Below are 70,597 nucleotides of genomic sequence, written 5' to 3' on the forward strand. Positions count from 1 at the left end.
CTTAATAACTTTTTGGTTTTTAAATTGTAATATTTGATAAGAAAAAACCATATATGAACCTTTACATTTGTCTTTTTATAAGGATTCTGCATAATTTTATAAGTCTATATAAAATTTATAGATACTCAGTAGAATTTTACATATATTTCGCAAATAAAAAGTCACACTCAAAAACTTATATAAGCTATATATATATATAAATTTTTTGTATTTTTTTTTATTATACAGAATTTTAAAAAAAAATTTCATTGTCACTGAAAAAAACTATAAAACGCCCATACGATAGAAAAAAACAAAGTGCAGGCAATATGTACACACACCCACACACATAGAAATTCATCAGAAAACGATGGAGAGAGATATTCCAAAGAGAAACAGAGAGAGAGAGAGAGAGAAAGAGAGAGAGAGAGAGAAAGAAGGAAAAGATAAGCACAAAAACAGAAAAACGTAATGTAACCGTGGCAAAATAAATCGGAGACATGACGCAATCACTTTCCTCTCCAACTCAGTGATTTGTTTTTCCAGAGCTGGCTTAATACAATCCGATTTGTCTTCTATTACCACATCAAACACCGCACCCAAAACAAAGTCAAAACGTTTCTCTATCTACTCTCTTTTCCACTTTCATTCTCAGAAAACCACCAAACCTTTCAATGGCGGATCAGAATCAGAAGCCCGAAATCTTCGAGCTCAACAATGGAACCATGAGTGTTTCTATCACCAACTTCGGCTGCACCATCACCTCCTTGTCTCTTCCCGGCAAAGATGGTATATATTTTTCTTATATATCTATATGATCTTATCTTCCTTTAATTAATGTGGGAATGCTTTTCTGATGTTTGGTTTTTATGGTTTTTTTCTTAGGAAAATTGGCCGATGTTGTTCTTGGATTCGACTCCCTCGAGCCTTATCTGGTTAAATTTATTAATCTTTTCTGCAAATTCTGCAAACCCATTTGATTTCTCTTTGTGATATGATGCTTAATTTGATTCTGGGTTGGCTAATTTATGGGTGGATAAGCTTTTTTTTTTTTTGCAAGGAAAGCAAAAGGGTTTATTCAAAATCTGCAATTTGATCTGAATGATATTGTAGGCTTTTGTATTCGATTTTGATCATGATTATATTGATAATGTATGTGTGATCAGAAAGGTGCTGCTCCTTATTTTGGCTGCATTGTTGGTCGGGTCGCTAATAGAATCAAGAATGGAAAATTCACTCTCAATGGGGTCGAATATTCTTTGCCTATCAACAAACCTCCAAATAGTCTCCATGGTATGGAAACCTAAATTGTCTTGGTAATAGTTTTTATAAAATCACTGAGCTTTTGGTTTCCCTGCATTCCTCCTGTCTATGTATTATTCTTACATTTGTTAGTATTGGTTTATATGTTATAAGCTTCTACTTATAGTTTAGTGGACAGAAATAAGGGGATTATTAGTATTAGGTGCGGAGTACTATCCCTCTGTTTTTTATAGTATTATATTGAAGCATGAAAGTTCTTCTGAAAAATGGAGAATAAGGGGATTTTTTTTTTTTTTTTTTTTTTTTGACTTGAAGTTTGAACCGGATCATCAAGTAACCAGTAGTTAATTCAACAATAGATTGATTGAAAACATTTCGAACTTCTAATTTACAAGTTCCAAATTCAACTTTGGATCCTTTTCAGTAAATTGGATCGCAATGTTGAATGCTAAATCAAGTATTTGTTTTCCTAGGCGGACATTAGAAAAGTACTAAAGGTGAATCTCTTCTTTTGGATCACTTAGAATATGGAATACCTCATTTTGTTGTCAAAATGGAGAATATCCTCATCCATCAATATATTGCTTTGAAAATCCCACTTCTGGAGCACCTTCGTTTTGATTGCTTTGATTTTACCTTCTGAAACCATTTAGTCACTTAGAAAAGGCAGAGATTCTGAAAAAGTAATTTAAGTTTTTACTTAAAAAAATTATGTTCTACGGTTGTCCTTTGCTTTATTTGTATATTTGCACAAAGGAATTCACAAATCCTGTTACATTTAATTTCTCTCTTTAGGTGGGCACAAGGGGTATGATAAGCAGATATGGCAGGTTACTGACTACAAAAAAGATGGGAACCCATCCATCACTTTCAAGTATCATAGTCGTGATGGGGAGGAAGGTACTCTCTCTCTCTCTCTCTCTCTCTCTCTCTCTCTCTCTCTCTCTTAGATGACCAATATCCCCATGTTCATTCTTTTTGTTTTGCCTTCTATAGGTTACCCAGGGGATGTCTCCTTGACTGCAACTTACACACTTACATCAAGCACAACAATGAGACTCGACATGGAAGCGGTGTCTGAAAACAAGCCGACTCCAATCAATTTAGCTCAGCATACCTACTGGAACTTAGCTGGTCACAACTCAGGGAATGTACTCGACCATTTTATTCAGATATGGGCAAACCATATTACACCTGTAGATGAAAACACCATCCCAACAGGTGAAATCTTGCCAGTTAAAGGCACTCCCTTTGATTTCACCACTGAGAAGAAGATTGGCAAGGATATCAAGGAAGTTGGCTTGGGTTATGACCACAACTATGTGCTCGACTGTGGGGATGAGAAATCGGGTTTGAAACATGCTGCGAAAGTGAGGGACCCCTTGAGCTCTAGGGTGCTTAACTTGTGGACCAATGCCCCTGGAATGCAGTTTTACACTGCAAACTATGTCAGTGGAATCAATGGTAAAGGAGGCGCTGTTTATGACAAGCATGCAGGTCTCTGTTTGGAGACGCAAGGATTCCCAAACGCTATAAACCAGCCAAACTTCCCTTCTGTTGTTGTTCAACCTGGTGAGAAGTACAAACACAGCATGTTGTTCGAGTTTTCAATTGAGTGAAGTGTTGAGTCTTTTCAAGTGGTTGCCTTTGGAAAAGCAGATAACAAATAAAGAGTACTGTATGGGGTATCTCTATATATTTCAGAAGCAATTTTTATGTTCTCATTATTTAAAGAAGCTTTCTTTCTTCTTCTTCTTCTTCTCCTTTTTTTTTTTTTTAATTTTTTTAAAATTTTTTATTTTATTTTATAATATGTGTGTGTGTGTGTGTGTGTGTGTGTGGGGTGCTTGAAAATCACCAGTTTGGACTTTATCAATGCAGAATTCCAAAAAGTCCTATCAAAGTTGGATTTTAATTTTTTATTTGACAAAAAATAATGAACTTGCTCTTTGGTAGTAAAATTTGCATATTTCTATAATTAATTAAATAATTTAAATTTCGATTTAATAATTTCATTTTCAATTCACATTAATATAGTATAGCACAAAACAATGCAAGCCATTCTTCCAATTATTCTTTATATTTATTCCATTTGGAATGTCTAAGCTTTTTATCCTGAAAATGATTGACAGACCTTCATTCTCATTCTTTATTTGAATAAACGATAGATAGACTTTCTTCGTTTTGATTCTTTATTTCAATAAATGATCGATTCAGATATAACCTTTTATTCATCTTCTTTCGAGAAAACCAAAAAAAAAAAATATATATATATATATATATATATATTCCTTCCCTTAATGGCATCATAGACTTGGCACCGTTAAAATATGCCGTTTTCTCACCAAAAAACCAAAGAATAAGATTTAAAATAAAATCTAAAAGAAATGCGAATTTAACCCCGAAAAGATAAAATTCGAAAATACTATTTATTTACGATAAAAAATACCAACTATTTACATTTCACCAAGACAATAAAACTTTCATGAGTAATGAAACAACTGTATTAGCCTCTCATTTTTTAATTATTTTTTCTCCCTATTTTACAATTTTCTTTTATAGATTTTTTTCATAATTGCCAGGAGCATATATCTATTAGAGGGACAGCTTGACGTACATTTGAGCTGAAGCAACTAGCCGAGGCAGATAACCAAAAAAAGAAAATATCAAGTTCTGAAGACAAATGGTAATGAGAACATAAATTTATAAAGCATAGTACATAAGAAAACACTGCAGAAGTTACATTTATTGACAATGAATTTGCATTGCCTAAAAACAAAAACACTCTTTCAAGAATTCACATCCATTCATCTCCCATTCTTGCACTACATCTCACTTTGCTCGAACCAGTTCAAGTGGTAAAGTTTCCATCGCCGACTAAAAGTTTGGAAGAAAAGAACTCAAATAAATATAATGCCCTTTTCAATCAGCAAAATATATGCACTATATTTATACGTACTGCTTTGGTAAAAAGATGAACCGGTGCTTACCCACAATCTAGGAGTTCCAGGATCAGATTTCGAATGTAACTTGGACAGTTTTGATTGAAAGTTTATCACTATTGAAACTTTGAATTCAATTGAAAATGGGCTGCACAAACAATTCAAAACAAGAAGTGTCAGCAAGAACTGATATTTAACAAGTGAGAGGGAAAATTAGGTCTTCTTGGCAACTCACCCGGCGAAAATTGTTGGACAAGTTAAAAGGCGGGGGAGTATAACATAAATGGGCAGTGTCATATTCCGACAAACATCTCCATCTGCTATCTAATAGATGAAGGAAAGCAGGAGTTAAACATAATGTAAGTTCAGTTAAATATTTAGACAAAGTTCAGTTAAATATTTAGACAAGGCTTGACATGTTGCATGCCTGGGTAGTCTGAATAAGAGATGTTTTAGTCGCAATTCTCTCCCCGAGAAGAATTGACTCTACACAAAATAAGAGTATATCAATGGAACCGATGGGAACCGCAGATGCTTCTACTGTGAGTTCACCACTAATGGCATCTGTTATAACACATTCCGTGGTCATTCTTCCTGTCACTCGAAATCCTCCTATTAAAAATGCCTTGTATTAGTGGTTTGATTGTGTTATAATATTTTCATTAAACTTAAATACAATACCCGCCACAAGAATAATATTTACATTTCACTTGTGGAAAACCAGAAAAATGTTAAAGAGTCTATTATAACATGCAAAATATGGTTACATATATCAATGCGACACTAGAAAACACGAGGGGAAAAAAATAAAATAAAATAAAAAAGAAAAAAGGAAAGGAAAGGCATACAATGCAACGTGAGTTGCAACTAGCAAACCTGATTTCAATTCAGGAAGTAGAGGATGTCTTTGAGTGTCCTGAGTAATGTAAAATAATATCACCTCAGGAGAAATTGGCCGCTCAAGAAGATCACCTGAAAAAACAAAGCACCGGACAAGAAACATTACTTTAAATTATTTAGAAACAATCACAAGGAAAATATAATGGTGTCAAATGATTAGCAATAGAACAAAAAATTACCTTTATCACTTTCAACTATGAATTCCACTGTAGAAGATAATGATCTGTGGAGGTATCCTCTCATTATATCTACAGTTAACAAATACTATCAAAAGATTTCTTAGTCATCATGTTTCATATGCGTATAGGAAAAAAAAGCTTTAGAAGAATCGAAATAAGAAACAGATACCCATGATATTCTCAAGCCTCAACAATCAACATGCACGTGAAACAATGAAGAGTTGAACTTTTCTAAGTTGAAGTATTCACCTGAATACTAATATTGGCTCCATGGAAGGTCTCATAAAATTTTTCTAAGTTTTCTTCTCCTTGCTTCCGGAGAATCACAGAAAACGGTATCTGCCACAAAGATGATAACTTTATGCCACAAATGGTACTAAGATATTTGCATTCAACTTGAAATATGGAAATATCAATCTCTATATGAACAGCAGAACAGGAAAAGTATGGCATTCCATGTTTTTTAATATCTTGAGAATAACAGGAATGATGGAGAAAGAAAAAAGACACAAGGGAGTAATGGAAACCAGACAGACAGAAAATTTACTCTATGCTAACATAATGTTTAATAAAGAAAAAAAATTAAAATAAAAAAATCTATGTGTTGCTTGAATAATATAAACATGTGTTATGAATATATAATACCTAAATATAAAATCTCCAAGTTTCAAGAAACTTGCATCATATTTGGAATATCGATACAAGAACACTGCTTGAATTAAAATCACTAGTAGATTTAAATGATTGGCAACCAAAATACTACCTCTGTTGTACCTGAACTGATCGTCCCAGAAGGTTTAACCTCAACAGTCTTATTCCTGCTAAGTAAGGAAGCATATTAATGAGACAAATCCACATGAAACAAGCACACAGTTGAACTATCATGCAAAAAGATGAAAATTTTAAGTTGATTATCCTTAATTTTAAGTACATCAAAATACAGGCATGAAATTAAAGCATATTAGGCTTATTACTACTTTTACTTCATAATTAATTATATTACCAAAGATTAAATTGAGGACATTCAGTTTGTAAGAAATAATCTCTAGCCTGTTTCAGCCAAAATAAATAAATAAATAAATAAAATAAAATAATAAAAAGCCTGTTTTAAACATTTCGACTATAGTAATTAAAACTTAGAAACAAAACCTACATTATTTTGACATTGTTGAATTTAAGATAGACTCATTTTTAGCTCAATACTCAAACAATTGAGACACTGAACATTGGAGGTTCCTCCATTCTAGATAGTGAATGCTAAACTATTAGATCTGGTCAAGTGGCAGCTTAAAGAAGTCAGAAATTGGTCCTTAACGATGTAACATAACCGAATTTCATCTATTTGAATAAAACACCTCCATCACCAATCTTTTTTTAATAGTTTGTACCAACTCTAGGTTGATTTGCCTTCAGCTGATCTGTTTTTGGTTTCATGCAAAATTGCAAATTAATCAATTTATTGCTAAATGGTTTGAAATTAAAGGGAATGACTATATACGGCATCCCATTACATGCCATTGCATCATAATATTACCCCAGCATTCATGAATAAGTACAACAGAGATGAAGCATATCAAAATTTTGAGAAAGGTTTTTAAAAACAATAGAGAATGGTATCTTTCTCAGAAACATACCACTATCAATTGCAACAACAAGAAAACAACAGGAATAAGAATGCAACTCACACAATGGGGATAGGCTTGACAACACCATAAAGAGATTCGACAGCCCCTAGTGGTCCTCCACGAACCTTAATCCCAGAAGAAAAGAAAAATGTAGGTATCGGAAACAGAAAAACCATATGCAGCATGAACATGAATCAATATTTGAACTTAACAAATTTTGCCTAAAAAATTAGCTAAGGCTCCGTTTAGTTACTGAGAAAATTGAAGAAAAACATGAAAATTCTTCATATGATAGACTCCTCATCTATCCCCAAAAAAATAAATAATTAAATAATTAAATAAATAAATACGTAATAACTACTTATGGTCAATCCACTGCTTGAACGGGGTTAGTCAATTTGATTTCAAATATGTCTTAAGCTTCAATTTTTTTCTTTTCCATTATTTTCGCGGGAATCAAACAGAGGGCTGTTTCGAACCTGCAAGTTGACGGATCCATTGACATTGAGACGTATTCCATAATGGGAAATTGAAGAATTAGACTTGACAATGATTTTGCCTTCAACAGCTTCCTGTAAAAACCCCAAAATCGTATTTGTCAAAATCATCACCATCATCATCAAATTAGAAAGAGAAGAGACTTACAGAAGGGCGATACACGCGACTCGTTCGGGAAAGCTTGAGCTCAATCGCCATTCCCAATCAATGAAGCTCAAATCAGCTTCAAGCTTCTGCCACTTAACTTCCTCAGAATTTCAAATCTCGACGATGATTCTCATGCCACTCTTTCCCTGTTGTTGGTTTAGCCTGATAAACCCACCTTGAAAATTAGAAATCGACGAACTGAGCGTGCAGAGCACGTGACAAAGGGAAGCGAGACTGGCTCTGGTGTCGGTTTCTCCTTCTCCTTTCTGATTTTTCCAGCTCTAAAACGACGGCGTTTGATGTGGCCAGAATTATTATTTTTCCCACCTTCCTTTCGTATAATATTTTATTAATTCTAACCGTTATTTCATTTTTATTAAAGATGAAATTTGGGATAATTTGTAATTTAAAAAAAATAATATAATAAAAAAACGATAGTAATATTTTACCCAAAAAAAAAGACAATGTTAGTATCATATTATTAATTATTAATATAACTAACTAGCCTATTATATTAAAGAAAAAAAATAACCTATTGAATCTTACAAGACAGACACTATTTAAAAACATGTACAAGTAAATAGATTTTTAATTCTCAACAAAAAGAAAATAAAAGAAAAGAAAAGAAGAAGTAAATAAATATTTAATTTTTTTCTTTCAAAATGTTATGATGCACCTTTTTTCACTCACACTTTTTTTTTATTATTATTTCCCATCTAAAAATTAAAATAAAAATTGGCTTGCCTCAATTCATCTATATTATTTTTAGAATTTATGAAAATATGATTATATTCTAGTTAATTTTATTATTATTATTTTTTTCTAACCGTACTTTAATATTATGGATTTTTTATTTAAAATACTATTAATGAAATTTAAAGTGTTGGATATTGCATAAATAGTGTTTATATGAACGCAATGATCTCTGTTTAATTTTCTTATAAAAAATCTCTATCTAATTTTAAGATTTTTTACAATTAAAATAATTATTTATTTTTATATAAAATATCTAGTGGTTTAAATATTTTTTACCTCAATATTTTGTTAAGAAAATTTAAATAATTTAAAACATTAATGATTTTAATATTATTATTATTATTACTATTATTATAAAAACAAAAAAAATTCTAATTGAAAACCATTACATGACAAAACAAGTAACGCTAAAATTGCATAAAGGGTTAACACCATCTATTAATTAATAATTTGAGAGAGAGAGAGAGAGAGAGAGTGTTTAAAAACAAAATAATAATAATAATTAAAAAAAAAAAAAAAAAAAAAAAAACTAGTATTAAAAACCAGGAAAGCCAAAGGCCTCAGGACTTTGGGGTCTTGGTCCACTCCACACAAATAACGGTATTTTCCAAATTTTCCACCAAGCACCAAAAAGTCAACCAAACTAAAGAAAGTTGCTTCCTTGTAACTTCGTCTTCTACTTCAGTGTTTCTTTGAAGCACAAACTGAAACCAAAATGCATCTCCCAACTCAGTGGTTTTTCCTAGTATTCTCTGTCCTCACTGTCTCTCTCTACGCTAGGCCTTTCGTTCTCCTCCTCCCTGAAGACGACCTCAAGAACTCGCCCGGCGACTTGTCCGAGTGGGACGATGAGTTCTGCTGCTCTGACTCACACAAGTCCGACGAGGAGCTTGACTTTGGCTCTTGGCGACCAATCTTGGAACGTGACTCATCGCCCGCCGGCGATACCGATCCTGGGTCCGAAGCCGATTCAGTCTACTACTCCGGTGTGTCGAAGATGCTCAAGGCGGTTAGCTCCTCCGGCGAACTAAGCCTTATGCATGAAGCAGTGCAGGAGATCGAGGCCGCCGTGGCGGTTGGTCACCCCCACGCGATGTCCGTGTTAGGGTTTCTTCACGGGTCGGGGCATATGAGAGAAAGGAACAAAGCCAAAGCTTTCATGTACCATTTCTTCGCCGCCGACGGTGGTAATATGCAGTCGAAAATGGCTCTTGCTTATACATACTTGAAGCAAGAAGTGAGTACGGACACTTTAGCTCTTCTAATTTTCAAATTTTTTTTTAAAAATTCATGCTATGTTTGGTTGCCGAGAAAAAAGAAAAAAGAAAAATTTGGATTGTTCCCATTGTGTGTGGTTGCAGATGTATGACAAATCAGCTCAACTTTATTCGCAATTAGCTGAAGCGGCAGTGAATAGCTTCTTAATTGCGGCGAATTCTCCTGTGGTTGAACCTGTTAGTATTCACAACGAAGGAGAAGAGAATAAAGAGGCACTGAGGAAGTTCCAAGGGGAAGAGGACGAGGATTTTCAGGTTTTGAAATACCAAGCAGAGAAGGGAAATGCTGCAGCGATGTATAAAATCGGTCTGTTTTACTACTTTGGACTTAGAGGGTTGCGGCGTGACTATGCCAAGGCCTTATCGTTTTTTTTTAATGCTGTGGAGAAGGGCGAGCCGAGATCAATGGAGCTTCTGGGAGAGATGTATGCTAGTGGAACTGGGGTAGAAAGGAACTACACTCAAGCGTTCAAGTGGCTAGCTCTTGCGTCGAAGCAGGAGGTTTATTCTGCGTATAATGGACTTGGGTATTTATATCTCAGAGGCTATGGAGTGGAAAAGAACTACAGTAAAGTAAGATTACCACTTAATTTTCTGTTTATCTTTATGGTTTAAATGTCTTCAAGAAGATGGACTATAATTTGCTTATCCTGCTTTTAACTCATAGGTTTAAATCCCAGAATTCATTGTCTGTCATGCTTCTTTTTTAGTCCATCTTTGAAATGGATTGTCCCTCTTATGTTTCCATCCTAGTATATCATTGAAAAACCCTAAAACAACATAAAAAAGAATTCCAATTTAACCAGGTTTTTTCCCGGTTCAATGATGGTTGTTGATAAATCCACGCCATTTTCATTTAGAAAACGCATGGTTTTGTTATCATTGACTGACCAGACAATATCTTACTTTTACATTGTTCTACTGTTTTTTAAGCATGGTTTTCTTCCGGGTTGTTCTATGCATAAACTTTTCTGTTTATGTTGTCAGCTTTAGTTGTAGACACTATCTCGAAAGAAATTGTTTAGTTTATTAGTTATTTCAGCTTACGTGTTTGGTTTAAATCTTTCAGAACATCGTATTATCAGCTGCTTAACTTTTCAATGCAGGCAATGGAGAATTTTGACAAAGCTGCTAACAATGAGGAAGCGGGTGCATATTATAACCTTGGAGTGATGTTTCTTAAAGGGATCTGGGTAAAGAGGGATGTGAAACTTGCAACTAAATACTTCATCATTGCTGCTAATGCCGGTCACATAAAAGCATTCTACCAGCTGGCAAAGATGTTTCATAGTGGAGTGGGTCTTAAAAAGAATCTTCCTACCGTAAGGCTTTTTTACCATTTGATTGTAAAAAGATAAAAAAGAGTACCTCTGCATCAACTTCTCTGTAATTGTGGAAAACAGTCATGCATTACATAAGAAATTAAGATGCTTCCTTTCCTCCGATGCTTATAGTCTAAGTGAACAAGATTTTCCCATTGTCTAGTTCGGCCATGAATGTCACATTGCTGGCTGGATATAATATATAATGAATGATGTTTTAAATCTGAACTAAATATAGAAGATCAAATTAGAAAAAACTGAGTCTTGCCACTTTATTGGCTTATTTGTCACAGGTCAAGGTGTTTGACAAAAAATCATAATCATTACTGTTTTGATTTAAATATAGGCTTTAACTTCCTATACTGGTTGCATATTACTAACTGTGTAATTATGGAAAAGGGTCTATAGCCATGGATGAAGGATTTTCAACAGCTAAAAATGGTTGGTCAAAAAAGTTTGTTAAAATCCCCATGATGCTAAGATATACCGAAAAATCAATCACTAGGCATGATTACCAATTCACAAATTAGTCTAATTTGGTTGCAGGCTGTTGGTTTATATAAACTAGTTGCAGAGAAGGGACCATGGATTTCATTGTCTACATGGGCAGTGAAATCATACTTGAAAGGTGATATTGGTAAGGCATTCTTTTTGTACTCGAGGATGGCAGAGCTAGGCTATGAGGTAGCACAAAGTAATGCTGCATGGATTCTCGATAAATATGGGGAGCAAAGCCTGTGCATTGGAGAGTCTGGGTTTTGCACTGTTGCAGAGAGGCATCAGCTTGCCCAATCTCTATGGTGGCATGCATATAAACAGGGTAATCAGTATGCTGCTTTTCTGTTTGCAGTAAGTGCTTTTCTTTAGCCTTTACTGTTTATTATTATTATTATTTTATTTATTTTTTTGGCTTTCCTGATGAGAAGTTTCATCGAGGCATTTAATTTTCTATAATTTTCTACCTCTAAGGGCACCGAGAGGGATCATGATCCTGCAGCTGATGCCTATACGAATACGACAAAAGTTGCAGATGTATGTGGATGTGAAAGTATGAAAGAGTTAATCTATATTTAGGGATGTTGTCAGCGATAATCCCTAAATAATTCTTTATTTAACACTTTGTTTCTAAACCTTTATATATATATATATATATATATATATATCAAATTGATCCCTAAACTAGTTTATTATGTTTACCGTTCATCTTTTCCTTTAATTTTATCCATTTTACACCATTGCATACATGTGTAAATCACATGAGGCAATACTGAAAGGCATGCAGAGTCTTTTCACACACTGTTTTTTTTCCTCTTTCTTTTAATTAAAAACGAAAACAAACAAAGAAATTAGAATTTGTTTGGCCACCTATTTTAAAAATTATTTTTTGTATTTTAAAATAAAAAATTATTTTCAAAATAAAATATATTATTTGATTATCAAGTTTTCAAAAACTATTTTTAGAGAATAAATGAAAAAAAAATAAAAACAGAAAATAATAAAAAATATTTTTTATAGTTTTCAAAAAAATAAAAAATATATTAGTTCACTGTATTTAACACTTAATTATTGTAAAAATAACAATTTATTCCGTACAATTCAAAATCAGATGCACCACTCCTAAATGTATATTTTTAAATTTTAAAAATTATTTTCAAATATAATTATTCAAATATTTATTATTTTTATAAAATAATATTAAACTGTTTATGTTCTATATTTTAAAAATAAAAAATAAAAAACATAACCAAACATATGGGTTTTAAAGATTTTAGAAAACAAAAGAGGTTTTAAGTATCAAAACTAAGAAAGTGGATTGGAATTTCTTGGAGGAACCAAACTTACTCATAATTAATGATATTCATCAAACTTGCTGTGGGGCTTGGAGCGCATCACCATGTAGATAGCTTCTTCTTGATATAACTTATTGGGTTGGACTACTTTTTATCATCCACCAAGAATCATGAGTCTGCTTTAAGATTTGTTAGCATATATCAAAAAGGAAGAATTTGTGAAATATATATATATATATATATGTAAATATTGTTGACTCGAGCAGTAAAATGTAGGTTTTTTTTTTTTTTTTTTTTTTTGGGGGGGGGCCAAAACATAGTAAAATGTTAGTTTTGTCCAGTGTTAACCCGGGTCGTTGATTCAAGACTTCAAGGTCCAAAAAAAATTATAGTAAATCTAACTTTTTGTCCGTAAATGAAAAAGTATTTTGTTACCTCATGGCAATAAATATATATATATATATATATATATATTCTTACCAACTTTTTTTTTCCACTGTAAATAAGTAATTAAGATAATTCAGTCAATATATAGACCATTTTTTTTTTCAAAGAAAATATAGAACCTTGTAACTGTCTATTACAAATTTTTTTTTTTCAATCTCCATCTATTACCATATTCAAAAAATTATAAAAATATAAAATGAAGAATTATTAATTTATTCTTGTTTAGAGTCCAATTTTAATTTGTTATTTAATAAAATCTATATGTCAAATATAAATTATTACATATGATATTTACGTTGGAATATAATTTTATTAAGAAAAAAAGGAGACCGAAAATGCATTTTGCACCGAAAAGCAAAAATTATCTTAACTGCTTCATTCACGCTTTCTGTTTTAAGTGCTGACATGGCAGGAGGTGATTGGGTCAAGTGACAAAGTTTGACGTGGCAACGAAACCTATAAAGGTGTAAAATATCAGTATTGTCTATTTGCGTCCATCGAGCTCCGAAAAGGAAACCAAAGCTACTTCGTTTTATTTCGTCTTCTTCATCTTCTTTGTTTCAGCAAAAACCGAACACCAAATGCGTCCCCAAATTCACGCACTTGTCGTTTTTTCTCTCCTCATTTTCTCTCTCTTTACTGTTTCCCTCTACGCCCGACCCTTCGTCCTCTTCCTTTCCCAAGAAGACCTAAAAGACACCGCCAACTCGCCCGACGACTCGTCCTCCTCCGATCCCAGTCACCATGACTCGGCCGAGTGGGACGAGTTTGGCGATTCCGACGCTCACAAGTCCGATGAGGAGCTTGACCCTGGTTCATGGCGTCCGATCTTCGAACCTGACTCATCCTCCGGCGCCGATCCTGGTTCCGTGGCCGATGCGCAATACTACTCCGGCGTCTCGAAGATGGTCAGGGCGGTGAGCTCCGGCGAAGTGAATCTCATGGACGAGGCCGCGAAGGAGATCGAGGCAGCCGTAGCGGTTGGTCACCCCCACGCGCGGTCCGTTCTAGGGTTTCTGAACGGTGCTGGGCAGATGAGAGAGAGGAACAAAGCGAAGGCTTTCATGTACCATTACTTCGCCGCTGATGGTGGTAACATGCAATCGAAAATGGCCCTTGCTTATACATACTTCAAGCAAGAGGTGCGGAAACCTTAACTCTTCTGAATTTTGATTTTTTTTTTTTTAATTTTTATATATGAACTCTGTTTGGTTGCCGAGAAAAAGAAAAAGAAAATATAGGATTGATTCGGTCGGTGTTCGGTTGCAGATGTTTGAAAAAGCTGTTAAACTTTATTCGGAATTAGCTGAAGTTGCGGTGAATAGCTTCTTAATCTCGAAAGATTCACCGGTGATTGAACCGGTTAGGATTCACAATGGAGCTGAGGAGAACAAGGAGGCCCTGAGGAAATCCCGAGGTGAGGAAGACGAGGACTTCCAGATTTTGGAGTACCAGGCGCAGAAAGGAAATGCCGGAGCGATGTATAAAATCGGTCTCTTTTACTACTTTGGACTTAGAGGTTTGCGGCGTGACCATGGCAAAGCCTTGTCGTGGTTTCTAAAGGCTGTGGAAAAGGGCGAACCGAGGTCCATGGAGCTTCTGGGAGAGATATATGCTAGAGGAGCTGGGGTCGAAAGGAACTACACCAAAGCTTTGGAGTGGCTAACTCTTGCTTCGAAGCAGCATCTTTATTCTGCTTATAATGGAATGGGATATTTATATGTCAAAGGCTATGGAGTTGAAAAGAAGAATTACACTAAAGTAAGTCTACCACTTGCTCCTCTATTTATCTAAATGATGAACTAATTTGCTTAATCTGCCTTAATTTTTTTTTTTTAAATTTTGTTTAGATGCCTTGAAATTCTAAGAATTTGTGAATTTGTGTAATTTTTGTCCATGTTACTTTTTACATGCCCCTCTGATGTTTTCGTCCTAAAGCAGCGGCTATTTTTTTCGTGTTTCTAATTTAGTATTTTCTGGGAGATCTATTAAAAAAAATGCATTATTGGGTTTAACTAGAATTTGTTCCATTTTAAAGAAAAATTGTTCATCTAGATTAAGTTGTTCATCTATCTATGTTATTTTCATTGGTCTTGACGATTTTCTGCTTTTAGATTGTTCTCCGATTGTTAGAAGCTTTCTTTTTATCAACCCTTCAGATTACGTTCCGGCTTTAGATGCAGAAGTTATTTTGTTTGAACAATCTCATTTTGTTATTTTAGCTTGTTTTTAGTTTTGTTCATATCTATCTGTATGCTGTTTTATAAGCCACTTTTACGTATCATTACAGGCCAAAGAATATTTTGAGAAAGCTGCTGAGAATGAGGAAGCTGGTGGGCATTATAACCTTGGAGTAATGTATTTTAAAGGGATTGGGGTGAAGAGAGATGTGAAACTTGCATGTAAATGCTTCATAATTGCTGCTAATGCTGGTCAACCAAAAGCATTCTACCAGCTGGCAAAGATGTTTCATACTGGAGTGGGTCTTAAAAAGAATCTTGCGACGGTAAATCCTCCGTTGACTGTCCTCATTTGGTCTATCTTTACCTTCTTGATATTTTTTCCCAATATTATTGTTTTCCCAATAACTCTAAAAAGTGACTCTTAGAAACTATCTAAAATATATTCTCTTTAAATGGCACAGTAAATTTTGATAAGGAAAGGGAGGGAAAGAACTTCATATATATGTGTTATAATGGTAACAATCCTTTGTGCTGTACTCCACCGAATAATGATGTTAAATTTGAGGAAAATTATAGAAAGGTAGACTCAGTTCTTTTAACTGTCCAATCTGAAAATGAAAACACATCTGAAGTGCACATGTTTATGATAGTGGTTGGCCTTAATAAAATTGTAGGAATTATCTTTTAGCCAACATGTGGTGCTCCATACCAAGAGTCATATCTCAACCAAATTATCCTATCTAAACTTATGCTCATTTGAAGGGCATAATTGGTTTAGAACTCCACTGGCTGATTAAGGCTTAGGAAGATGTTGGTGTTTTAGTCTGTGAGTCTGTTTGGTAGAATTTTGTTGAGTTGAACTTAATTTGGCTGTTTGATATTAACCTGTGGTAAACTCTTTCGTGCATTACATTATGTTTTCACCTCAAAACCTCAATCCGAACTAACACGATCAACAATTCCATGAGCTTGGACTTCTGTTGCTGCCATAAAAATATCTCTTTCCATGTCTTCAGAAACAACCCATAAAGGTTTGCCTGTTCTTTGTACATAAATTTGGCCTGCAGTTAAAAGTTCATGTGCATATTTATCAAGTTATAAGGAGATAGTGATGTTTGACAGGTTCTGCAAAGTGAAACTGATTCTCATTTAATCTGCATAATACTTTTGTTGTATTTTTTCTTTGTTTAACCTGTAACACAGGGTGACTTAAATTTGGGAGCTCTCAATTCATATCGTATATTGATTGGTTCCCTTCTTATTTCTCTACTGGAAAGCATACAGAATAATATATCTTCAAATAAATAATTTAAAATAATACAAGTCTTGCCATTTCCATAGCCACTTTTTTGGTCTCTTCCTTTATTAGCTTTTAAATTTATATATTTAATGAAGATCTACCATATAATGCATGCAAGTATGTGTACAAATTCATAAATGTTATTTGGTTTCAGGCTACTGCTTTATATAAACTAGTTGCAGAGCGTGGACCATGGAGTTCATTGTCTAGATGGGCACTGGAGTCATACTTGAAAGGTGATATTGGTAAGGCATTCCTCTTGTACTCTAGGATGGCTGAGCTAGGCTATGAAGTAGCACAAAGTAATGCTGCATGGATTCTCGACAAATATGGGGAACGCAGCATGTGCATGGGAGAGTCTGGGTTTTGCACTGATGCCGAAAGGCATCAACGTGCCCATTCTCTATGGTGGCAAGCATCTGAGCAGGGTAATGAACATGCTGCTTTGCTGATTGGTGATGCATATTATTATGGTCGGGTATGTCTCCTATGACAATCTATATCAATGCTTTTATGTTAAAAGTTTTATTATTTGTGGCGCAGGGCAATGCGATCTTTTTCATTTATTTTTCTTGTGACAAGTTCACTGAAGCTCTTTTTTTTTCTTTCTCCCTAAGGGTACTGAGAGGGACTATGATCGTGCGGCTGATGCTTACATGCATGCTAGGTATCAATCTAATGCACAAGCCATGTTCAACCTTGGTTACATGTATGAGCATGGCCTAGGACTACCTCTTGATCTTCACCTTGCCAAACGTTATTATGATCAAGCTTTAGAGAATGATCCTGCTGCAAAGTTACCCGTCACACTGGCCCTGGCAAGCTTGTGGATAAGGAAAAATTATGAGGGTGGTTTTCTGGTGAGTTTTCTGATTCGATTTACCTGCTTCAGTCTTGAAATTGATTTACAGAATTTAGTAACATATAGGAAAATTTGAAATTAAGATACATGTCAAAATACAAAACAGAAAGTCCTATAGTTGGACTTGGCTGGTTCTGTTCGCATCAATAATCTACTCCTACCTGCCTCTGTGGACAATTCTTGTTTTAGAATGTCATTCTCTATTGCAATTGTTCCAATTCTTGATACTTTTTTGCACCCAGATTTGCTCTGGTTTTCAATCTAAATTATTCCAGTTATAACATGATTTACTCTAAATTATTAACCTCATGCTTTATGTGTTTCCTTTTGTACTCTTCCTTTCGATAAATTCTTTGGGAATGAATTTTGGACTCTTCAGGTTTTTGGACACAAAATTGAGGTTGAGATACTGAATTCTCAACCCAAATTTTCCAATTCCTTTCTTCTTTCATCTAGGTGGGAAATAAAGAAATGAAATATGAGTGGAAAACTCATAATATTCTTTTTTGATTGCTCATTTCACTTTGATATGGATTTAGTGCTCAATTGTAATAGAGATGATTTCAATTAATTGAATGTATATATCTGTTTTGGATAAGCTCGCGAGATTCCAGCGATCTCTATAGATTCTTTAGAAACTTTTTTGGATATAAAATTCTCTGGATTTTATTAGTCTATTGTTTTTGTGTATATGCATAGGTCCACGTGATTGATTCATTGCCTGAAGTCTATCCAAAAGTGGAAGCATGGGTGGAGAATGTGCTCCTGGAGGAGGGAAATGCAACAATACTAACTCTATTTGTCTGTCTCCTTACTGTTCTGTACCTTCGTGAGCGACAACGCCGGAATGTGGCTGCTGCTGGAGGACACGGAGAAATGCCCGCACCTATCCATCCCAATGAACATATTGCACCTGCTCCTAATTAATGGCACTTTGTTGGTTTGCAGAAATTTTGAGGTCGTCTTTGTTAGTGTTGTCTGTTAGAAGGAAAATTTTTTCTGCTGCACTACTTGATGTACAGGTTGTAGCTCTCTAGATTTATCATTGGAAGTTTTTGATAATTTAAGGCTCATTGTGCCATAGAGAAATGTGACGTAGGAGGACAATAAGAAAAAAAATCTTTGGTGCCTATATAAACTATGTAATTTTTTAAAGATTTATTTTGTATCACAATTTCCGTTTTAGAGATTAGAATCCGCTTGTATTGAGGATATCTTCTGATTATAACTTTATTTACAGACAAAAATATGAAATCTGGTTGTATATTGATGATTAAATGTTATCAGTTGTACATATTTTTGTTCACGAGCAAAAGTACATGGTAAATGTTTCCTGCAGGCATTCAGTTTTACAAAATCAATAAATACGGGATAAATAGAGGTTCCTATCACGCATTTCCGCTGTACTTTTTCTGCGTTAGATGTGGGTTTTATCATTATTTGAAGTATATAGATCAAACACTGCTTGGTTGTGATGAATGATAAATACATCAAAACCCATAAAAGTACTTGTAAAAACCCCAAAAAACAAAAAATCAACCATAAAAATAACAAGACATTTGCCACCCGCATGCATAAATACCATTTTTAAACTATGTTTAGGATATCATACGATTTAAGTTCTATGCACCATGGACATCCAGACAGCATCTAGATCTCTATATATATACATATTGAAAACAATAATCATCCAACTCAAACCACCAATTTGGTGCCAAATATTCGATAGTGTCTACTTCCCCAAGGATCACTTTTTGTCAGGTAATAAGATTTGAGGCAACAGTGTATCCATGGTGGATTTCTAGCAGCACCCTCTGTTTCCTTGCCATTATCATCTGCAGCCGTCATTCCAAGCAATACATTCCGCTTCCTTGTCAACACATCAGCAGTAGGATAACCACCAAAAAACTTCTCCTATAGAAATAAGAGAGAATGAAAAACACAATCCAAATGCTTGTAAAAGAATAAAACAGACATTTAAAAAACAAACAAACAAACAAACAAACTTCGATAATTTTCTATTGTATGTCATAATTCAAGAATCAGATTTTGCAAATACATTCCTTGCAGAAATGTACTGGTAAAACAAGTTTGAAAGTGCAAAATCCAGACAAGCATTGAAAAAAATATATATTCTTCAGTTACCACTTATATAAACTCTATTTCCTCCAATCTGACACGAAATGTACATTACCTTGCGGGTGGGGAATCAAAATAACTGAAACAATCACACTGAAGATAATAATCACATTTAATATCAAAGAATAAAATATTGAATGATATTAACGAGCTCCTACCCCATCTTCTGCATACAAATAAGCATATATTCTGGCTGTTGGATCCTCCAGAGTGAGCCTAATTCTGTAAGTTCCACAAAAATAGAAATCTTCAGGCTGCCATGGCAATACAGCTACAACTCGTACCACACACATGAATTTAGCTGTCACCTGTAAGTAATGAAATTTATCATACACGAAAAGACATATGGCAAAATCAATTTTACATAAATATCATACCTCTGAATAAGTGAGAACATCCATCAATGTAACACATGGCACATCTTTATGGCCAACTTCTGAGTATGGAGGACAAACATAAACAGATAATAACCAATGTAGAAGTGCCAAAATATAGAGCTGATAGGTTTTAACTTTTTATCTTATGAATGAGAAACCTAATAACAGTCAATTCCTGACCAAAAATGTGAAACCTGTAATTCGTGATGTACAAGGAAAGCTAAAGAATGGAAGTCGAGCCAGCAGTGATCTTGAAGATAACCGCAAATCATATATCCTGAATCAAAGACAATTTATAAAGCTTTTAGTAAGTTCAGTACAAGTAAATGTAACGAAAACAAATTTAATGACATGTCATGTAAAAGCACCAACAACCTTTGGCGCTCTAGTACAAGACTATCCTCATTTGGAGTATATCGAAGCTTTGTGAAAGGTGTCAATACACCACGCCACAATCCTCCTTCAACCTCAAAGAGTACATTGACAAATTTCACCCAGTAACCAGTTTTTAGCAAGTGAAGGCAATGCTTCTCAATGCCTTGGGAAAAAATCACCCTTAACACAGTTCCAAGCTGGGGTAAAGTACATAATACATCTCTAGGCAAAGGCAAGGGTTCCAAATGTAAAGGAAGTGGGTGATCCTTTTCATCTTCTAGCCTGTTCATAGTTCTTGCAACATTAATACCATATATATAAACAAACAGGTATTGTAATTTCACATCTAGTACATATTTCCTAATGACCAAAACTGAGCATCTAGTCATGATAATGAGACAACCTCCAAGCTTTTTACTACCTTCGTCTCAACATGTTTTTAATTCCAATAAATTAGGCACACCCACAAGCATTTTGAGAAGGGTTTTATAAATTAACATGGGTAATTATCAAGCTAACTTCCAGTACTCTAAGCTGACCAATGTTTAGCCAAATAAATCATCAAAACTCTTCTTCATGCAAAGGGTTTTCATAAGCCACCAATATAGCCAAACTCTCTTCTGAATTTGTGTGTAAAACGGTTAACCCTTCTTTGAAACACCTTTGTAGTGCTCCCGGATTGGAATTCACATAATGAATTGGAGCACATGGAGCCTTTTTTTTATCTTTTATATAAATATATATATATATATATATATATATATTATTACGAACATGAATTTACCTTGTAGGAATACAAGCTGGTCGAGTATCAGTTCCATCCCAAACAAAGGCCATCCATTTATCTTTATCTACCTCACATACATGAACTATCTTTAAAAAGAAAACACCGTAAGGATGAAAAATTGATCAATGCACTGCATAACTTAACTTGATAAAGTTACACCTTTAACCAACTTTAATAATTATTTGATAACATATTAAAAAATAGTCTGAAGTTAAGTAACACGATCATACAAAAGGATTAAATTACCTTACAAACCACATTAACACGTTCCCCTTCCTTGATTTCTCTCAGCAACGAGAAGTCATCAGAACCTGCAAAGCACATTGCCCAGTTTAAAGCTGTGTAACAAAATTAGTATCAGCACAAAAGGCAGGCTGATATAAATAGCTACCTTCACAAATAAACTACTAATATCAACGAAATTCCAATTGGACGGTTTGGTTTTCATTGGTTCATTGAGATTTCTCCCATCCTCAATCATACTCATGGACCACTACGTACCAGACTAATTATTCTAAAAATTCTTTAACATCTACAGCATTGCCACATTTTTGTGTAACTTGTATAACTCATATTTTTTTCAAGTTTTTTCTATTTTTTTTTTTTTCTTTCTTTACTAAGACAAAGTTTTATAACTTTTAGATGTGCATTAATATGTGAATTTCATCAGCAATAACTAAAATTTTAAGGTGCAATGTAAATAAGACTGAGAAATCTATTCTTTGCTTATTTAAGATCAGTTTTCTCTTGAAAATACCTCCATCAATCTGGAAATTTACCACCCATTTTCTCAGGCCTGTTATGAACTTCGCGTCCAGATCTCTTCTTTGAAATTTAGGAGAAACTTGATAAGGAAGGAAGTTATCGCTATCCTTCCCATCATATAAGGCAAAAGAAGAGATCTTCTTGTTGAAAACAGCAAATAAATCTCCATGATGAGTTTTCATCTACAAGAGAATTTGACCACAGTTAAAGCACAACATGATTGAAATAAGATATCAATCAACAAGAAACGAAGCTCTTATTTTACAAAAAGCTTGTCATCCTCCTGAATAAATGAAAACACCTAAGTTACAAAAAGCTAAAAGGCGGACAAATTTTGTCAGAGACATGAAGGAAGAGCAGACGCAATAATCATTCAATTTAATCACCATACGAAACTTAAAAGAATGCTCAACAATATCTGCATTTCAGCAGAGTAAGACCTATATATTGGACCATTCTGTCTAAAAAACACACTTTCTCAATTGTTCTATAGCTTTTAATGGCTTTCTGAAATTTAAACACTAGTACATGGAAATATATTATTACAAAACAAAACAGAATTTTCTATAATAAATAAGCATCAAGAAAATCCAAAAAAAATAGAGATATAATAATTTACATAATCCAAAACTCCAACGAATAGGGAATGGTAAATCAGCAATTATCCAAGTCCACATAAAAATCACATTGGAACCTTTAATTTCTAAACAGTATTAATTAAATACCACAACATGGTTAAATTGAATTATATCTCCAGTTGAAGCTATATGGGGAAGCTTTTCCTCATTTTCCTCAAAAACACGAACTTGAAGTCCTGGGTCCTGATGGGATTCATCCACTATCTTGACTGTACAAAGGAAATCTGCAAAATTTACCAAACAAACAGACGGAAAACACAGACATCAAAGAAGAAAGCATACTCATTCAGTACACCCAGAAAATTAAAAAGGCACAAAAAATTTTAATTAAAAAAAAGATAAAAATATGAAGTGGCTCAGCACAAACACCTTTACCGCAACGTTCATCATTCTACTACCGACCAAGCGGAAGCAGCAGCCGTAAGTCCGGCCTTTTTGTCATCATTGCCATCACAAAAATACAATCAAATTTAAAACTTCTTTTTTTTTTTATAGAAAAACAGAAAATCAAAAGCATTTAGTGCCGTAACATAGAATCTGAGATTTGGGAAAGAAAGTAGAAAGAGAGAGAGAGTACCAGTGCCCTTGGTTTTCTTAGGGAAATCGAACTCGGCGATAACGCCGATTAGGCTAACTTTCTGATTGATGGAGGCTATGGCGTCTCTGATCTCTAGGAATTTATAGTCATCTCTTCCCCTCATCTTCTAGGGTTTTGCAGAAAACCACATTCACGCTTTTTTGGTTTTCGGAAATGGAGGGAAGACTGGCTTTTAGAACTTCTGCACTTCCCTTTTACCACTCTCATTTCTGTCGAATTACAACGCCTGCCACCCATCCAGTAAGTACAAACGCCGTCATCTCAATCTTCAATTCAAAAACGCTATTAATTAACAATAGTGTATATTTGTTATCTGATAATTTAAGATTTAAGATTTAAGTGGCTTCTAAAAGAGTTTACATTTTTAAATTAAAGTTTTAGAATAAAAACTAACACATAATTAAATGGTCCCAATTAGCACTTATCAGTAGCAAAATTATTTAAGATTAACTGACTATTGAAGTAAGATTGTTTTTGTGAAGAGTTTGAAGAGCAACTTGTGACAATATGTCCCAAAATTAAAACTTAGAACATAAATTTTATTTGGTTTAATTGGGATTCATTAGTTGGATTATTACTGAATTCTAAGTTTGACTTCTTATTAGTTAATAATTTTGATTTGACCGGTATACCATAATATAGAGCTTGTTAATATGAGTTTATAGATCAGTAGTACGACAATTCTAAGTTACATTAGAAAGTTATAGTTTTAAAAAATTCTTAAATATCAGTATTTTATCTATTTCCAAACCAATCCAGATTTTTATCTTTTGGTGAATCTAAGATCTATATATACCTTGAAAATCATATCCTCATTGAACAAACTGAAAAATATCCAAAAAGTTTCCAAAATTCTTTCAAACCTGTGGAAACCCAAACAGAATCAATTCAATTTGCTTCCATCGCCAACCAAGTCAATGCCGATTTCACCTTTTTTCCAGCCATCAAGTTGCTACAGGCGTTGGACAATGGGGAAGCTAACCTTGTCACAAATCAGCAACCAAAATTTTGGGCCAAACTTTAGCCAAATAGGGCTGGATTAGGACGACGAAGCCAGCGGTTATGATCCACTATTTTTCTGGTTGTTTTAGCTCAATCTATATATTTGCCTCCTCTATTTTGGATCTTTTGAATTCATTGGCATTCTTCGTTTGTCAAAATTCTTCATAGTTAGAGAGATCTATCAACATTAATTTTAATCGAACTTTCCAATGTATTTTCCAGCCATTGACGAGATTTTCGGACCAAGGTGAGCTTATATTTTTGTTACTCATCCCACAAAATTTTCATTGATATAAAATTTATAAATTTTGAACATCATTTAATAATTTTTTCACTTTAGATCAATTAGTTTAATACCAAATAAATTTAGACTGTGTTTGAATATAATTGTATAACTTGAATATGATTGAAGTTATATTAGTGTAATTAGGTGTTAATGTGATCCAATAGAATGTTTAATTTCAATAAATTGACCTCTGAGTGAAAAACCTCAATTTTTGATATAAGATATTTAGGACTCATAGTATAATTAGATAGTTTGACATCTAAAATTTTTAAAATTTTAAAGTTATTAGAGTTATTTTAGAACATTAGTATGCATTCAATGTCTTTAATTTAATTTTTGGAACCTAAGACATATTTTATTCTTATTTTAGACAATTGAACTGACATTGGAAGTGACAGAGAGGAACTAATTTGAACTGTGATCTATGAGTGAGCTTTATTTTCTGAAATAGTTTTAGGAACTATGTGCATAATGTGCTTGATTATATGTTATATATATATTACTCTATTATTATTTTTATTTATGAAGGGAATCATCATCATTACTTTTTTGATAAAGGAGGGATAATATATGTATAGTGGTCATAGTCAATATTCAATATTTCTATTGGAATTATATGATATATTAATTCAGTTAAAATGCAACAGTGCAACAGTACAATATTCATAAACAATAGAAAAATTTACAATATTCATAAACAATAGAAAAATTGACACCATTTTATCCCGAATTTCATCATAATTGACACTTTGCACTTTAAATAATTTTTTTTTCTAACAATTTGCTCCCTGAACTCACAAAATCCTTGTACCATTAGTTTTTTTGTCAAATACTAAATATAAATGATGGTGTAAAGTGCAATTTTATATAGTTTAAGATGCAAATTGCAAAAATTTTTAAATAAAAAGTAATGAAAAATAAAAAAATAATTAAAGAAGATTATTAATTTTTTTAATAAGTTAGTAAAAAAAATTTTTAAAATTTCAAATGTAATTTTTCAAAAATAAAAATAGAAAACCTTATATATAATAAATATTGTAAATAAATAAATGAAATTTTAATATGAAAAAGAAATCGTATAGATTCTTACAAATATGCTAATCTAATTTTTTTAAAAAATAAAAATAGTAAATTATTATTATTATTATTATTATTATTATTTATTTTTAAAAAAGGCTCCGCTATTTTCCTACTGTCGACAATAAAATAGATTTTACATCTACTGTTAATAAATTGATGGTTCACCCTCTTACGGTGCACTATAGGAAAGCTGTGTGTGTGTGTGTGTGTGCATATATATATATATATATATATATTACGTATAACAAATGCAAAAGGTACTGTTAAGATGTGATGATGTGGCATGGAAATACCACAAGTCAACAAAAACACAGATTTTGACCACCTTTTGACCCACTGCATGCAACCAACGTGGAGCTAGGTTAGTCTACATGTAACTCTACCTACTTGACACCTTAACCAGGACTCACTTGCTACGTGTACCACCTGCCCTACACTCCCTTGCCTCGGGCAGCTGCCATTTTCTAACGCTTGCTCCATCCTACTCTCACGTGCTGTCTTTTCTTGGCTACGTATTAGCCTTTGCTTCCTTTCTTGTAATTTTTTTTTTTTTCATGTATAAAATTATAGTTGTTTTTTCTATTTTACTTCGTCTAATAAAAATTTAATAAAGCAGAATTATTAATTTCTTTACTGTTTTTGGCCTCTTCCACTCTTCGAGTATATATATATACATGCCCATCGTTCCAAATACTTGGATAAGAAAAGAAAAACAATACCTCATAAGGATACTTAACAAGAAATAAAAATGGGTTTGAAGAACGTTGCTGTTTTGAAGGTGGCCATGTTAGTCCTACTGTTAGCTATATCAACAAAAGCTTATGCAAGATCAGCTGATATGCTGAATTTGTTTAAGCTCTCAAGCAAATCAGGTATATGCAAGTAATTTTAAATTTCTTCTCTCATTTTTCATTTATAACTTATATTGTAATTAAACAAAGTTATGATATGTATTCAGTTTCGTTTGTGTTGAATAATCATTTTTTTTTCCCCAAAAGTTTAAATGAATGGTGGTTTCTATTAGTCTTAACTCTTAACATTCCTATTACATGTAGACCTACGCATTTTGAATTCTAATATATTTTATTAAGTTGTTAAAAGCTTAAGTCACTAAGAGATGAATATTACCATTACATTTATATGTCTTTTAACAGTTTCTTTTTTTAGGGTATGAAGAGAAAAACAGACCAGGCGGCCAAGCTTGCTGCGATACATGCTTGTGTAGGATGAGCGAACCACCACAATGCAGCTGCGAGGACATTTTTGTAGGCCAAGAGCGGTGCGAGTCGTGCGAGCAGTGCATGTGCACCCGAAGCAATCCACCGAAGTGTAGGTGCGTTGATGTGAAGGAGTTTTGCCATCCACCGTGTATGTCTGAAGTAGCATCCATGAGGATTAATATTCAGAATAATCATGTCCCAACCTATTAAACGTCACCGTTTAGTAGATATATTTACTCTGTCTCTGTAACGTGCTCTAGTAGCCTCAATGGCTGTTGTTGAGGCTTTTCTGAGCAAAAATGTAGAACCCAGTTCTCTATGAAATAAAAATCTACTTGGTACGTGTTTTATGTAATTAGTTTAATTAATTTTCATTAAAATCTCTGCTATACTACATATATATATATATATATATATATATTTGATATACTATATATACATATATTTGATCATTAGGAAAGAGGGTATGTAAATATAATGAAATGATATATTATTTTATTTAGCTCTTTCAAATTTTATCAAATTTATTCTATATATTTAAATTTAGAATAAAATATCTATATAGGTATATATATTATGCAAAATTAATTATCTATGTTACTCTTGAAAAATTAATTTTGTTATCGTATATAATTTATTTGAATTGATAATTATTTTATTAATTTCATCATATTAAAAAATAGAGGACTGCATTTAATGTATATATATATGGGTATTACAAAGACAATAAATAAACATATGATGTATATAGTTTTATGCCCTCTGAAGGAGTCCAGATAAAAGTCCATGAAGTATTCCTCATCAATATAGATTTTGGGTGCCATTCTAATTTCTATATGAATCACTTAGTTTGTTACCAAACAATGTCGGATTTGTTTAAAACTCCCAACAATATATATTATATATATTGAATAAATGGCATATTATAATATAAGTCAAGAGTAATCTCTACAACAAAAAGATGAGAACCATTGATCGGTTGGTTTGAAACTACTTTATATAATGGTGAATTTCATCCTTAAATTAATCAGTCTAGTTCCAACTGTAGGTCTACCAGCATTATGCAGATAGTTCACTCTGATGGGTGAAATCTAACCAAGTCTTAATTGTGAAGTTTTTTATTTTTGCTTTTTTTTTTTTTTCGTCATCAATTTCTTTCTCTTCAGGAACACAATAACTCGTATTCCTCGATCCAAAAAAGCAAATATACAAGAAATAAGGAACATAATAACAAAAGGAAAGATAAACCACAAGAGGAGACATCACAAAACCCATTTGTAATTTTAAAATTATTCCATTGGATTTTTACTTGGACGAATTATTCAACAAATTAGCCCAAATAACAATGGTTTTTAGAATTTAATCCTCAAACCATAATTTTAAAGGTCCCCATCTCTTCTATTGTCAAAATAATAATAATAATAATAATAAGTCTTATATGATGTAAATAAGGCAAAATATTAGTATATTGGAAGTAGGACTGAGAATACACAATACAAGCCGCAAAATATTATCAATATTGTTCGGAAGTTTGCTTTAACAATATTATGGATCTATAACCGTGTCAACATGATAAAACATTATTTATAAAAGGGACGCACATGGGTTCCAATCTAATAAATTTAATATTGAAACTAATCCAATATAAGTTGGTTTTTGGATTGTTGAATCTAATCCAATCCTTACTTTATAGTAGTGTATGATTATGTATTTAGCTTACAATAGTATCTGACAATTTATTAAATATACAACTCGATATAATACAAACACATGACATAACATATATGACATCTTGACCGATCTAATTGAAAGGTATGGATACGGAAAACTAAATCAGAAATGGCAAGATACACAGGAAATGCATAACGAGTTGAAATTAAAAGAAAACAAATTTGAAGAAAAGGAAAAAGCCATCAGTGAATGCGTGTGTGTTTATATATATATATATATATATATATATGTATATATTTGCTGGTAGGAGCTCCAATTGACAAAAAATATATATTTGCTGGTAGGCGCTCCAATTGACAAAAAATATATATTCGCTGGTAGGCGCTCCAATTGACAAAAAATATCTGCTTTACGTAACCTACACAACATGGTGAAATCAAACTTCATCACGAAAGTATGATGCACTTGGATAAGATTACTTTAGTCTTTTTCTTTTTCTTTTTCTTTTTCTTTTTCATTTTTTTTTTTTTGAAAAATAGCTAGTTGGGTTTCTGGACTAATATTCTAATATATGACTTGATTAGTTCTATTCAACAAATATGGTTTTAGTTTTGAACATTTTAATTCCTTGTAAAATAGTAACAAAAATTTTAAAATAATTTTAATATATGTATATGATTGTCTTTTAATTCAATATTTGCATATAATTTGTTAGCTTCATGCAAATTGAATGTATAGTTTATTAAAAATAAAGCTTTATTTAGCAAATGTTTAGGAATTGCTTTGTTGACCGTATCCTAGCTTGCTAGAGAGCCGCCCTAGATTAAAATGATGTAGAAAATGTTTGGCACGTTTTGCTTTAGGATGTGAATCTTACTCCATTTGGTTAGAGAAAAGTCCTATGTGGCTGCAAGATTATTTCAATGAGGAAGTGGTGTCTGTTTCGGTTCAATGATAAATCTTTTCTTCTAAAAAAGAAAAAAATGTCAAAATGATTTGTATGTAATGAAAGTAGACTAGGTGCTGTCAATATAAATATTTCTTTTAAAAGTAACATAAGATTACAAAGGAAGAGGACTTTGGTCATGACTAATATCACGTGTTTGTATAATTTTATTCAGGGTAGCACTTAATCATTCTCAATTATTAAGCTTTTTATAATTTGGTCTTCTTTTTTTTTAGCACTTTAAAATCTAATTTTTGATACATTATTGGTCCATAAATTATATTTTTTTGGTCTATATTTTAACAGTTTTGAAGCATATGGTATACATATTGTAATAATAAAACAATGAAATAAACGAAATAAAAGAATCGTGGAAGACCTGTACATATTGGATCAAGTGCACTGTGCATCTAAAAAGATAAAAAAATAGAAAAATTATTTAAAGAATAAAGTATATAAAAATTAAAGTTTAAAGAGTAAAGTGTCAAAATAAAAAAGCTTAACAATTTTGGAGCATATATGTGCTAAATACCTTTTTTTTTTTTTTTAAATTATGAATACTATTGAATTTGTCCATAGAGGACCATATATATATATATAAAGAAGTTTGTCGTTTGTCATCGTTTATAGTAATCACTAATGGGATTTATTGTGAATGTGATAATTATTGATTGATATATTTAATTTTAAAAATAATTTAATATTAGTTAAAAATCTAATATAAAAAATGAATCATTTAATAATAGCCAATTAAATTACTACAACTAATGCTCCATCACCATTTTGAACCAATCCATCAGGCAATATACTGGAAAAATCATATCCATGAAGATAAATTGATCAAGGGTCATTAGCTGAATCAATTAAGATAAGCCGGTCGAATTGTTGAATCATCATTGATTCTAAAAGCTCAAATTGATGGAAGATTGATTTTTTATTTTATTTATATTTTTTTTTCTAACACTTCCGCTCACATGTAGGCTAGCTTTTTTTTTTTTTTTAATCTTTTTTTTTGTCTTATATATGTTTTTATTTTATTTTTTTATGTTTGTTTTTTATTTTATTTTTGGATAGAGTTGTTGAGTTTAGGTCTTGATACTACGCAAAGACCCATAAAAAAAAAAGGGCCTACATCTGAAATCTGAGGGAGAATATTAGAAAAAAATATAAATGAAATGAAAAGCCTATATTATATAAACTTAAATCTTTTAAAAATAATAAAAAGAAAAAAAAAAAGAACAAAGATCATCAAAGTTTAAATCACTTTTATTTTGTATAGATAAAGTGGTGCCATTTTAGTAGATAGATGATCATTTTGTATTAAAAATATATATATATATCATAATTGATATTATATATTTTTTGGTAGAACAACGGGGGTTAATCCCCAAATTTATATATTTTTACAAAATATATAGATTCATGACATGACAATTCAATTGATCGATTTTTTTTTTTTTTGTTGTTGAAAGAAATTCATTGATGCCTAATTTTAAACAAAACCAATTAATTATATATAGTTATGTCTAAGACAGTCCTTCCTATTGATAACTACATAATAGTACTGACAAATAGATAAAACACAAAAATGTAATATCAAATGTATTATTTAGTCAAACACTCAAACAAAATGTCTTAAGCGCCTTTCGGCTCTCATTTCAGATGGAAAAAAAAAAAAAACACTCAAACAAAATGCAAAGCATGAGTTATATATTATTCTTATAATCTTTATCTATTGCGGTACTATTTTTCTCGTTGTGTATATAAATCGATCCCTTAACCAGTTCTCCATAATCTCTACCACTCAAAAAGAGTAAGAAAGAAAGAAAAAGAAAAAAAGAACTAAGAAAAAGAGATGGCGGCCTTGAAGAAAATTGTGGTCTTGCATGTAGCACTGCTAGTCCTTGTACTAGCTGCTGTATCTGCAAAAGCTGACAGGGTTGATCTCTTCGAGCTTTCCAGTTCTAATAATCAAAAATCTGGTAAACTCATATATATATATATATATACATCCTTCTATAAAATAAGAAATCTGTTTTCGCTCTCTACCAAGAGAAATTAATTTACTAACTATAACTATTTTTTTTTTTTTTTTTTGGTTTGGCATAACCAGTGGATGGTTACAAAGGGCCAGATATTCCAGCGTGCTGTGATAACTGCATGTGCACGAAGAGCATACCACCGCAGTGCCGTTGCACGGACGTCTTCATCGGCACCGAGCGGTGCAAGAACTGCGAAAGGTGCTACTGCACTCGCAGCATCCCACCGCAGTGTCGGTGCGCTGATGTTAAGGATTTCTGCGATCCACCATGCTCATACTCCTCCTTCTCCACTGCCCAGATCATCAAACAAGTGCCTGCCTGATCTACATCAGACTAATAAACCCAACGTTAATATATATATATATATATGTACACATATATTTATGTATCATGCTACACGATCATGTGCTCCGTGATCTACAGCTAGCTAGTGCTTATTTTCTTTAATTTGCCTCCGGCTGGTGTTGAAGCTTTAATTTTCTATATAAAAAATAATGTACGCGTGAAGATTAATAAATATTAATTAATGTTGGGTAATGAAAGTTTAACTTTGCTTTGTTGCCAGTATTTCTAAATTAATATTCAAACTAGTAAATGGCTGTCATTGTAATTGTGGTCCACCGGGCTTCACTGTCTTATGGCTGGTGTGAAGTTTGGATTACCCCCGTTCGGGCCTCTACAGACTTGAATATGCTTTGCTTTCGATTATTATTCATTTATTTATTTATTGTTTTAGACTATATGCATATATAATCGTGAGAGACTTAGCCGGTATTGACTTCTATTCAATTATCCTTTTTTTTTCCTCAAAAAAAATAAAAAAAGATTCAATTTTGTTTTTCAAATTGTCTTTTAACTTTCAAATTGCTAGAAAGAAAAGAAGCATATTGAGATGGTTTTAATTTGGCCAAAATGCACTTTACCCTCTAGTTTAATACTAAAACAACTTAAGAAAATTGAAAAGTAATGCTTAATTATTATTCAATAAAAACTGGGTATAAATATACTACAGATAAGAAGGGAGGTACAGCAGATAGTAAAATACATGATGAAGCCTAAATAAACGTGATAAAGATATACAAGACAAACAACATGAAAATGTTTAGTTAACTACACAACTGTACATGAGAATAACTAATATGCCCCCTCAAACTTGGCAGTCTAGGAAGAACACCAAGTTTGGAACGTAAAAACTCAAGTCTCTATCATGGTAATGATTTTGTAAGACCATCAGCAAGCTGGTCCTTGCTGCTAATATGAGACACCCGAAGTAAGCCTTCTGCAACTTTGTCTCTAACAAAGTGAAAATCAACTCCCACGTGTTTCATCTTAGAGTGAAAAACAGGATTAGCAGCCACATATATAGTGCCAATGTTATCACAGTAGACAGTTGGAGAGGTTGGAAGATGAACCTTAAGTTCACGAAGAAGTGAAAGTAACCACCACAACTCAGAAGTCGTATTTGCCACGGCCCTATACTCTGCTTTAGTGGATGAACAGGAGACAAACCGTTGTTTTTTGGAGGACCAAGATACAGGATTGCCACCTAAAAAAACGATATAACCAGTAGTAGAAGTGTGGTCATCCCTATTGCCAGCCCAATCGGCATCGGAATAAGCATGAAGGCAAGAAGAAGTATTGCGGCACAAGAATAACCCATATGAGCTGGTTACTTTTAAGTAGCAGAGCAGACACTTTACAGCTCGCCAATGGGTTTCAATTGGGCAATGCATAAATTGAGATAGCTTATTTACTGCATAGCCAATATCCGGATGTGTAAAAGATAGGTATTGTAAACTCCCTACCACTTGACGATACTGGGTAGCATTAGTGGTTTGGGACCCATCAGAGAGAGTTAAAGCTTGAGCCGTTGACATAAAAGAAGCCATTGGTTTTGCTACGGTCATGTTAGTTTTCTCCAAGAGATCAAGGATATATTTGTGTTGACTAAGAAATAAAACGTGTGTGCTAGGCAGAACTTCAACCCCTAAAAAATAGTTTAAGTCTCCCAAATCTTTTAAAGAGAATTTGTTGGAGAGAGATCGAACAAACCTTTGTAGTGTGGAGGAGTTGTTGCCCGTAAGAATAATGTCATCAACATAAACCAAAAGATAAAGAAGATGAGTATCCTTGTTATAAATGAACAGAGAAGCATTAGAATGAGACCGTGTAAAGCCAAAGGAAATAAGGAAAGCCTTAAGTTCATTGTACCATGCTCTGGGTGCTTGTTTTAAGCCGTATATGGCTTTCTTGAGGCGACAAACATGAGACAGTTTAGAAGCATCAACAAATCCAGGAGGTTGGGACATGTAAACTTCTTCATGTAAAATACCATTTAGAAAGGCATTATTAATATCCAATTGCTTGAGAGGCCAATTTTGAGACAGGCCAATACTAAGAACAAGACAAACTGTTGTTGGCTTGATTACTGGACTAAAAGTGTTAGAATAATCAAGGCCAAGTCCTTGATGAAAACCCTTCGCGACAAGCCGAGCTTTATATTTATGGATTGAACCATCCGGATTTCTTTTAATGCGAAAAACCCATCTACACCCAACAACATTCTTGGCAGCAGAAGGTGGAACAAGGTCCCATGTGCCATTGCGTAAGAGGGCATTAAATTCCATAAACATAGCAGCACGCCATTCATCAATTTGAAGAGCTTGAATTGCTGTTCGAGGTTCAGAAACACATCCATCGGAATTTTGAGTGGCAACAAAAAAAATCATGGAGCTTCTTGGGTTTGAAAATTAAGTTTAATGACCTAGTTCTCATAGGATGATGGTGAGTCAACTATTGTACAATTGGTGATTGGGACCGAACTGGTGGAGATGCAGGAGGTGCACGGGAAGGAAGATCATGGGATGGAACAACATTATGTGGAGGTGCTTCACATGAAGAGTTGTTGCATCGGGAGGAGGCATGGGAGGTGGGGCCCATGGTGGCATTTTGAACATTGGAGGATGAGTGAGACGTATGAGGGGAGGAGAGTGTGGGAGTGGTGGGTAAGTGTGAATGATGTGGATGAATAGTATGGACATGTTGAAAAGTGGAGGGTGAGAGAGACATATGAGAGGAGGAGAGTGTGGGAGTGGTGGGTAGGTGTGAATGATGTGGATGAATAGTGTGGATGAATAGTATGGACATGTTGAAAAGTGGAGGGTGAGAGAGACATATGAGAGGAGGAGAGTGTGGGAGTGGTAGGTAGGTGTGAATGATGTGGATGAATAGTATGGACATGTTGAAAAGTGGAGGGGGGAATTGATGTAGGAGATGAGGAGAGTGAAGGAGTGGTAGGTAGGTGTAATTGATTTGGATGAATAGTATTTGAGGTAGAAAAGGAGTTAGGTAGAAGAGAAATTAAATTGTGAGGAGAAGTAGGCAGGATAGGTGCTGCAGTATTTGCAGAATTAATGAGGCTGACGGGTTTGGTAGACAAAGAAGAATAAGGAAAAATGGATTCTATGAACCTAACATGTCTGGAGATAAATATTTTGTCCTGAAAAGGGTCAAAGCAACGGTACCCACTTTGAGTGGGTAAGTAGCCAAGAAAAATGCAGGGTTTAGAGGAAGACTCTAATTTATGATGCATATATGGCTTTAACCAAGGGAAACAGAGACACCCAAAAGCCTTAAGACAAGTGTAGTTGGGTGGTTTTTGAAAAGGAGAAATATTATGAAGAGTAGGTGTGGGTAATCTATTAATGAGATAGACTGCAGTGGTGAAAGCATAGATCCAGAATTTACTTGGTAGACCGGCTTGAGTGAGAAGAGGCAGACCAGTTTCCCTAATATGTCGATGTCGAGGTTCAGCAAAACCATTTTGTTCTGGCGTATATGGAGTGGTGAGAAAATGAGTGATGCCATGTGTAGTAAAAAATGGTTTTAATTTCAGGAACTCTCCACCATTATCTGAATATATTGATGTAATAGGGGTTTGAAAAAAATTTTCAACAATATTTTTAAATTTTATGATGACAGAGGAGACATCAGATTTGGATTTAAGTGGAAATAACCAAGAATATCGGGTAAAATTATCAACAAATAAGACATAATATTTAAAACCATCATAAGAACAAATAGAGGTCGGTCCCCAAACATCAGTATATAATAATTGGAGAGGCTTTGAACTTGACATAGAAGAAATTCCAAAGGAAATTTTATGAGATTTATTACATAAACAAGAAGTGCAATGGAATTTATTAAAAGAAAAAAATAGGCAATGTTTGTGCAGACACTAGATGATGAAGAATCCTATGAGATGGATGTCCTAGACGATGATGCCACTCTTGAAGAGAAGTAGACTAGCTGAGAAGTGCGGTTGGAGATGGAGACAGATAGTAGGAGGAAGATGGCCACTGATAGGTGCCACATTTATGCGGTCCTTTTAGGAGTACTATTCCCGTCTGCAAATCCTTCACAAGAAAGCAATTTGATAAGAATTCCACAGAAATATTATTAGTTTTGCACAATTTTGAAACTGAAAGTAAGTTCCTAGTCATGGTGGGAACACAAAAAACATCAAATAGCAAGAGCTTTTTATTTGGAGTGAGTAGAAGAGATGTGCTTGTATGTGTAATGGGAAGTTTATTACCATTCCCAACAACAATTTCATCAGTGCCATCATATTTAGAGTGAATGGCTAAGCTTTGCAAATCATTTGCCATGTGATGGGAGGCACCAGAATCAAGCAACCAGTTTGGTGAAGAAGGTGGCGTGGGTAGAAGACCATCATTTGAGGAAGCTCCTGAACAGAATGCTTGTGGAGGGGACGGCCTAGAACTATACCGCTGTTGCTGAGAGGTGTTCAATAATTGGTGACGGAAGGAAGGACAATATTTGGCCGAATGTCCCTGTTGGTCACATAGTTGACATTTTCCCCTATAATTACCAGGTCTTCTGAAGTGTGTGGGTTAACCAAAGAAGTGGTGTCTCGAATTGGTGGGAGAACCGAAGAAGGTTTGTCTTGGATTGACAGTGGAGCCAGACAACTGTGTGGTTGGTCTTGTGTTGGAGAAAAAAAATTTTCTTTGTTGTTTCCCTGTGTGATTGGCCGTGTGTGCTGTGATAGAGGTGTCATCAGTTGAAGACCCAGATTGATGTAAATATGTGGCATGCTCTACAAGTTGTTCATATAATTTGACAAAAGTGATTGAAGTGTCTCGGGTGCGAAACGCTGCAGAGATATCCTTTAAATCAGAGGATAAACCATTGATAATATATAAAATTACTTCATCATTATCAATTGGACTCCCAAGAAGTGCATATTCATCAGCTGCTCCTTTAATATCCTATAGATATTCAGTGACAGATCGTGTCCCTTGTGGGTGAATCAAACATTCACGAAGCCTAAGCATACAAGAACGTGAAGGTCTAGCAAATGAGACAGCCAGTGTTGACCATGCGTCCCTTGAAGTTCTGCAGGTTGCAACCAGATGAGAAACATCACTGGAAAGAGGGGCCAAAATTGCTCCAAGTATGAGCTTGTCTTGCTGTACCCAGTATTGATATTCAAGATTTGGTGAGTTATCAAGATGTGTTGTTTGAGGACAAGGGTTTGTACCATCAATGAAGCCATAAAGATCATAGCTAATAAGAACAGCATCAAATTGAGCCTTCCAAGGAAAATACATGTTTTCTGTGAGTTTGAGAGGCACTTGCGTTGCTACATTGATCACAACTAGTGTTCTTGTTGAAAAAGATGGTTCGGTCATGATTGGAATAGTTGTGGAGGAAGAAGATGAAATAGAGGTTGAGGTGGATGAGAAAGATGAGGCCATGATTCTTGAGAGTTTGGTGCTCTGATACCATAAAACAACTTAAGAAAATTGAAAAGTAATGCTTAATTATTATTCAATAATAGCTGGATATAAATATCCTATTACAGATAAGAAGGGAGGTATAGCAGATAGAAACAAAATAATATTTAAAATACATGATGAAGCCTAAATACACGTGATAAGGATATACAAGACAAACAACATGAAAATGTTTAGTTAACTACACAGCTGTACATGAGAATAACTAATAAATACAATATTTTATAGGGGCTGTTAAAATTTTTTTAAAAATTGTTAAAAACCTTAAAACATAAACGCATCGTTTTAAAGATAAAATATATGTAAAATTTTCCTTTTGTATAATCCTTATCTTCTTCTTCTTCCCTCTTCTTCTTCTGCTCACCTCCTCATGCCCTCTCTTCCTCGACTACATTAAACCAAACTTCAATGCTTCCTTCTTCCATTTCGTTGATTACAATGGTGCTTTCTTGCACTCCCTCAAATCCACTTTCAAAGCCTTCTTCACCAAACACTTCCACCTCTCTGTTTGCCATGTTTCCTCCACCTCTACCGTCTGGTCCACCACCATTATTGCTGAGCAAAGGATAGTTTGGTGTACAAAGTTAGCGGCAGTGAAGAAGATTGAGGGGACTACCAAAGTGACACCATTGCGGGTCTTTTGCGCATTTGATCTCGAAGTAAGCCCTGTAGCTTAAGCCATTGTTGAATACAGCCGTGATCAGTGCCGCTGTGTTCACGCTGTATCCTTGGTTGTACAGATTCCAATATTCAAAATCTCCACCTGTTAAAACAACAATGAAAATTTCCAAATTTTTTCTGATAAAATCATAAAGATTTGGATATAAATGAGTATTGGGTATCTAAAAATGTATTAAAGTAATGGAATTTTTGCTGCCATTGTTTTTTTTTTCTAGGAAAATGCAGTAAAAAAATACTCTGCTAAAGAAAACTTGAAAATAGGGGGAAAAAAAATCCTACCAATGGTTCCAAAGGCATCCTGCGATCATAGAAGGTGGCATGGGCGGTTTCCCACTGGCCTCCTCGGTAAACTCTGGGGATTCTAGCATGATGAAGGTTGTGAATGCTAATAGAGAAACAGTGAGGAGCATATTGAAGTTGGCCATATTTACACTCTGGTCTGAAAGGAATTTAGAGAGAGATATTGGGTTTATGAAGGATTGTGGATGTAAGGAAGATGTGTTTGAGTTAGTCCGTCGGGGCTTTATTAAGTTTCAAAATGGGCTTTATTAAGTTTCAAAATGGTACATTTTACAGTGATAGATTAGTCACCCTTCCCATAACCTAAGAATGACAGGTTATAATTAGCCATCACATAGGTACTAAGTTGAGCGAGAGTAGACAAATATTTTTACAATGACGATATTAGTCATCCTCCTCTTAGCTGTAGGATGATAAATTATTTAGTATCGGCACCTTTGAGATGCTAAAAGGGCCGCATGCAGGTTCTCTCTTTCTCTCTATTTGATGCCAAACATCAATTGGTAGTACTAATATATTATATGGGCATTGAGTATTCTTTTTATGTATATATATATATATACATATTATGTTATAAGTTAATTGTACCATATCATACCAGGGCAATGATCCTATTTGGTTAATAAATGATTTAATATGGTATTTTTGCCGCCTACAAGATTAGCATGCTGATGCCCATTATAGGCAACCATACCTAGCCATATTAATAATAATATACCTACAAACAATTGATCATAGGGCCGTGCATTGGAATATCATATGGTACATTGAATGTATTTCCGCTCTGAGTGTGCTGTTTAAGTAATGTATTTATTATTTTAAGTTCTATCTTATCTAACTATGATTATTATTGTCAATTGCACAAGTGTTGTATTTGTCCGAATTGATAACTTTATAGATTTGGGGGTACGTGTATAACATTGTACAATAGTGGAAAAATTCGTACAACACCTGTAATAGAAATCGGGGTTCACCTCCAGACAGGTGTATTAGCCTTTGGGCAGTTGTTTCAGCCTTTGAGCATGTGTATTAGCCTTCGTCCAGGTGTCGCAACCTTTGATCAGGTGTATTAGCTTTCGGACATATATATTAGCCTTCAGGCAAGTATTATAGCTTTTGAGCAGGTATTCCAGCCTTCGGGCAGGCATGTAGCTAACGAGCTGATTAGTTAAGTCCTTTGAGAGAATGTATGTATATTCATATTTAGGTATATTTATACATATACAATGAAAATATGCATTTATGCTGGTTCTTAGGTGTGGTAATGTTATCAGAATTTTTGTCATGACCTTTCCTATTCAATTTAACGTATTATTTCCATATGTGTGTGTTAATGTAATTTATTTTATTAAAGTATATCTTACAATTTATTCATTTTTAATGATATATTCATATCTGTATGTTCCCTAGTTGTTGAAATACTGGTTATATGATTTAGGATCTAAGACCTAGTGTAACACCCCGTCCCAAATCGCACCGGAATCCGTGCACGTTGACCGAGGTTGACCGTTGACCGTTGACCGAAGGGGGTCAAAAGTTGACTTTTTGACTCGGTGAGAATTTTGAGTTGACTAGGGTACCGTGGCGAAGTGCATGACGCCCTGAGTTCGTAGACTAGTAGCACTTCGAAAACGGAGCTACGGTTTGAAAGTTATGGGCAAAACAAGTTGAAGTGTAAACTGTCTAAAAGGTTCCGGTAGTTGACTTTTTCTTGTGATGTAATTGTGAGTTGACTCTTGTATGGTTGTAAAGTACTCGTCGATACGAGTTCATAGACTAGCGGCACGCTTAAATCGGACATGTGGTTAAAAAGTTATGGACGTTTGAAGTTTACCGGATACCGTATTATTTTAATGTTTTTGGGTCGTGAACAGTGAAATGCCACGTGTCAGCTTCTGAGTGGTCCACGTGGCATGAACAGTGTCAAACAGGGTTTTAATTTTGAAAAACTCTCGGGGAAGAGAGAGAAAGAGAGAGAAGAGAGAGAAAGAGAGAGAGGAGAGAGAAAGAGAGAGAGAGGACCCGCCGGCCGCCGGCCGTTTTCACGTTTTCCGGCCGGCCGTTTTCACGTTTTCCGGCCGAGTTACTGTACACGCGCCGGACAGAAAGCTTGCCCACCTCATTTCCGACAAAACCTCCAAATTTCACGGCAAACGGCCGCCGGACGCGCCCGGATCGGACGTCCGAAGTTTGGCGGCGATTTTTCTCCCTCCACCGCCGGCCACCGCGAATCGGCACTATTCCGGCCGATATACAGTACACGCGCCATACACCCAGCATCCTGTCCTCAAGTCCGGCCTACCCACCAAAAATCACGGCCATCGGACCACCAACGCGCCGGGATCGGAGCGTTTTCCGGCGAGGGGTCGAAAATCTTCAAACGGTGATTTCTCCGCCGTCCGACCTCCGTTTTGCTCACCGTCGGTCCCGTTGGATTGCTCTCCTCACGATCTACAAATCTGCAAAATTTCACAGCAAACGGCCACCGTCGGAAATTACTGTTCCGGCGACGGTTGCCGGTGACGTGGCGGCCCGCCGGAAATTACTGTTCCGGCGAGTACCCCGAAAATTCCGGCCAGCTCCAGTCCGCAGTGTTCGACCTCCTGAACCCAAATCCGACTTCCGTTTCCGCCAATTCGCGACGGTTTGGGAGAATTGCGGAGCCGAAACCCGAAAAGCTTCCCGACGAAATTCAAACCCCGTCGGGTACGATCATCGAAAATTAAGACCGGATCTGTGATTAGCATCACTCGAGCTTCGATTCGGTATATAACTCGTAAATTTTAGATATCGTTTGTGTTTTGACCCCCCGGGTACCGGGTATTATTTACCCGAATAAAATATTAATTTATTTGACTGTCTGTGAATTTTGTTCTAGGAGCACCGGTGAGTCGTAGAATTGATCCCGTAGTGGATCATGGGTTAATTGCGTGCTCCAGGTGAGTGACCCACCTTCAAATTAATTTTGGGGAATTTAATTGATGAATATATTATGTGTGAATTAAATATTTGGAATTTAATTTCTATGTGCCAAATATTTATTGGATTTATTGTAGAATTATTTATGAATTTATTGGATTTAAGAAAATGCGAATTCTACAAATTTATGCCGTGTGGAATTATTTTATGGTTTTGAGGATTTTGAAATTGGTGTGGTTTTAATGGTAAATTGGGCACGATTTGATTTTCAAATATTTCAAGGAAAATATTTGGTGATGTTGGTGATTTCAATTTTTATGAAATATGCCCATAAAATATTATGGGATTTGATTATGATATTTCGAGAAATTATTTATGCTTGGAAAAAAAAATGTGGATATTTGAATTGATGGATTTGGGAGTTGGTGGATTTGAAAATCATGGAATTTATGGTATAGATTATAAGGAAATTGTGGAGAATTTCCCGGTTCAAGCGGATGGATTATGCCCGCTATGCTTATGAAAAATGTGAAAATTGTTTTATGATTTAAATTTATGGATTTTATAATTTTTAGATGCACCGTGCACGTACTGGTGTTCTGATTATGTGATATGGTATATGTGATATGGTTAGTGTGCACACGGTTGTGATTAGCGCGCAGGTGGGTGTGAGTAGCGCGCGGTTGATATTATGAGGGTGTCCTGTGGATGCCATCGGAGAGGGCGGCCACCCCCCTTTGGCCGGGACACCAGGTTAGCAGCGGCGCAGTGGGACGCCACGCGACCGTATGCCGGTTTCTTTCTATAACCTCCTGTCTGGCGGTACCTTGGGACGCTGGGTACTGTTGGCGCCACTGGTATATAGTGGGTGCATCAAATGATTTTCAGAACTGTGTTTTAAAAATACAATGTTTGGAAACTGAATTGGAATTAAAAATATAATTGTTACCGCTTCTGGTATTTAATTGATGTCTTGGTTTTCGGGGAATATGGATAAAGGGTTTTGTGAAAATGTTTTAAAAGGGGAACCTTTCCAACTGAGAGAATTGTAAGGGTTTTGAGAGAAATTATTATTTCCAAATAATTATTATTTATACTTATTACTGTGATATTATATGGTATAGTAGTAGGGTCGCTCATTGAGATGATTAGCATCTCACACTCTTAAATTCCGTTCCTCTAGGTTCCAGGTTGTCGGTGTTCATTCGGAGCGGACTTGATCTTCCTCGCTGTTTTACTTCGTGAAGTACCCTGTTCTTCTTTATTGCAGTTGTATTATTTCTTTCATTCTTGTTGTATTTATTATGCACTGGATTACTGTATTTATTTTGAAGTGCTGAAATTTGTGGAACCAATTTGTAGTATTGTGGGAGGAATAAGGGGATATTTTTGAAGTGTGTTTTCAGTGCAGGTAAATTTATGGTAAGTAAGTCCCTTAGGGGAGGTGCTGTCGGATTTTCCGTTGGAAGGTTCGGTGGTATTTCCCTGGGATCAGGGCTGTCTAGGGTTCCGGAGGAGGAATTCTGGACGGGTCCTGACAGTTGGTATCAGAGCTCTAGGTTCTAGTATGCCGAAGGGACTGTGCATTGTTGTGTGTCCCATCCATGTCTAGTCTCTCGTTTTACCCGCGTGGAAGCGTTCTTTCTGTTTGTCTCGAAGTAAATTCGTTGCCCGAGTTTGAATAACTCTAATCTTCGAGGGTGTCAATTAGGATCATCTAGCCTAACGGGGACTTCCTATGGCCTAGTCGATGGTCGAGGATGCCTTTTCTTTTTGAAGGTCAAGCTTATCATCGTGAATGGTATCCGTTTCGTTCATGGAGAAGAAGGATGATTGCCTAAGGATGTGTGTCGATCGATTTCAAGGCGTCAAAATATTTTTCCGATCGTTTATCAAAAAATTAAATGCTTTTCAAAGTGGTATTTGAAATTAAAAGTGTTTTATTCAAGTATTTTTGGTTTTTGTTCGTACATGTATTTGTATGTTATATTGTGTAATATTATACTGCACCATATGGAGGCGGCGAACCAATGTGGTCCATGTAGAGCTAGCCCCATGATCATGTTGCCTATGAGCCCGGGGAATTGGACGGCCAATATAGGCAACCACCCTGGTTTGTATTGGTAGCAGAGTGTCGGCGACAGTTGGAATCATGGATTACGTAACATGTAGAAGGTGTCGTACGTACCTCCATTACAAGCGTGCATATTTTATTTTATGCAATGGATTTTAAGATATGAATTTCAATGTGGAGTTTTAACAATTGCCTATGCAAGTTAGGTATATTGAAAAATATATTTTATTATTTGTTTATTGTTATGGTTTTTCCAAAAGCGACTTAAGGTTAAGTATCGCCAGTCGAGAATCCAAAGCAGGGTATCGTTGAGTTCAAAAAGGAGATCTTAAAGGAAGCACGCGATTCAAAGTATGCGATACACCCCAAGGGTACCAAGACGTATGGAATGCTCACTGGATGACATGGTGGTTTGGCACGATAAAGGAAGTTGCAAGATCCGAATAAAGGTACTTAAGTCACCGACAAGTAAAGTAGGGAGATGTAAATATGGATTTCGTGCTTAAACTATCGTTCACAAAGAGAAGGTACGACAGCGTTTAGAGAATCAAGCAAGCTCCGGATAGCGACTAAAGTTCTACTTGGTGGTTGATGAGGTTAATGAGATGAGGATGATTCCTTAGGCATGGTTGGATGTTTAAGCATGGTTATTTTCATTCTAGAAGCTAAGATCTTGATATCTTATTTCCTTGGAGATTTAAGGTTCGTATTGGTGGTGCTTTATCGATTCAAGGTGGTTGATATTGTTGGTGATAATTTACAATGATAAGGAGTATGATTTTTGGGACGGAGTTAGAATTTAAGAAGTGTGGAATACTTTATTGGGTTAAGGATCTAGTGATTTGTTCATAGTATTGGTGGTGATGCTAGAATTAAGATTTAAATTTCTTATTGCTTGAGGTGTGGATTCATGGAATTTATTTGAAATAAGGGAAACTTAGGGTTTTCAAGAATGGTATTTGGATGTTGAGAATTTTATTCATGACCTTGATGAATTTAGTTAAAAGAAAGATTGATGTTTGTCGAGGTTAAGACTATTGGTTAATCAATGAGGAGCAAGGGTTTTATAATTGTAAGTACTAGGAGGGTAATCGAAGATAAGTGAATTAATCTCAACCTTAACTTGGTGATACCAGTATTTGAGGAAATTAGACTTAAGTTCTAATCTAACCTTTTAAAGTGCTGATCGAGTCACGAGAGTTGGTTGTTGGTTTAAGGATGCATGCTTTAGAAGCGCCTTATGGTTAGCGTTCGACTATGACCAAGACTTGCAGATCGTGTTCTCGTGGACCAATTTGAATATCCTTAATTAGTGGGCATGAGAAGGAAAGTTGCACAAGAGGGAAGTTAAAGTCACTATTAGGCGAATGTAGTGGCAGATGCCTTGAGTAAGAAGGCTACTGGATCCCTTGCTCACATCCAAGTCATCCAACTACCTCTCATGGTGGAGTTGAAGAAGATGGGGGTGTTAATGCATATGCATCCTTCAGGAGTTCTCATGGCTAGCTTCTAGGTACGACCGGTGTTGGTGGATCGTATAGTAGAGACCCAAATGGAAGATCCTAAGTTGAGGACAATTAAGGGCAAGGTACAAGAAGGTCTTGATCCGGAATTTTCCATAAGGAGGGATGGAGCCCTCGTGTATAAAGGACGACTTTGTGTTCCGGATATCCCAGGACTCAAGCAGGAGATTTTGGAGGAGGCGCACAGCTCGATGTATGCGATGCATCCGGGAAGTACCAAGATGTACCGGACGCTTGTTAAGTATTATTGGTGGATTGGTATGAAGAGAGAAGTGGCAGACTTCGTATCAAAGTGTTTGATTTGTCAACAAGTGAAAGCAGAAAGACAGAAGCCTTCGGGATTACTCCAACCTTTACCGATTCCCGTGTGGAAGTGGGAAGAACTCAACATGGACTTCGTATTCAAGCTTCCTTCCACACCTAGAAGGTACGACGGCATTTGGGTAATCATTGATCGTCTCACCAAGTCGGCACACTTCCTACCGGTACGAGAACGTTTTTCACCCGAGAAGTTAGCCCAGTTGTTCGTGCAAGGCATACGTGGGATCAGTTCAAGATGGCCTTCTCTATTGAGTTTTGTCCTCCTGCCTACCGTGAAGCAAGAAGGAGAGAGTTCGAGGAACTACGACAGGGGAACATGACGGTGACAGAGTACGAAAGGAGATTCCGAGAACTATCAGAATTCTACATGCACCTAATTCCCGACGATCACACGAAGAAGGTGAGGTTCATAGACGGATTGAAAGAGAGTATCGGCTACACCCTTTCTGGATCAGTACATCCCACCTATCAGTCCGCCAGGGATGCAGCGCTCGAGCTAGAGAGACAGGAGGAGATACACAGACCCTCGAGGCGCAGATCATTCGAAGGATCGTATAGCGGAGTACCTCGACAGGGGGCAGCTAAGAAGAGCCATAGCTCAGGCTCAGACAGTGATGGGTTAAGCCCACGAGGCAGATTCCAGAGGAGAGATAGTTATCGTATGCCCCAGCCAGCTCACCATTCGATCAGTGTGGATACAAGCTCGTATCAGCAGTCACGCATTAGTTCTCCGCGGATTTGTCCACTTTGTAGGGGGAATCATTCTGGGCAGTGTCAGATGGATGGTTTATGCTTTCGGTGTGGGCAGCCAGGCCACATAAGGAGGGATTGCCCTTATGGTAGCAGCAGTGTGCTAGAAGCAGGTCGACGGACACAGCATACGGGGATATTTCCAGGACAGAGTTCCCAGGGGAGTCAGCCAGTAGGAGTTTCTTCGGGATCAGTCCAGCCGTCTGCAGGATCGAGTCGAGGTAGAGGAAGGAGACCCCAGCAGACAAGTCAAGGCCGGGTGTTTGCTATGACGCAGCAGGGAGCCAGGACTACGCCCGACGATTTCACAGATCAAGTGATGGAAGCAGACCTGATCCTGTTGGATCTATCCGGACTTGAAGTAGTGTTGGGCATGGATTGGTTGGCAAGGAACTACTTAGTCGAGGAAGCGACATGGGAGCCCGAAGCGCAGGTGCGTGATCAGAACCCTTGTTTGTTCCAGTGACGCGCGGAAATTTCGAGGACGAAATTTTTGTAAGGGGGGAAGGCTGTAACACCCCGTCCCAAATCGCACCGGAATCCGTGCACGTTGACCGAGGTTGACCATTGACCGTTGACCGAAGGGGGTCAAAAGTTGACTTTTTGACTCGGTGAGAATTTTGAGTTGACTAGGGTACCGTGGCGAAGTGCATGACGCCCTGAGTTCGTAGACTAGTAGCACTTCGAAAACGGAGCTACGGTTTGAAAGTTATGGGCAAAACAAGTTGAAGTGTAAACTGTCTAAAAGGTGCCGGTAGTTGACTTTTTCTTGTGATGTAATTGTGAGTTGACTCTTGTATGGTTGTAAAGTACTCGTCGATACGAGTTCATAGACTAGCGGCACGCTTAAATCGGACATGTGGTTAAAAAGTTATGGACGTTTGAAGTTTACCGGATACCGTATTATTTTAATGTTTTTGGGTCGTGAACAGTGAAATGCCACGTGTCAGCTTCTGAGTGGTCCACGTGGCATGAACAGTGTCAAACAGGGTTTTAATTTTGAAAAACTCTCGGGGAAGAGAGAGAAAGAGAGAGAAGAGAGAGAAAGAGAGAGAGGAGAGAGAAAGAGAGAGAGGACCCGCCGGCCGCCGGCCGTTTTCACGTTTTCCGGCCGAGTTACTGTACACGCGCCGGACAGAAAGCTTGCCCACCTCATTTCCGGCAAAACCTCCAAATTTCACGGCAAACGGCCGCCGGACGCGCCCGGATCGGACGTCCGAAGTTTGGCGGCGATTTTTCTCCCTCCACCGCCGGCCACCGCGAATCGGCACTATTCCGGCCGATATACAGTACACGCGCCATACACCCAGCATCCTGTCCTCAAGTCCGGCCTACCCACCAAAAATCACGGCCATCGGACCACCAACGCGCCGGGATCGGAGCGTTTTCCGGCGAGGGGTCGAAAATCTTCAAACGGTGATTTCTCCGCCGTCCGACCTCCGTTTTGCTCACCGTCGGTCCCGTTGGATTGCTCTCCTCACGATCTACAAATCTGCAAAATTTCACAGCAAACGGCCACCGTCAGAAATTACTGTTCCGGCGACGGTTGCCGGTGACGTGGCGGCCCGCCGGAAATTACTGTTCCGGCGAGTACCCCGAAAATTCCGGCCAGCTCCAGTCCGCAGTGTTCGACCTCCTGAACCCAAATCCGACTTCCGTTTCCGCCAATTCGCGACGGTTTGGGAGAATTGCGGAGCCGAAACCCGAAAAGCTTCCCGACGAAATTCAAACCCCGTCGGGTACGATCATCGAAAATTAAGACCGGATCTGTGATTAGCATCACTCGAGCTTCGATTCGGTATATAACTCGTAAATTTTAGATATCGTTTGTGTTTTGACCCCCCGGGTACCGGGTATTATTTACCCGAATAAAATATTAATTTATTTGACTGTCTGTGAATTTTGTTCTAGGAGCACCGGTGAGTCGTAGAATTGATCCCGTAGTGGATCATGGGTTAATTGCGTGCTCCAGGTGAGTGACCCACCTTCAAATTAATTTTGGGGAATTTAATTGATGAATATATTATGTGTGAATTAAATATTTGGAATTTAATTTCTATGTGCCAAATATTTATTGGATTTATTGTAGAATTATTTATGAATTTATTGGATTTAAGAAAATGCGAATTCTACAAATTTATGCCGTGTGGAATTATTTTATGGTTTTGAGGATTTTGAAATTGGTGTGGTTTTAATGATAAATTGGGCACGATTTGATTTTCAAATATTTCAAGGAAAATATTTGGTGATGTTGGTGATTTCAATTTTTATGAAATATGCCCATAAAATATTATGGGATTTGATTATGATATTTCGAGAAATTATTTATGCTTGGAAAAAAAAATGTGGATATTTGAATTGATGGATTTGGGAGTTGGTGGATTTGAAAATCATGGAATTTATGGTATAGATTATAAGGAAATTGTGGAGAATTTCCCGGTTCAAGCGGATGGATTATGCCCGCTATGCTTATGAAAAATGTGAAAATTGTTTTATGATTTAAATTTATGGATTTTATAATTTTTAGATGCACCGTGCACGTACTGGTGTTCTGATTATGTGATATGGTATATGTGATATGGTTAGTGTGCACACGGTTGTGATTAGCGCGCAGGTGGGTGTGAGTAGCGCGCGGTTGATATTATGAGGGTGTCCTGTGGATGCCATCGGAGAGGGCGGCCACCCCCCTTTGGCCGGGACACCAGGTTAGCAGCGGCGCAGTGGGACGCCACGCGACCGTATGCCGGTTTCTTTCTATAACCTCCTGTCTGGCGGTACCTTGGGACGCTGGGTACTGTTGGCGCCACTGGTATATAGTGGGTGCATCAAATGATTTTCAGAACTATGTTTTAAAAATACAATGTTTGGAAACTGAATTGGAATTAAAAATATAATTGTTACCGCTTCTGGTATTTAATTGATGTCTTGGTTTTCGGGGAATATGGATAAAGGGTTTTGTGAAAATGTTTTAAAAGGGGAACCTTTCCAACTGAGAGAATTGTAAGGGTTTTGAGAGAAATTATTATTTCCAAATAATTATTATTTATACTTATTACTGTGATATTATATGGTATAGTAGTAGGGTCGCTCACTGAGATGATTAGCATCTCACACTCTTAAATTCCGTTCCTCTAGGTTCCAGGTTGTCGGTGTTCATTCGGAGCGGACTTGATCTTCCTCGCTGTTTTACTTCGTGAAGTACCCTGTTCTTCTTTATTGCAGTTGTATTATTTCTTTCATTCTTGTTGTATTTATTATGCACTGGATTACTGTATTTATTTTGAAGTGCTGAAATTTGTGGAACCAATTTGTAGTATTGTGGGAGGAATAAGGGGATATTTTTGAAGTGTGTTTTCAGTGCAGGTAAATTTATGGTAAGTAAATCCCTTAGGGGAGGTGCTGCCGGATTTTCCGTTGGAAGGTTCGGTGGTATTTCCCTGGGATCAGGGCTGTCTAGGGTTCCGGAGGAGAAATTCTGGACGGGTCCTGACACCTAGGTTAACGTTATCTGTTGATATTATTATTATTATAATTATTGCAAATATTATTATGATTGTATCCCTTATTGCTAAATATGTTATGGACCTGGGATGATTTGTGTTATTATTATTGTCTTTTTATTTACCTTAATATATACTAGTATAACTATGAAGTGCTGTAAAAATTGTGAAATTGCAATAAATGGGAGACGTGGATGACTATGAATTTTATAGGAGTATGTATTTCCTTTGTTGAGTTAAAACTTGGGGAGAGGCATGGCCATTTTGGGATTCAGGTAGGAAACCTGGGAAGGATTTTAACACATAAAAAGGTAATTATGTTTCATTATTTATTATTTATATTTTATATTTATATTTTTACGCTGTTATTATCGAAGTCTTGTAAATTGTAGAAAAATTATAATAAGGAGGGGAGGAATAAGGCAGATGTATACTTTTGGAGTGAATTTTCTATGCAGAGAATATTTGAGGAAGTCAATTTTAAAGGGAAGATGCTACCAGATTTTCTGTAAAATTTTCAGTGGGGTTTTCCCCTAATCGAGTATATCCTAAAATTCTAATAGGTAAATTTAAGAGGATCCTAACATATATATATATATATATATAATTTTGTAAGATTATTTGTTTATTATTTATTTATTCATTTATGTTGATTTAAACAAATTGAAAATTATAAAAATATTTAATATTAAGATGATTTTAACGTGGTATATTTTCTTAAAATTATATTTGGATTTTCAAAATTTATTATTGGTTATTAATTTTTCGATAATACTTAAATAGATAAAATTACATTTGATTTTATGGAATATGTGCATCATGTTTAACACTTATTATTTTTTATTTGTTTATTATTTATCTATTTATTTATTTAAAACATTTATCTATAGTTTAAAAATGTAATTTATGAAAAATCGATACTTCCATATTTGTATATTTGTATGTAACTTATTGGTTTTTAGATGCACCATATAGTACCAATGTTCTCGATATATATATATATATATATATACAAATTGATTTCAGTGCACAAGTTATAATAGTTGCTCTTTTGTGAGTTGTGGTGAGTGAGGATAGACAAGTATTTTGCAATGATAGCATTAGTGACCCTTCCGTGGCCAAAAGACAACAGGCTTAGTTATTCCTATGGAAGTTAAGATAGTAAAAGGTAGGTAGGTAATTGTGATGAAAGCGTTAATCATCCTCCCCCTAGTCGTAGAATAGTAGGTTATTGAGTATGGTGACTTTGGGATGCTAAAGGAGCCATGTTATGTTTCTTTTTGTTCCTTTTCTATCAAGTAGTATTTGGAATACCAAGCATCACTTAGTAGCACTGTTATATTGTACAATGCATCGAGTATATTTTATTTTGTGTACTATACAATACTATGGCAATGACTAGGTTATGTTAATAGGCAGTTGGATATGGATTATATCTACGGGTGGTTTATTATTATATTTCCGCTATCTATGAGATCAGTGGGTTGGATGACTATTATAGACAACCACCCCTGACCGTATTATAGTAATATATCTACAAACGGTTGATATTATAGAACTGTGCACTAGTACATCAAGTAAATTTTAGTTCAAATAATATATTTTTACATAGATTATAAATGGTTTCAATGTTTTATATTTATAAACTTTATTTATACTCTTAATTAATGCTTTTATTTAAATAATGTTAAACATCATAGTTTAATTATTTTATTATACCATTTTTCTATATTATCATAATTATTTTATTATATTATTATTAATAATATTATTGTAATTGTTGTTGTTATTATTATTATTAGTAGTAGTAGTAGTCGTAGTAGTAGTTGTAGTAGGAGCAACATCAGCTTTCTTAATAGTGTTAGTATTATCATTAATGTTGGTGTGAGTGTTGCGTTTATTCTCATTAGTGATTTTCTAGATTTGAAAATGCATATGTAACCTATAGTTAAGAAGTGAAGAAGTTCGTACAAGTATTGGTGATAGAGATACGAATCAGCCTTCAAGCAAATATTACGATCTTCGAACAAATATTACAAATATTATATTGATATTTACATTTATGAGCTGTATAAATATTTATGGCGTGTTGCAAAGTTGTTAGATTGTAGAAAGTGGGAGGTGTGGACGACTAAGAATGTATAGGAGTGTGTTTCCTGTATTGAGTTAAAACTTACAAAAGAGTTGGGCCATCTTAAGGTTTCGCCAGGAAACTCTAGAAGAGGTCTTGACACATGAAAATATATTTATGATTTATTATTTATATTTTTACGCTGTTATTATCAACATTTTACAAATTTATGAAAATTTATAGTAAGGAATGAGGAATAAGGTGAAAGTATATTTTTGAAGTGGATTTTCTATTTAAGAAATATTTGGGGAAGTACAATGGAGATGCTACCATATTTTTTATAGAATTTCCAAATGGGATTTCCCTTAATTGGGACTATGTAACTCTGGAGGAGTCCTGAAAAATGTAAATTCACTTGTGATCATAATAAACTTTAATAAATGATTTTTTTTTAGATGAATTAGACTTTAATAAATGAATTAAACAAATTGTATGTTGATCTTTATACGATGACTTCATGTTTGTGCTAGTGCTTGCTACCAACAATTTATGACACTATTACGGTTTAGCAAGAAGAAATAAAAGTATATAACATGGCCACATTAGTTAATTGTCCTCTATGAAACCACAATAAGAAAGTCTTGTGTTTTATCATCATTGATGACGATTGCAAATTTATATAGTAAATTTTAATTGAGACATTTAATTATATTTTTTTATGTTAAAATTTTTAAAAATTAAACTTTTAATAATAAATATTTAAATTATCATATAATATGTAGATCTCATTAATAATTGTTAATCAATGATAATAAATAGTACTTTTTAATAAAAAATGGGTTGTCTTATTGTCACAGAATGATTCGCTTCTCTCACGCTATATGACTTTGTCTCATTAATAATTACTTGCTCCCTAGAGTCTGAAGACTCAGCAAGTTACATGATAATTAGCAAATCCTCTTGCCCCATTTTATTTGTTTTCTTTTTTATGATCATCACAAGTAGCATTTTTGGAAAAGCTAGCTAACAACAACAGACCAAGGTAAAAAAACTGATCATCTTAACGACTACAAGCCTCTAGTTGATGAGTATGGTACGAAACGATTAGTTGATAATTCCATATTTTGCAATGGTAGGACTAGTGGAACTAAGGATGTGCAATTGCAATAAATATGTATATATATATATATATATGGTGCAGACATCCGCATATTTTTATCATATGGATCTTAGTATTAACGGTGATTTTTAAATAAATCATCGTTAATACTATCACACAGAGATGGATATTTAGAATGGTTTCTTTAAAAATAGTTGTCAATACTAATATCCGCACCACAACATGGTATGGACCGTCTGTACTGTAAAATTTATATATATATATATATATATATTATCCAATATTAGGATTTTGGCAAATTAAGGTAAGACATTTGAGACATGATAAGTACTGTAGCCCCAAAGCACTGTACGAAGGATTAGTATTCAAATTCACATACAAATGTAGCTACTAGTAATCCACACCGTGAATGATCAAAGAGAATGTTAAGATGATCAGTTCTTGGCCTATGAATAACTGGGTCAATACCCATTTGGAGAATTTTGTTCTTTTAACTAAATGGGTATTCCTCAAGTTCTTGATTTCCCAATTTCGTAACCTCGGTCCATCTTTGAAGTGGAAGATGGCCCGGGTATTATTCAAAAATGATCCAAATAAGGTAGAATTTATTACCAAAATACTAAATTAATATTTAATATTTAGTTGTATAAAATAAACAACCAATAACAAACTCTAACTAATAATCTTCAATTCTTTCAATTAAAATAGTTGATCACAACTCAAAATTACTATTTTAATTATAAAAATTGATAAAATTTCATCACTGCTCCTTATTATTATTATTATTTTTAGCTTAATTATTTTTGCTGGAAAAAAGCACTATCAAACTTTTTTTTTTAAAAATAAAGATAAAGAAAAAAAATCAGCAAGATACAAAGTAATTTATATTTGTTTATTTAATTTCAACATTCTTCTTTTTTTTTTCCCAAAAAGAAAGAAAAAAACAATATTCTTTTTTTCTTTCTACTCTTCCTTTTTCCCTTATTTTTTTAATTAAGTACTAATTTATATATATATATATATATTAAAGATTAAATTGAAAATAAATTAAAATTATTAGATTACATATTACATTAAATCTATCACATAAATAGATATGGTTCAAACTGTTCTTAAAAAATTATCCTCAATTATCCTTAATTTAAGAATTAAAACAACTTGAGCACCATTGTATACTCCTACCTATTGGTTCTTGACATTTGGACCTCTGCTCCACATCATTTGAATAAAAATAAACACCGTGAAGAATTCTTTCCTTTCTCTTCCCAGCCCTAATTCCTCTGCTTTCAAAAGACAGGTCTAACTACATTTGTTTTTTAATCTAAAATCACAACAAGAACCTTAAGTTAATTTTAAAGCACAAAAATATCAAAGTTTGATTCTAACACAACTGAGCTTGGATGAAAATATAGTCATACCGTCTAAATCACTGTCACAATCCTCCCTCGACCGAATTTCTTCTTTCTTCTTTTTTTCTTTTGGTTTTTCTGGGTTGCGATTTTTGGTGGAATTGGTTTTCTTCTTGTTTCATTTGTACAATCATGAAAACATCTTTGGATATTTTTGTATGAATGATAGCTTGTAACCACCTTTTCAAAATTATCTTAAATTTCCGGTTATGGGGGGTTTTTATTGGAAGATTTAGTTGAACAACACCAAATAATTGGAAGATTTTAATTGGGTTTTGTTGGTTTGCTATCTGATGCTAGAAGAGTGCTTAAGCAAGTTCTTCACTGTTCAACAATTTTTGAGAGATTGGTTTGATGAAGTTGTTCTATCATTTGAAAAGGATTAGGGCTTAAGGGTGGAAGAGAATGAAGGAAAAACACACTTAAGGGTGGAAGAGAATGAAGGAAAAACACACAACGTTTATTGGTGAGATGATGTGGAACAAACGTCCAAATGTCAAAAATCTATAGGCAGGAGTACCCAGTATTCAGTACTCCAGGAGTACTAGAGATTTTTCCCTTGGAAAGATACGTTATAACATTGATACAAGAGAATCTAGTCACAAGATTTGATGTGTCATTTTGCAAGAGCACATATAAATTGACAGATCAAAAAAAGTATTGGGAAAAATAATTGAATATATATGTAAATACATGTGGACAAAACAAAATTATGTAAAATAAAATTACATAAACATTCAAAAAATTTAGAACCTGTATATCCTTGAACTGATCTATTTTTTGGAAGTTTAACTGAGGCCTATGTGATACCACAGTGTCCTTAAGATATTTTACGCTTACCGATGCAGGAGTTTTGTGACGAACGTCTCTCAGGATATAACGGCTACAAGATCTTGGATACGGCACCTCCAAAATCTTTCCTTCGAACTTTTGCATACCTTTACTTTACCACTGTCACTGTTTTCTCTCTGAGTTTTTTCACGTAATTTTTTTCAAAAACTGAAAAGAACATTTTCAAATAACGTGTCTTCTTCCACCAGTCATCCCAGAGTTTTATTTCTTTAAAACTCTCAACTCCCACGTTCAAAAATATTCTTTTATTTTATTTAATAAAAATGATTAAAATCCTCATTTTTTCAACCAACCCGTAAGAAAAATAAAACCCAAAATCATTCACACATTTGAGCCAAGGCCCAAACTCTAACAATCCCCGACATGAATGATTTGATTTCTAAAACAAACATGACTCTGGTGGTAACGCTCTATAGTTGGAACCTATATAGGATAGGTAGATGTTACTCTTTGAACCTTTTCTTGTGAGACTACATCTTCTTTACTGACTGATGGTAGATACGATATCTTTGAACCATTTTGTCTTCTGTGTAAATAACAAGATAGCCTACACATGATTCCTTCCTGGTACACTTCAGTTCTCACTGTTGTGTTCATTTTGGCCATGAACACCTTTCTGGTTCTATGAGAGTTTCTAAAGAATTGCGCCCTTAACAATTCTCCTTTGAAGTGACCACTCTTCTCTCTCACATAGGTGATTCCTATTCCCAATGTAATCAGCATAACTATGCATAGTGTTCCCACACACACTTATAGTAATCATTAAAAGCATACTTTATGCCTAACGTCTTTCTATCACTATTTGTCATAGGAATGGATGGAGGATTAACCCCCCACAGTGATCCATACCAGTCTTTACAATTGTGTTGTCCCATTAAACCTAGATCTTGGGATCTCCAGTCAATTAGGATGGGTGTCCATCGTATCGACTTTACTCACAGGCTTCAATCCCATTCCCCTCGACGACTTCTCAACTAGTTCTCTATTTAACCCTTTGATTAGCGGATCCACAATGTGATCTTTTGACTTTACATAGTTTATTGAGATAACTCTAATTGAGATTAATTGTCTAATGGAATTGTATCTATGATGAATGTGTCTAGACTTTCTATTATACATAATATTCTGTGACCTGCCAATCGCAGATTGACTATCACAACGTAAAGTTATTGCTGGCACAGGTTAGGCCACCTAGGAATATCGTCTAAAAATTGGCATAGCCATTCTACCTCTTCACCACATTTATCTAATGCGATAAACTCAGATTCTATCATGGATAGAGCTATCATAGTTTATTTTGAGGACTTCCATATCACGGCTGCACCCGCTAATGTGGACACATATCCACTAGTAGACTTTGAGTCCTTAATATCTGATATCCAATTTGCATCACTGTATCCTTCTAATACAGCAGGATATCTTGTATAGTGCAGTCCGTATTCACGAGTATATCGCAGGTACCTTAGTACTCTAACGATCCCTTTCCAATGATCTTCAGTTGGATTACTCGTGTATCTACTTAGTGTACTTATTGCGTAAGCTAAGTCTGGTCTGATACAACTCATCAAGTACATAAGACTTTCAATTACCCTAGCGTATTACACTTGAGATACACCTTCTCTTTTATTTTTAGATAAGTGTAAACTCATGTCTATGGGTGTTCTGGCTATATTAGTATCATCATTACTAAACTTAGCCAGTATTTTATCAACATAATGCATCTAACTAAGAATGATTTCATTCGAAGTCTTCGTGATTTTTATACCTAAAATCACATCTGCAAGCCCTATATTTTTCATGTCAAATTTGGAATTTAACATGGCTTTTGTAGTTCAGACCATATTGTCGTCACTACCCACAATGAGTATGTCATCTACATACAAAAATAGAATGACATATCCAATCTTTGTATCTTTTACATAGATACCATTGTCACATTCATTTATCTTAAACCCATCATTTAGCATGGCATTATCAAATTTTTGATGCCACTGCTTTGGAGCTTGTTTAAGTCCATATAAAGACTTTACCAATATATAGACTTTCTTTTCTTATCCTGGAGAGGTGAAACCCTCAGGTTGTTCCATGTAAATCTTTTCATCTAGATCTCCATTCAGAAAAGCTATTTTCACATCCATTTAACGTACTTCAAGATCCCGCAATGCAGCGATCGCCAATACCATCCTTATAGAATTTATTCTTGTTACTGGAGAATAAGTGTCAAAATAATCAAGATCTTCTTTTTGCTTGTATCCCTTAATTAAAAGCCTTGCTTTGTATTTATCTATTGTTCCATCTGCTTTCATCTTCCTTTTAAAAATCCATTTGTAACCTAAAGGTTTACAACCTGAAGAAAGATCTACTAATTCCCAAGTGTGATTCTGCAAGATGGAATCAATATCACTTTTTACAGCTTCTTTCCATAAATTCCCTTCAGAAGAATTTACAGCTTCTTGGAAGTTTTGAGGTTCACTTTCTAGCATATAACTAAAAAAATCCAGACCGTATGATTTTTGGGTTCTTACTCTTTTGTTACTTCTAATCTCATCCTCAGTCTCATCTTCATTCTCTTGCTTTCGATCACTATCATTATTATCATCATCACTGATAGTATCGTAAGTTCGTTTAGATGAACTCGGTCCTTCTTCCGTTTTATATGGAAAAATATATTCGAAAAATTATGCACTTCTCGATTCCATTATTGTGTTCTTATGAATATCAGAAATTTCTGACCTATACACAAGAAACCGATATGCACTACTATTCTGTACATATCCTATGAAAATGCAATCAAATGTTTTGGGACCTATCTTCACCTTCTTAGGTGTACATACCACTACTTTAGCTAGACACCCCTACACTTGTAAATATTTATAGGAATGTTGTCTTTCCTTCCACAACTCATAGGGTGTCTTTACCTGATCTTTCTGGGGCACCTTATTTAAAAGGTCTTTCGCCGATAAAATGGCTTCCCCCCACAAGTTCTGAGGTACTCCACAACTTATCAGAATTGCATTCATCATTTCTTTTAAAGTTCTATTTTTCAGTTCAGCCACACCATTTGATTGTGGGAATATGGTGGAGTAACTTTATATATTATGCCATATTGAGCATAATACTCTCCAAATGGAGTCACATACTCCCCACCAAGATTACTTCTAATCACTTTAACCTTTTTGTTAAGTTGATTCTCAACTTCTGTTTTATAGAGAATAAATTTCTCTATAACCACATCCTTGCTTTTTAGCAGGTATACATAACAATATTTCATGCTATCATCAATAAAGATGATAAAATACTTGTTACCATCTCTACTCAGTGCGAATTTAAATCATATATATCACTATGTATTAAATCCAAAGGTTCACTATTTCTATTAATTGTTTGATATGATGACCTCGTTGATTTTGCTTCCACACAAGTTTCACACTTATAACTGCAATCAATTTCAAACGTGGGAATATGATTTAAGTTAATTAACCTCCGCAAAGAATTAAAATTAACATGTCCTAGTCCATGCCACAAAATGGAAGATTCAAGCAAGTAAACAGAAGAAATACTAGCTTTATTCATTTCTTTTAGCTTTATATTCATTACATTGAGTGTAAATAAACCATTAACTACATAGTCTTTTTCCACAAACATCCCAAATTTGGACAAAATGACCTTATCTGACTCAAACACTAAGCGAAAACCATGTTTTCTCAGCAGTGATCCAGATACCAGATTTTTGCGAATGTCTGGAACATACAGTACATTATGCAGAGTTAGCTCTTTTCTCGAGGTCATCTTCAGGATTACTTTGCCCTCACCTTGGATTTCTAAGGTAGCGGAATTCCCCATGAACAACTTCTCCCCATTCTTCTTTGGTTCGAAGGAAGTAAACATACTCCTATCTGAACACACATAGCGGGTCGCACCAGTATCCACCACCACTTTCTAAGATTGGATCCCACTAAGTTCACCACAGATATCACAGCACTAACGTCAATTTCATCAACCTCTCGAGTGATGTCCTCCATCACCTGTTCCTGGTTCCTCTTTCTCTTTGGCAGCCTGCATTCCGTAGCTATGTGACCCATCTTGTCACAGTAAAAGCAATTGTCTTGAAACTTGGTCTTCTTGGAGATTCCTCCTTTAGGCCCAAACTTGGAAGCTTTTCCAGTCTTCTTCTTGTTATTGAAGCTTTGACTATACTCCACAACATTAGCCTTCAATCCAGCCTTCGAAGCTCTCTTATTAGACTTTCTATTGTCATCTTCAATGCGAAGCTTGCCAATAAGAGTCTCCATATCCATCTTCTTTCTTTTGTGCTTCAGATAATTCCTCAAGTCACTCCAACTTGGAGGTAGCTTTTCAATCATACAAGCTACTTGTAAGGCTTCATTCATGATCATCCTTTCAGCAAACATTTCTTGAATCAGCGCTTACAACTCACGTACCTGATTCATTAATGGCTTTGTATCTACCATCATGTGGTCCAAGAATCAGCCTGTAATAACCTTTCCTGAACCCGCATTCTCAATCTTGTACTTCCGATCCAGTGTTTCCCACAGCTCCTTAGTTGACTTCGTGCCACAATATACACCATACAAGGCATCAGACAGGTCATTTAGGATATAATTCTGACATAAATAATTAAAATTATTCCATGCATCCACCGCCATAAGTGTCTCCCTATCACTCTCTTCATTACTGGATAGCGCATCTTCAGTCAAGTACTTCACAAGTCCTAGAGTGGTCAAATAAAATATCATCTTCTGCTGCCACCTTTTGAAGTTTGCTCCATTAAACTTCTCATGCTTTTCTGCATGACTTGCAGAAAGAGGCATCTGTATCCCAGAAGTCTTAGTAGGCACAGTCCTATTGTCTCCACTTGCCATTCCTGTAAAATCACAAAACAGAAATTAATTAGTTGTTATTTTCTATCTCAACAAACTAATTATAAGCAATTTTCAATAGGAAAAACACAAAAAATACGATTTTTAGGGCTTCTGTATACACCACAAAATTACTGTATACACAAAAAACAACAATATTGTTCATGTGTTACTGTTCACCAACATGTGCCACTACTCTGACGTGACACGACGCCACATAATCAACATGCTGATGTGGCACGATGCCACATCATCAACATGCTGATGTGGCACCTGGCCATGTCATCCATATGCTGACGTAGCACAAGACCACATCATCACTTGCTGACGTAGCATTGCCATGTGGCAACGACCGCTGACATGGCACATTATTTACATATATATTCAATTATTTTTTCCAATAATCTTAAGATGTTTTACGCCCACCAGTGCAGGAGTTTTGTGACGAACATATTCCAAGATACGACGACTGCAAGATCTTGGATAAGGCACCTCCAAAACCTTTCCTCGAACTTTTGCGTACCTTCACTTTACCACTGTCATTGTTTTCTCTCTGAGTCTTTGCACGTAATTTTTTTCAAAAATCTTTTTTTTTTTCAAAAATCTTTTTCTTTGTAAAACCTCAAAAAATTGAAGAGAACATTTTCAAAGAACATGTCTTCTTCCACCACTCATCCCAGAGTTTTATTTCCTTAAAACTCTCAACTCCCACGTTCAAAAATATTCTTTTATTTTATTTAATAAAAATTATCAAAGTCCTCATTTTTTCAACCAACCGTAGGAAAAATAAAACCCAAAATCATTCACACATCTGGACTTGGGCCAAACTCTAACAAAAAGGACGTCACGTGATTTATTGAGAAAAACATCTCTCTCTCTCTCTTTGTTTGACAGTTCCAATATATTCTCTTTTGAAAATAATATGTGGATATTGGAATTCATGCAGATGACCAAAAACGTTTCTTTGTTTATATTTGTCACCAAGTAATTTTTTGGCTCTCTCTACATGTGTGTAAATTCCCAGAATTACCACTTCTTCTGCATCCCTAAACAATCTTCAAAGAGAGCTAAAATACCAGAGAAAGAGAATTATTCATGGCATATAAGAAGGTTGTGGTCATGAAGGTGGCAGTACTAGCTCTTGTGCGAGCTTTATCTGCAACAGAAATTTCTACAAGACCTGATGTTCATGTCTTGGATCTCTTTCACCTACTAAGCGCTGCCAAAAACCATGCTTCTGATAACTTTGGTACATATTAATACTCTTCTTCTTTTTCACAAGTTTTACATATTTGATGAAGATTATTATGTATTATTATTTTTTGGGGTGTGTGTGCGGGTGTGGGTTATCCATGTTGTAGTGAGAGTGGTGCATGGGAAGAATAAAGGAAATAGCATAGCTTGCTGTGATGCTTGCGCTTGCACTAGAAGCCAGCCTCCGCAATGCAAATGCAACGATATCTTCCGCGATGAAGATCGATGCGAGGGCTGTGGTTTATGCATCTGCACATTTAGCATTCCCCCAATACGCACGTGCACTGATACAACAGACTCTTGCAGTCCACTATGCTCCGCTGATGCTGCAGCTAATTCTGTATTGAAGACTAAAGTTGCTCTCAACTAAACCGCCACTATGTTCAAGTACTACTAGGCTTGGCTAACTGCCTCAATGGCTTACGTTGAGGCTTTTACATAAAATGTAAACCAAGTCTTCCATAAATAAAAACGTTGGTGTTGGAAAAGAAACTGGCTTTGATTTCATTTAATTTTATTTTTATGATAAATTTTGTTTGGGATGGATGCTCCATTCAATTCTTGTTGGGATCAAAGGTGGGGAAAAAGCAGCTTAATATTTCGGCAAAACAAGACCTACACCCTCTACTGTTTGACCTAATGCAGACTAAACCCCTTAGGTTTGAAAAATTTCATTGAGCATCCCTCTAAATGGATGACATCTACTCAAATGTTTTCTTTTCGCTAATTTGCTTGTGCAATGGCAAAAGTAGTCCCAAGGCATAAATAAAAAACTGAAAAAAAAAAATGAACATTTAATATTGCTTTAGTTGTTTAAATTAAAGAATAAAATTTATGTGAAAAATCTATGAGTGACCGTTGGAACAATTGGAAGCCAACAGCTAGTAGATGGCCAGTATCATTCACACAGCCCTTGAAAACCAACTTTGGACAGAAATAAAATTACACAACACTGGTCTTCATACCAAATCTGCTCATAATATTTACAAAATTTTATCTTCTCCACAACAAATTCACACAAGTAGCTCTAATTCGCAAGAATAAACTGAAAGTTAAAAACCACATAATAGTTTAATTAAAGACATACTTAAATTGTCATTTCCTTTCATCAGATGCTTAACATTACATTTCCATAATTTCAAGGGGACACAACCCCATCCAAACTAAGGGAATGCAATCCATACAATACAGACATAACATAATGTAGACTGTGTCCTAATAAAAAAAGATGACACAATCCTAGATTGCTATGCAAAGTCATGTATATCCAAATAACCCATCTACATTGGTGCATTCACAAAAAGAAGAAGGTAACATATCAAATGCATACCCAAACCACCTATATAGGAGAACATAGTCTAAAAGCAGAACTTTGTATTAATTCAAGAAACAATTTAGATCGTATTAATTCAAGAAACAATTTAGATCCATATTTCCAAAACAAATTGCTTACTTGGATACAACAAAATAAAAACTATAGTTACACATCAATCAACTGGTACGCTAACAATCTGATGACAAAATATTAGTAGTATTAAACCCTTACACCTAGAACTGTTGTTAATGTTGTTGCTGCTAGCAGCCAAGTTTCAGCCCCTGGATGTGAAGAAGTTCTTGGCTTCATTTGTTAGTAAATGGCTATATTATGAAAATCCAAAAAAATAATAAAAATAATAAGCTTAATTTCAAATAAGTAAGCGATTCAAATTACTTGTTTGGTTCTTGGTGTCTTCGGACATGATCTTTTGTTGTGTCCCGAAAGCTTTGCACAAACACACCTCAATGTGAAAGACCTCTTTTGTTTTGCTGGTTCATCATTTTTCCCTTCTTCTTGCAACTTTTGGCCTATCAGGCTTTCTTCTATTTTCTGGGGGTTGTACATCATCTACATTAACATGTGACCAAGTTGTTTCATCGGGTACATTATGAATCATACCAGAAGAAGTTTGCAAATAGGCCGCTGTGTTCAAACTGTTGTCAACATATGTAGCAGAATCAGTCCTCATGTACCTTATACATGCCATAGCATGTTGACAAGCGATACCACATATTTGCCAAGCCTCACACTCACATTTGCCCCACCTGAAACTTGCAAAAGTTATAAAAAAAATTAGAGTAAAAAAAAAAAAAAAAAAAACTTAAAAGTAAATGATCAAATTTTAAAGGAACCAAAATAAACAAACAAAGAAAACGTTACGATTCAACTTCTTATTCTTATTGGTGCTAAGTAGCTATACAAGAAATACAGAGAAATTTAAAGGCATTTTCCAGATGATTAATACTAAGTGTAATGCAGTTAATTATCATGTTATATTTGGAGCTTCGAATCTAGATTTCATTTTTTTGGTCAAGTAAAAAAATTAATAACAATAATAATAAAATCAGTAGGCCATCTCATTGATTCATAAGTGGCTCAATTAAAACTGTTCCAAAAACTTGTAATATGCACCAAGAAGCGGGTAAGGGGAGAGTAAAGTCAAAGCTTAATATTGGAAATGAACTATAAAAAACCAGTTTTCTTGGATTCATTTCACCAAAACTCAGAAAATCAATGTACGAAACTCATTACCGAAATCAAGATATAACAACTAGACTTTGGAAAATAGAGAACTAATTTGATAGATGAAATTTAACGTGCAGAACTGACTCCCAATGTTGTTTATTTAGCGCTGCAAGAAGTTCTTCTCTATGATACTAAACCTGTGTGATTACGAAAAGCAACAAAACCCATTACAATTCAGCCACTACAAACAGAGAAAACCCATTAAGATTCAGGCACTTCTTATTCTTAATGATGCTAAATAGCTATGCAATGAAATAAAGGAAGCTTTAAACAATCATCAACAAATTCTAACCAAAACGTTGATGCACATGCGAAGGACGTGTAGCGCTAAATGAATTGGTCACCAAGAAAATCAGACTAAATAACCTTACAAAAAGAAGGGGGAAAAAAAAAATCACAGTCAAACTCAAAAATAAAAAATCATACTTCTCTTATTAAAAAAAAAAAAAATTAAAATTCAGACCAATGTAAAATAAATGTAGTAAACCCAAACCTTATATGTGTGTAGCTTCAAAATCGCCTAGCTTTTGATCTTCTTTCTCTACCTCCATACAGCCACATGCAACTAATGAAGATGTTTTTTATTGGTAGAGAAGAAAATAGAAAAAAAAAATTAATAAACATTAGAGAAAAATATAAAAATAGATGATAAACTATCCTACATCAACTAAAGTTTTTAGAAAAAGTAAACCACTTTCCATTAACTTAAATTTTTTTCTTTCTCTAACACTCCTCTAACATAAAGACTCAGCGTTTTTTGGATTTATTTTGGAGTTCTCATATGCATTTTTTTTTTTCACTTTTGAGTAAAATTATTAAGTTTTGAATTCAAAAATATCTTATTTTGATACCAAATTAGAATTACTAATTTTTTTTTTAATTTAAACTATAAAAAATAAATTATTATATTATCTATATTTTTTTCTAACAATAAAAATAAAATAGAAACGTACAATCAAACGAAAATATCAAACTTCTGTCCAAAATTTTTTATCGAAAAACCATAAATGAGACCAATGTAAAATAAATGCAAGAAACCCCAACCTTATACGTGTGTGAGACTTCAAAATTACTTAGATTTTGATTTAATATTTTTTCTTTACCTCCATACAGTTACAGCTAACTCATGAAGATTTTCCTTTCATTTTTTTTTTTCCTTTCATTATATATATATATATATTTTTTTTACTTTTTTTTCTATATCTTTTCTATTCCTGTTCTTGCAGAATAAACTCTGTTTGATATATTGTTTGGGTGGATCATGATAGAGTTAGCGAAAATTTGGCCCCCATGTATGTGGTGGATATTGCAAAATGAGTTTGAAGAGAAACTAGTAAGTACGTGGGTAGTACACAAAAATTTTGAACAGAAATTAAACAAATAAGAAACTTTATCTGGGTGTGGGCAAGAAACTTAACAAGCACGCTTTGCACACTTATCTATATACTATTGATGTCTAATCTCATGTGCTGCTTGATATCAAGCCTGTGACTGTATCGTAATATCTTACATTTTACAAATAATTTTTAACACTAAATTTTTTTTTTAACATTATTTAAAAATAATTTATCCTAACTATACACTTTTTGTAGCTTTAAAAGGTGTAAATAATGTATTCTAATATTATTGATCACGGGAATAGGCATAATTGATAATGACGGTGGGACCAAAAGTATCAGGAAAGAAAAAGGAAAATATATAAGTTGAAAGACCACGTGGTTAGAAAAGCATACCAATAGATGATGGGTGGGAAGAAAATAATAGTGGAACAGACCATGTGATCGTCCACAATTATTGTACTACTCTTCTCCTAAACGTGGGGTCCATCGCCACGTACCCTCCCAAGAAAATTATGGACAAAAAGACCATCTAAGCAATGATAAACATATTAGAGAAAAAAGAAAAAAAAGAGAGACGTACCAAGTAATTAATATACACCAGACAAAGTAATTAATTGGTTCAATTGTTGGTCCTTGCCACCGTACATATCTCATGCAAAGTAATCACTTTTTAACCAATATTAGTCCTTTTTTTCTAATGAAAGTAGGCAATAATAATCGGACATTTTTTTACAATCCGATGACAATCTATTACAAAAGAGAGAAACTTTTTGGCTGAATTTTTACAATAATAATAATAATAATAATAATAATTCCCATGAAAATAATGTTGCATCAACCATAAAATCTGAGAGTTGAAATCTGAAACGTATAATAGATGTCTTTATAGTGACGTAGAATATGATAATTGTTGAAAAAAAAGCACATTATCTTTTCATATATATTTTTTTATAAATTTGATGCGATTTACAATCAGTATGTTAAATCAGTTACATGTACCAAATAATTGTTAAACCATATTAATTATAAGTTAAAACGTCCGATTTGCAACAATATAAAAAATTTAAAGGTTTGAATTATTGAATCTAAAAATTAAAAATCTAAATTATAACATTTTAAAATTAAAAATAAATATCATTATTAATTATTATTATTATTATTTTGTTGCTTTAACTTTAGATAGTACTTCTAATTTCAACTTTGAGAATTGGGATACAATTATTCTTTAAATTACGAGTATAAAGAAAAGGGGCATGTTTTGCAGATTTTAACTAATCATAAATTATTTTTTTTGGCTAAATTAATTAATCATAATTAATTTGCTACGATTTTGGTTTTGTCCATTCTGGGGTTATACTATTTTAGTTTCTGAATTAAAGTTGGTATCCGTACTGAAAATTGTACGGACAAACGTTAGCACTCCTAGTTGTTAGCATTAGTAATAGTTGGGTGTTAAAAGGGAAAGTGTAGATGGCATTAGTATGAAGAAACCTAAAACAATTTCAGTTCTTCGAATTCATTTTTATGTACAATTTTTATTTTGACCTAAAAATTAATAAGATAAAAATTGTAATAGTTAATACTTTTTAAAAACTGAACATTCAGTTTCATCTATTCTCCAGCAACGAGTTCACTCACTATTTGAATCGCAAAAATCAATGTATGATGGCTTCATGCATGACCTTACCCGCAAAGTACAATAGGGACCATTTAATCTATCAAGATAACTATAAACAATATATTATTATTTAATTACTTTATATTAAGTAATAATTTTATTTTAAAAAATTTATTTATTAATTTTTAAATTATATTAATATGTTAACTAATTAAATAATATATATATATATATATATTTTTAATAAATATAGTAGTAGAGTAGATAGTATTTTTAGCGTTATTCTTTATAATATTTAGTAGCCTTTTTACTATCACGATTTATGAAACTACTATAACTTACCCAAAAAAAAAAAAAAAAAAAAAAATTATGACATGACTACTTTAGTTGGTTCTCTCTTATTGAACTATAGTAAGGGATACAAACACCAACACTAGCGTACTCTATATTATATATGGTTTAATACATTACATCTTAAATTATTTTTCCTTAGTATTATACTCCTCAAAATTTACTTTCTTTTATTTATTTTTTTTTCCACCATTGCATCCTCCTTTTTTTATGCTAACATTTTAATAAAATTGTCACATAGCTGGCACATATTATAAAAAATAAAGGTGTAAAGTACAATTGTATATAATTTAAGAAGCAAAGAACACAAATTTCCAAATAAAAAAAAAACTAATAAAAAATCAATAACTTTTTTTTTTTTTAATCAGAGAGAAATATTCAGTAAGGTTCTAGTGGAATGAAAATGTAATTCTTTGAGAAAATAAAAATAATAATATTATAATAATAAACTCCAACGAATAATCTTTAATTTTTCAATTAAAATAGTATATCACAACTTAAAATTACTATTTTAATATGAAACTAATTTTAATTACAGAAGTGGAGAAAATTTCATCATTGTTCCTTACATTTTTTCGGTTTGATTTTCCTTGAAAAAAGCACTATCAAACTTTTTTTAAAAAAAAAACAAAAGAAGAAAAATCACCAAGATACAAAGTAATTTATATTTATTTTGTAATTTTCAACATTCTTCTTTCTCATTTTCAAAAAGAAAAAAAAAATTCTTCTTTTTCTCTTTCTTCTCTTCCTTTCCCCCCCTTTTTTTAATTAAATTCTAATATATATATATATATATATATATATATTTTATAGAGTTTGACTCATATATGGATATAATAAATTTGTAAATTTTAGGATATGTAAGCTTGATAATATAGAACCAATGGATCATACATTGTATCAAATCTGTCAGATAAATATATGAATATTCTCCTCTGTGGGAAATTCCAAATGAATTTTGTTTGGGACACTACTAAAGACAGCTTTTTAAAAAATCATTATCTATCATATATATATATATATATATATATTAATGGTGGTTTTACTAAGAAACTGCCTCTTTACTTGTGTCCCTTACAAAATTCATTTGAGATTTTCTGCAGAAGAGACTTTAATATTTATAGTCCAATTGGTCGAGATGATTATTCTTAATAAAAAAAAAAAATTAAGAATACTTGAGTATCATTGTACACTTATATGTTTATTAGTATTTATTTTATTGTGTTTTATTTTATTTTATTTACTTTTCCAAGGTTGGTAGTGTAACACCCTGTACCAAAAAATATACATAATTAAACAAGTTTGATCAATTTGACTAAGTTTGACCAAGTGAATAATATATGGGTTTAAGTTGACTTTTTCAATAGCCAATATTTTTTGTTTGACTGAGGTACCATTGTGTAGATCTCGTCGATATGAGTTCACAGACTGGCCGCACGCCAAATTCTGAGTTACGTATAAAAAGTTATGGTCCTGAGAAGTTTTAAGCATAAGTTTTAAATCAGTGTCCAAATTAATCCCCAGTTTTTGTCTATTAGTGACCCAAGGCTTTATATAAGCCTAGGTAAGCATGTCAAATAGGAAGCAAAGTTCAAAATACCAATTTCTTCCCCAAAACCCGAGAAATTCTCTCCTCAGACCCGTGGGTCCGAACTGGGTCGTTTCGACCCGTTTACCGTCTAACCGGGTCAACGCTGTTTTGCCCATTTCCGGCCAACCACCACCTACACGCACCAGCCATCTAGGAAGGCCACCTGAAGGCGAGCTCAATAGTGAAATTTCAAGGCAAGAAACTGCCGGACGTGCCCAAATCGGGTTGGCGAAGTCCGCGACGGCCGGCGAGGTGGGTCGCCGAATTTCCTCATTTCTTGCCCGTTTCAGGCCAACCCATACACTCTTTCCATTATTTTTGACCCCACTGAACTTATTTCCGTGATTATTTTTTCCAGATTCCTCACCGTTTGAAAGATCCGACAACGGGAAGTTTGGTTGACGCTTCAATAGTATTTTTCGGCCACCGGAGGAAACTTTGGACCAAGGTGAGCATACTGATGAGTTCCTTGTCTCTTGGGCTTTCCGTCAATATAAATTTTGTGAATTTTAGAGGTCGTTTGATAATTTTTCTATTTTTGGCTCAATTAGTTAATTTTCGGATAAGTTGGAGACTGTGTTTGGACAAAATTGGTCAAATTAGTTAAAATTGGAATAAAATTAGTGAAATTTGATATTATTAGGACCCATTAGATGGTTCGATTTTGAAAAATTAGGGCTTGGGTGAAAATCCCCAATTTTGGGTACCGGGTCCTAAGGGCACGCGGTATAATTGGATTGTCCGGTGTCCAATTTATGCAATTTTATAGTACTGTAAATTATTTTGAGACATTTGAATTATACAAGTATCTCTGGTTTAGTTGTTTGGAGCCTGAGGAATATTTTGTTATATTACAGGCACTCGAATTGAGCCTGGAGGCGATCCTGTAGAAGAGCAGGCATGAGCATCTACAGTACTGTGAGTGATTATACCATTTTTTAAATATTTTGGGTATATAGTATAATATATATATGATTTAAATATTTTACGTATATACCTTTTGATTGAAATGTTGTTTTATGCATATATAAATATTCGCTTTCACATATATGTGTTATCATTTTATATGATTTTTGATAATATTTTAAGTGATTTCCAATTTTAATGGGTCCATAAATGGACTTGTGGTATTTAATTATTTTGGTAATTAAATTGAGGTTTTTAAATTATTTTGGAAACTATTTAGTTTGAGAAACTAGATGGAAAATCATATAATTTTAAGCATGATCAAATATTTTATAATTTTATGTGCTTAAAATTGGTTTATGGTGAATATATTTCACTGTGGTATTTCTGGTTTCATATGAAATGATGTTTTGAGATTTTTGAAGTATTTAATTAATCGATGGAAGTTTAAATGTTAAATTATGATTTATGATACAATATCGTTTGGAAAAGTATATATATATATATATAATCTTACAAGATTGTTTCATGTATACTATATTGGTTATTTTTAAATTGATGTACCATGTAATGCCAATACCTTGGATCAGTATTATATTATATTATATTACCGCGCGCTGGGTTTACCACGGTGCCGTGAGATTGGTTTCATCCAATGGTTATCTATTACTACCACGGACTGTGACGTCGGGTATTCTGAAGGTTTATTATTATTGCCACAGTGCCGTGAGGTTGGTATTATCCAACGGTTTATTATTGCCATAAACCGTAAGGTTGGGTGCGTCCCAACGGTTATTTATTATTTTCACGACACCGTTCCTATATTGAAAGTCGTGAGGTGGGTGTATCTCACGGTTTATAGATTGGTACATTGTATGGTACATTATATATGTTTATATATATTGTTGATTTACAAATATTGTGGTGATTTCTGCATTTTTATATTTATTTAGTGGAACTGTATTTATTATAGTTTATGCTCAAATGTTTATATCTTGATTTGAGAAATTTCATAATATTACAATGATCATTCATTCATACTTTTGAGCATCGGTTTTTATGATATTAATTGAGGTACAAGTTTGGGTTTTGTGAAATAATTTTTAAACAGGAAACTTTTCAAACGAGTGGAATGAGAGGTCTTGAGAGAAAGATTTTTCAGAAATAAATCATTATTTTTCTATTATACTATGCCACTCGCTGAGATTTCTTTATCTCACATTTTATTGTTTAAATTCATTCCCCTAGGCCCAGGCACCTAGTAGCAGTCTACCTCGCGCACAGCTTACCGCTTGTTTTCTTCCACTACAGCAACCGTATTTATTCTTTCTTTATCTATTGTTATCTTCTGGACTTATT

At 34.4% G+C, this 70,597-nt stretch overlaps 7 protein-coding genes, 1 long non-coding RNA gene and 1 other non-coding gene across 20 annotated transcripts; 5 read left to right on the top strand and 4 right to left on the bottom strand.

Moving 5' to 3' along the window:
* The first annotated feature begins 376 nt into the window (after window positions 1-376).
* Window positions 377-2,996, top strand: LOC107418508 (uncharacterized). Its single transcript, XM_016027205.4, has 5 exons — window positions 377-768; window positions 865-914; window positions 1,146-1,272; window positions 2,038-2,142; window positions 2,239-2,996. The coding sequence occupies exons 1-5, from the start codon at window positions 654-656 to the stop codon at window positions 2,859-2,861; spliced, it is 1,020 nt and encodes a 339-aa protein (XP_015882691.3). The 5' UTR covers window positions 377-653; the 3' UTR covers window positions 2,862-2,996.
* Window positions 2,997-3,929: 933 nt separating this feature from the next.
* Window positions 3,930-7,807, bottom strand: LOC107418538 (uncharacterized). 4 transcript variants are annotated; one of them, XM_048474569.2, is made up of 11 exons: window positions 7,534-7,807; window positions 7,368-7,460; window positions 6,949-7,013; window positions 6,027-6,084; window positions 5,513-5,602; window positions 5,264-5,348; window positions 5,061-5,156; window positions 4,612-4,796; window positions 4,420-4,508; window positions 4,233-4,332; window positions 3,930-4,119 (listed from the first exon to the last, which is right to left on the bottom strand). In XM_048474569.2, the coding sequence occupies exons 1-11, from the start codon at window positions 7,582-7,584 to the stop codon at window positions 4,075-4,077; spliced, it is 957 nt and encodes a 318-aa protein (XP_048330526.2). In that variant the 5' UTR covers window positions 7,585-7,807; the 3' UTR covers window positions 3,930-4,074. The 4 variants fall into 4 exon arrangements, with proteins under 4 accessions (XP_048330526.2, XP_048330527.2, XP_024929709.3 ...); XM_048474570.2 differs by having other exon boundaries at window positions 6,027-6,081; window positions 7,534-7,805; XM_025073941.3 differs by having other exon boundaries at window positions 6,038-6,084; window positions 7,534-7,577.
* A 1,143-nt stretch (window positions 7,808-8,950) lies between these two features.
* Window positions 8,951-18,748, top strand: LOC107418530 (ERAD-associated E3 ubiquitin-protein ligase component HRD3A). The gene is given in 8 exon segments (XM_016027230.4): window positions 8,951-9,530; window positions 13,203-13,216; window positions 13,725-14,267; window positions 14,395-14,886; window positions 15,416-15,631; window positions 16,763-17,086; window positions 17,226-17,468; window positions 18,170-18,748. Coding segments are annotated over 8 exon segments (2,586 nt in total). The 5' UTR covers window positions 8,951-9,004; the 3' UTR covers window positions 18,398-18,748.
* Window positions 18,749-19,014: 266 nt separating this feature from the next.
* Window positions 19,015-23,420, bottom strand: LOC107418531 (protection of telomeres protein 1a). Of its 5 annotated transcripts, none has more exons than XM_025073322.3 (11): window positions 23,129-23,269; window positions 22,927-22,982; window positions 22,639-22,775; window positions 21,906-22,095; window positions 21,395-21,459; window positions 21,146-21,234; window positions 20,362-20,643; window positions 20,181-20,263; window positions 19,987-20,045; window positions 19,768-19,917; window positions 19,015-19,384 (listed from the first exon to the last, which is right to left on the bottom strand). In XM_025073322.3, the coding sequence occupies exons 4-11, from the start codon at window positions 22,093-22,095 to the stop codon at window positions 19,166-19,168; spliced, it is 1,137 nt and encodes a 378-aa protein (XP_024929090.3). In that variant the 5' UTR covers window positions 22,639-22,775; window positions 22,927-22,982; window positions 23,129-23,269; the 3' UTR covers window positions 19,015-19,165. The 5 variants fall into 5 exon arrangements, 4 of the variants coding, with proteins under 4 accessions (XP_024929090.3, XP_024929089.3, XP_015882717.3 ...); XM_025073321.3 differs by having other exon boundaries at window positions 22,921-22,982; XR_003055823.3 differs by lacking the exon at window positions 22,927-22,982 and adding an exon at window positions 19,616-19,688 and having other exon boundaries at window positions 19,248-19,384; window positions 23,129-23,420.
* LOC112491851 (small nucleolar RNA snoR113) lies at window positions 22,903-23,001 on the bottom strand. The gene has a single exon (XR_003056200.1). It is a non-coding gene; the product is annotated as a small nucleolar RNA snoR113 (small nucleolar RNA).
* A 2,778-nt stretch (window positions 23,421-26,198) lies between the features above and the next one.
* LOC107418503 (Bowman-Birk type proteinase inhibitor C-II) lies at window positions 26,199-27,092 on the top strand. The gene is made up of 2 exons (XM_016027201.4): window positions 26,199-26,389; window positions 26,685-27,092. Exons 1-2 carry the CDS (start codon window positions 26,266-26,268, stop codon window positions 26,945-26,947), a joined length of 387 nt encoding a protein of 128 aa, XP_015882687.3. The 5' UTR covers window positions 26,199-26,265; the 3' UTR covers window positions 26,948-27,092.
* Window positions 27,093-31,107: 4,015 nt separating this feature from the next.
* On the top strand, window positions 31,108-31,938 carry LOC107418517 (Bowman-Birk type proteinase inhibitor). Of its 2 annotated transcripts, none has more exons than XM_016027218.4 (2): window positions 31,108-31,336; window positions 31,489-31,938. In XM_016027218.4, exons 1-2 carry the CDS (start codon window positions 31,210-31,212, stop codon window positions 31,716-31,718), a joined length of 357 nt encoding a protein of 118 aa, XP_015882704.2. In that variant the 5' UTR covers window positions 31,108-31,209; the 3' UTR covers window positions 31,719-31,938. The 2 variants fall into 2 exon arrangements, with proteins under 2 accessions (XP_015882704.2, XP_060670062.1); XM_060814079.1 differs by having other exon boundaries at window positions 31,114-31,336; window positions 31,468-31,938.
* A 28,772-nt stretch (window positions 31,939-60,710) lies between these two features.
* Window positions 60,711-61,239, top strand: LOC107418505 (seed trypsin/chymotrypsin inhibitor IVA). Its single transcript, XM_048474681.2, has 2 exons — window positions 60,711-60,864; window positions 60,977-61,239. The coding sequence occupies exons 1-2, from the start codon at window positions 60,711-60,713 to the stop codon at window positions 61,237-61,239; spliced, it is 417 nt and encodes a 138-aa protein (XP_048330638.2).
* Window positions 61,240-62,223: 984 nt separating this feature from the next.
* Window positions 62,224-64,613, bottom strand: LOC107418521 (uncharacterized). Of its 4 annotated transcripts, none has more exons than XR_003055925.3 (3): window positions 64,477-64,613; window positions 63,926-63,997; window positions 62,224-62,951 (listed from the first exon to the last, which is right to left on the bottom strand). It is a non-coding gene; the product is annotated as an uncharacterized LOC107418521 (long non-coding RNA). The 4 variants fall into 4 exon arrangements; XR_003055927.3 differs by having other exon boundaries at window positions 64,536-64,602; XR_003055926.3 differs by lacking the exon at window positions 64,477-64,613 and adding an exon at window positions 64,386-64,438.
* Window positions 64,614-70,597: the final 5,984 nt, after the last annotated feature.

The sequence above is a fragment of the Ziziphus jujuba genome, chromosome 2 (genome assembly GCF_031755915.1).
Source record: "Ziziphus jujuba cultivar Dongzao chromosome 2, ASM3175591v1".
NCBI lineage: Eukaryota > Viridiplantae > Streptophyta > Magnoliopsida > Rosales > Rhamnaceae > Ziziphus > Ziziphus jujuba.

What these genes read in the sequence shown, in the direction of transcription:
- LOC107418531 (XM_016027231.4), bottom strand. Translation starts at nt 23,252, where the DNA reads ATGAGGGGAAGAGATGACTATAAATTCCTAGAGATCAGAGACGCCATA. An exon ending in GTGTTAATGTGGTTTGTAAG is followed by an intron (nt 21,235 to 21,394) that starts GTAATTTAATCC and finishes TTCTTTTTAAAG; the next exon opens with ATAGTTCATGTATGTGAGGT. An exon ending in ATGTTCTCACTTATTCAGAG is followed by an intron (nt 19,918 to 19,986) that starts GTATGATATTTA and finishes CATTACTTACAG; the next exon opens with GTGACAGCTAAATTCATGTG.
- LOC107418508 (XM_016027205.4), top strand. Translation starts at nt 654, where the DNA reads ATGGCGGATCAGAATCAGAAGCCCGAAATCTTCGAGCTCAACAATGGA. An exon ending in GTCTCTTCCCGGCAAAGATG is followed by an intron (nt 769 to 864) that starts GTATATATTTTT and finishes TTTTTTTCTTAG; the next exon opens with GAAAATTGGCCGATGTTGTT. An exon ending in ACCTCCAAATAGTCTCCATG is followed by an intron (nt 1,273 to 2,037) that starts GTATGGAAACCT and finishes TTCTCTCTTTAG; the next exon opens with GTGGGCACAAGGGGTATGAT.
- LOC107418503 (XM_016027201.4), top strand. Translation starts at nt 26,266, where the DNA reads ATGGGTTTGAAGAACGTTGCTGTTTTGAAGGTGGCCATGTTAGTCCTA. An exon ending in TAAGCTCTCAAGCAAATCAG is followed by an intron (nt 26,390 to 26,684) that starts GTATATGCAAGT and finishes TTCTTTTTTTAG; the next exon opens with GGTATGAAGAGAAAAACAGA.
- LOC107418505 (XM_048474681.2), top strand. Translation starts at nt 60,711, where the DNA reads ATGGCATATAAGAAGGTTGTGGTCATGAAGGTGGCAGTACTAGCTCTT. An exon ending in CCATGCTTCTGATAACTTTG is followed by an intron (nt 60,865 to 60,976) that starts GTACATATTAAT and finishes TCCATGTTGTAG; the next exon opens with TGAGAGTGGTGCATGGGAAG.
- LOC107418538 (XM_048474569.2), bottom strand. Translation starts at nt 7,584, where the DNA reads ATGGCGATTGAGCTCAAGCTTTCCCGAACGAGTCGCGTGTATCGCCCT. An exon ending in GAGCCAATATTAGTATTCAG is followed by an intron (nt 5,349 to 5,512) that starts GTGAATACTTCA and finishes ATCTTTTGATAG; the next exon opens with TATTTGTTAACTGTAGATAT. An exon ending in CTGGAACTCCTAGATTGTGG is followed by an intron (nt 4,120 to 4,232) that starts GTAAGCACCGGT and finishes CCAAACTTTTAG; the next exon opens with TCGGCGATGGAAACTTTACC.
- LOC107418517 (XM_060814079.1), top strand. Translation starts at nt 31,210, where the DNA reads ATGGCGGCCTTGAAGAAAATTGTGGTCTTGCATGTAGCACTGCTAGTC. An exon ending in TTCTAATAATCAAAAATCTG is followed by an intron (nt 31,337 to 31,467) that starts GTAAACTCATAT and finishes TGGCATAACCAG; the next exon opens with TGGATGGTTACAAAGGGCCA.